Source organism: Fringilla coelebs (genome assembly GCF_963513975.1).
Source record: "Fringilla coelebs genome assembly, chromosome: 17".
NCBI lineage: Eukaryota > Metazoa > Chordata > Aves > Passeriformes > Fringillidae > Fringilla > Fringilla coelebs.
Window position 1 is genome coordinate 1,745,804 of NC_140043.1, and position 69,815 is coordinate 1,815,618.

General features: G+C 54.0%; 1 protein-coding gene and 1 long non-coding RNA gene across 11 annotated transcripts; one reads left to right on the forward strand and one right to left on the reverse strand.

Moving 5' to 3' along the window:
* Window positions 1-1,876: 1,876 nt before the first annotated feature.
* PRODH (proline dehydrogenase 1) lies at window positions 1,877-14,356 on the reverse strand (the record flags this gene model as incomplete). 10 transcript variants are annotated; one of them, XM_084217445.1, is made up of 15 exons in its annotated part: window positions 1,877-2,824; window positions 3,593-3,670; window positions 4,565-4,653; window positions 5,038-5,136; window positions 5,217-5,392; window positions 5,517-5,663; window positions 5,755-5,847; window positions 6,145-6,226; window positions 6,473-6,552; window positions 6,694-6,810; window positions 7,146-7,210; window positions 7,343-7,492; window positions 7,795-7,829; window positions 13,309-13,496; window positions 14,054-14,269. In XM_084217445.1, 14 exons carry the CDS (start codon window positions 13,443-13,445, stop codon window positions 2,643-2,645), a joined length of 1,530 nt encoding a protein of 509 aa, XP_084073571.1. In that variant the 3' UTR covers window positions 1,877-2,642. The 10 variants fall into 10 exon arrangements, 8 of the variants coding, with proteins under 8 accessions (XP_084073571.1, XP_084073573.1, XP_084073570.1 ...); XM_084217448.1 differs by having other exon boundaries at window positions 2,638-2,824; window positions 3,606-3,670; window positions 14,054-14,356; XM_084217446.1 differs by lacking the exon at window positions 3,593-3,670 and adding an exon at window positions 3,178-3,379 and having other exon boundaries at window positions 2,638-2,824; window positions 14,054-14,271.
* Window positions 14,357-14,539: 183 nt separating this feature from the next.
* LOC311160378 lies at window positions 14,540-20,001 on the forward strand. Its single transcript, XR_014616582.1, has 2 exons — window positions 14,540-18,917; window positions 19,570-20,001. It is a non-coding gene; the product is annotated as an uncharacterized lncRNA (long non-coding RNA).
* The last annotated feature ends 49,814 nt before the right edge of the window (window positions 20,002-69,815 follow it).

The following is a 69,815-nucleotide window of genomic DNA, read 5'->3' on the forward strand; positions in this document are numbered from 1 at the left end:
TGGGGAAGAGGCGAGGGGAGGTTTCACAGTGCTCTGGGCTGGCTGGAGCTGCCAGGGCCTGGGCACTGCACATCCCACAGGTAGCATCCACCCCTCCCTCCTCTCCCACTGGTCCCAGCCAGGCTCTTGTCTATGCAGAGCTTGGCCCATGCTTTCCATCACACCGTTATTTGCAGTTCCCATGTCAGACCCTGACAGCTGCCTGTCTCCTGTCTTTCTGTGTTTTGGAAAACACCCCAGAAGAAAAAAAAAACCCAGCACTATAATATTTCTGAACACAAAACTGAGTAAAAAGATGCTGTTTTGTCAATGGTTCAAAAATCCCCATGGCTGCTTGGGTGGGCAGGACTGCCCAGCGGGGCACGGTGGGCCCTACAATATGAGGAACTTGTCACCATCCTCACTGTGCCCAGGCTATCAGGATGCTTTCTGCAAGGATATGGCTCTTTCCCCTTCCAGCTCCCCACTGCTGCAGCAGCACAGGGTCCTACACACACACTGCCTTTCCATGCCTCCTCTTCCTCCAGGATGAGCAGAAAAGAGCAGCAGCAAAAGCTAAAACTGAGCAGGGTGGAGAATGCCTGGGATATGGGAGTGTTGGTTGGGTCAGTGCACCCAGAAATAAAAGCTGCAGTTGCTATTTCTGACTGAGCATGGATCCAGCTGTGCCAGGGGACAGTTAGGTGGGATATCAGGGAAAGGTTCTTCCCCCAGAGGGGGCTGGCACTGCCCAGGCAATGGGCACGGCCCCGAGGCTGCCAGAGCTCCAGAAGCCTTTGGCCAGCGCTGCCAGGGATGCCCAGGGTGGGGTTGTTGGGGGTCTGGATAGAGACAGGAGTTGGGCTTGCTGGATCCCTGGATCTGGCAGGGCCAGGAGCTGGATCCTTGTGGGTCCCTTCCAGCTGAGGAAGTTCTGTGAAAGGTTGTGGGGAACCGGGGATTTGGGGGTTTCAAGGACATTGTGTGCCTTGGGTGCTCAGGAGGCAGCACCTACAGCCTCACACAGCCCCTGCAAACAGACACACAACACCACTGCCCCAGGCTGCAGAGCTGTCCTGTCCTAGGAAGAGGGCTGGCAAGGGGATTATCTGCAAAAAAGAGGGCCAAGAGGGACTTCTGCAGCCCTCCTACACACGTCTGTGGGTCTTTGCAGAAGCTCACAGTGCTCCTGTATCAGCCGCCCTGGGTGCAGCTGCAGCATCAGAGCTCAGCCCCTGGGGCACCAGGGCACTCTGTGCCACTGTCACAGCATCCTGCCTGCATGGGCTGGAAGGCGGCCCAGGGCCTGGAACATCTCCCATCTTTAAATTCCAAGAGCCCAGCTGCTATCTGCACCAGTGCTGTTCTGGTCCCATGCTCCAGGCAAAGCTCCCTGCTCCCCTCCATGTTTACTTTTTTAAGGCAGAAGAGTCTCAGCTAGAGAAAAGGCAGGAGATGAACAGCTCTGGAAAGCTGGAACATCACCCCTTTGGTGTGGGTGGCTCACCAAGTAAAGGGGCTGACCCCGGAAAAAAGGAGAAACTGCCACAGCTCCAGGCAGGGAATGTCAGAGATGCCTGTGGTCCTGCAGAGCCCAGGGAAAAGTGCCCCTAATTTGAGGCATGAAAGCCTGCAGGTGCATGCCCCCCAAAAGCAGGTCTCTCCCATGCTGCCACCCCCTCTTCTGCAGATATGGGGATGGCCCAGGGCTCCCAGCTCCCCCCAAACCCATCACAGGAAGCTCCACAGCTTCTCCAGTCCCTGTCCCAGGAAGTTTGGCCTCACTCCTTTCCCCGGGCTCTCGCTCAGGCCAAAGCATGCAGCATTAACCCCCTTTTGAGAGTGCAGCAGTGCCTGGGCACATGTGGCTGTCCAAGGACAGAGAGAGAGACGGGAGCAGGAACAGTTGTGATTTAATCATTTCCATTCTCTACAAATCCAGTGTACAGCAGAGACGAGCTGTGGTCCAGCTCCTGGTGCTCCCACTGCCTGGTCCATCATTAGAACCAGGGACTGCGGGCAGGAATGGCACAGGGATGGGGCCAGCCCACTCCCCTCACCCCTCCTGCCCCATTGGATGTGTCCCTGAGGATGGACAACCCCAGGCAGCTTATCCCAGCGGGCTGGGGGAAAGCCTGGACCTGCCCAGCTCTGGTCAGTGCAAAGCCAGTGAGCAGGCAGGTAGCTGTCTGGGACAGGCCACAGGGGCTGATCCTGCCCCTTCAAAGGTCTGGTGGAGGCTAAGCTCCAACCCTGGTAGAGTCTGGAGGAGCTTCTGGCTGAGGCCAGCTTGTCCCCAAGTCACCTGGCCCACCTGGACCTGAGCCTGTGGGCACAAGGCAAGTGGATAAAGCACCCTGTGCAATCCTGCCAGGGAAAGAGCACCAGGACAGTGTTCATCAAGGCACAGGGCGGGCTGGCAGGAGAGCCCCAGCATCTTCCCAGGGACAGCTCGAGAGGCCAGGGGATGGCAGGGGGACATCCCTGGAGCAGTGCCAGCGGGGGCGATCCCAGAGGCCACTGAAGGTGTGAGTGCTTCAACAGCAACAAGGACACTTCTCTCCTGGGCAAAGGGCGCTGGGGGAGCTGCAGCAGAACTGGGGTGGGGAATGGTGACAGTGGTTCAGGACGAAGGCACAGAAGCCCCAGGGCTGAGGCTGGGCTCAGGGGCTGAAGAGGTTTCCTGCGAGGAGACGCCTCTTGACCTCTTTCCAGAGCAGGTCCCGCTCGCGGTTGGCCCGCTGCATGAAGCCCCGGTTCTCCTGGGCCCGGCGGGACAGGTAGGGCAGCACCTCATTCACCGGCCCATAGGGCACGTACTTGTACACCGGGAAACCGGCCTGGCCTGAGGGAAAGAGGCTGCGGCTCAGGGGATTGTGGGGAGAGGAAAAAAATGTGCAAAAAAGAAAAGAAAAGGTAAAAAAGGGAGGAAAAAAGTGAAAAAAACCAAACGTGAAAAAATGGGAAAAGGGAAAAGAGGAGGAAGATACTTGACATGGGGAAAAAGGGGGCAAGAGGGAAAAGAGGGGGGGAAAGGGGAGGAAGGGGCAGGAAGGGAGAGAAAAAAGGGGGAGAAGAAGGGGAAAAAAGGTAAAAGAAAAAGGGTGAGGATAACAGTGGTGAAGAAGGGGGGGAAGAAACAACAGAGGGGGGAATAAAAAAAGGGGAGGGGGAGGAAAAAAAGCCACCTGCCCTTGCCTGCCTGCCCTGCCGTGCCCTGATGGCTGCACAGGAGGCTGTGGCTGGGCACTGGGACGGGATCCCAGCGGCGGCGGAGCCTGGTGGCGGGGGCAGCGGTGCATCTCTCCCGGCTCAGCACCGGGAGCTTGGGAAAGCGCCAGAGGGAGCGGGCCGAGGTCACCAGGAGCCCTGGGAATGTCGGCAGCCGGGGCTGGGCCAGCTCAAGGAGCGTTCAACCAGAAACATCAAGTTAACACATTTTTCCAGCATGACCGGACGAGGCTGCAGACGGGCGGCCAAGCCCTGCTTCCAAGAGAACTCCAGGACAGAGCAGCATCTGTGCTGGACAACTGCCCAGTTTGCCTCCTGCTGCTCTGCTGGCCTTGGGACTCTGTTCTGGACACTGGTGTGGGCAGGGGGATCAGTCCCTGACCTGGGCTGGGTACCTGGACCCTTGTGTGTCCTTCTGTCCAGGCCTCTGGCAGTGCTGCTCTGCTGCCTGGGCTGGTGGCTGAGGACAAGGTCACACAAGAGGCTGGTGCCATGTGTTAGCAGAGAGCCAGGACTCGGTGTGCACCTCCCATGGAGCCAAGGGACATCCCCAGGCCGAGGAGGTACGAGAGAGGGTTTCTGTCTGCCAGGACCAGTCTCTGCCCCACCCTGAGACCGCAGTCTCTGCTCAGACTCCAAACTGGGAATGTCCCTGCCCAGCCACTAGAGGCTCACGAAGCCTCAGGAGAGAGATGTGACTCTTCACTTATATCCTCATCTACATCTTCCCCAAACCCCCACCCAGGGGTCACAGCATTCCCCATGGCAAGACACTGTGCTCAGCCAGTGCTATCTGACAGTTCCTTCCTTCCTTCCTTCCTTCCTTCCTTCCTTCCTTCCTTCCTTCCTTCCTTCCTTCCTTCCTTCCTTCCTTCCTTCCTTCCTTCCTTCCTTCCTTCCTTCCTTCCTTCCTTCCTTCCTTCCTTCCTTCCTTCCTTCCTTCCTTCCTTCCTTCCTTCCTTCCTTCCTTCCTTCCTTCCTTCCTTCCTTCCTTCCTTCCTTCCTTCCTTCCTTCCTTCCTTCCTTCCTTCCTTCCTTCCTTCCTTCCTTCCTTCCTTCCTTCCTTCCTTCCTTCCTTCCTTCCTTCCTTCCTTCCTTCCTTCCTTCCTTCCTTCCTTCCTTCCTTCCTTCCTTCCTTCCTTCCTTCCTTCCTTCCTTCCTTCCTTCCTTCCTTCCTTCCTTCCTTCCTTCCTTCCTTCCTTCCTTCCTTCCTCCCTCCCTCCCTCCCTCCCTCCCTCCCTCCCTCCCTCCCTCCCTCCCTCCCTCCCTCCCTTCCCTAGACCCCACAGCAGCTGTTTAGGGATCTCAGTGGGGCTGGAGTACCTCTGCCAAGCACCCCACTCCCATCACTCACCAAGGGGGAAGGTGATCTGGTCACACATGCCCAGCAGCTGCCCAAAGCACACCTTCTTGTCCGAGGGATGGATCCCCAGCTCCATCATCCTGCAAAATGAGCCTCAGCATAGGGGGAGAGCAGACCCAGCTGAGCTCACCAGGGCAGTGTGTCCCACCAGAAGGCTGGGGATCATCTCCAAGTAGGACAGTGTGGCACTGACCACATCCCAGATGGATGCTGGGATGCAGAGCTTGAGGGATTTGTTTTTACAACAGCCTCTGGGTTGGTGATGGGACCAGTTCTGCAGCCACTGGGGCCACTGTGCTGTACCTCAGCTCCAAGCCCCATCTCAAGCCCCGAGTACCACGGGGGAGCCAGGATTCCCCCAGGTGAGCTCATGGGGGACCTGACAACCACAGCACATCTCCCTGCCCCCCACATCCCTCAAGCCCCTTGTCCCTGCCTCACCACGCTGCCTGCCCAGGGCCCACCTGCGCAGGGTGAACTTCACGGTGTCCTCGTTGTGGGACGCCACCATCACGCTGGCTTTCCGGCTTCGCTTGATCTCCTCCAGGACATAGTCCAGGCACCTGTGAGGCAAGACGGGCCCCTGGTGAGGCCCCTTTCCGCTGGGGCAGCAGGCAGCAGCGTGGCTGGGGCTGTCCCACACCTGTGGTACATCTCGTTGGTCTTCTCATAGGTTGGGTTGATGGGATCCTCGTAGCCCATCTGAACCGCCCTCTCCCTCTCCTGCTCCATGTAGGCGCCGCGCACCAGCTTGGTGCCGAAGTGCCAGCCCTCCCGGCGCGACAGCTCCACGTCCCCTGTCACGTTGTTGTACGCCTCCTGTGACCAAGAGCAAGAGATGGCACGAGGTCATTGCTCCGGTGCCACCCCTGACTGCCTCAGCAGCCGTGCCACTGCACTGCCATGGCTCCAGGAGACGAGGTCTCCATCCATGCGGCCTCACCCTCAGGTAGCACTGGTAGGTGTTGTAGATGAGGGGCTGGCTCTTGTTGAAGAGGCGCTGCGTCTGCACCGTCAGGCGGCTGATGGCCGGCTGGAAATAGCTCTGCTCCGCGTCTACCATCAGCCTCACGCCCTTCTCCATGGCTCTCTGGGGGGTGAAGGACACGCAGGCCGGGCTCATAGGGCCGCCCGCTCCATCTGTCCTCCTTTGGGACTCCCCCAGCCCCAAGCCCCCTCACCCTTGCAAGGACATCCATGCGTTGCAGCACCCTCTTCATCTGCAGCTCCTCCTCCTCACCGAAGCGTGACAGCAGAGGCTCCAGCTGACCAGTCTGAAACGAGAACAGATATGTGGCATCCTGCCTGCACCCAGCTTGGCCCATGGGGGACACAAACACTCCTGGAGGGAACCCATCCCCAGGACTGCTGCCCCACCCCAGTCCCCCAGCCCCCACCAGCCAGCAGGGTGTGACAGGGTGCCCACCCTGCCAGCCTGGTGGCTGCACACTGTGTCACAGCGTGGCTGAGCTTTGCAGCCACCACCACCTACTGAAAGAGCCTGAGACCCTTGCCCTGCACGCACAAAGCCTCTGTGGCACCCCTCTGGGATAGCAAAGGTGGGTACCCACCTTCCTGTTGGGGATGAGCAGAGGCCTGGAGAGCTTGGTGCGGCTGTCGAACAGGCTGTTCCAGTCCAGCAGGTCCACAGTGCTGGGAGCAGAGAGCCAGGTCCTTGCTGGTGTCTTGCAAAGGCAGGGGGCTCTCTATCAGCTCCCAGCCCCCACCAGCAAGAAAGACACATGACGTGTGCCACCCTCCCAAACTTCCCCTACGTTCCATTGCTCTGCTGAGCCACAGCAGGCCTTTGGAGACCTCCCCTTGCTGCTGCCCCAGGGACAGGGACAAAGCCCCCCAGTGTCCCTTCACTGCAGCACCCCCAGCTCCTAGGCAGCTTACCCACTCATGCCCAGGTTCTCGCCTGTGAACCATTGCTGGCTCTCCGCCTTGCTTGCAATGCCTAGGTTGGCCAGTGCCTCCTGCCACCAAAAGAAGCATCAGGGGTCTGTCTGCTTGAGGTGTCACAGCTCAGGGCTGCTCTGGCACCTCTGTACCCAGGGCCACCTCCAGCAGTGCATCCCTGCAGCACAGCCTCCTCCCGCAGGCCTCACCCGCCTCACCTGCAGCTTCTCCACCCGCAGCTTTGTGTCCAGCACTGCCCGCCCGGCCTGGCCCTCCTCTGCAGCCATTTGGTGGAAGAACCTCCGCCACTTCACCAGCACCTCTGAGAAACGCACCTGTGGGGACAGGGCTCCAGGTGAGACACCCAGGCTGGAGCCTCCTGTCCTGCCAGGGCTTTGCAAGATCACACCCAGCCCGAGGGAGACGCTGACCCCAGAGCAGGGCAGTATAGACCCCTCACATCCACCTTTATGTTATCTTTGAAATCCTAAGCTCTTTGTGTCTCCCCAAAAGTTGAGGCGGGGTCTCCAGGGGTCTTGGGCTCTCAGGGTGTTGGTGCCCACTCCTCACTGTCATTACTAGAGATGCCACCTGGCATCTGCCCCAGCAGAAGCATCATCTGTGACCCTGGTTCTGCCCCACCACACTCTGTCACAGCTCTGGCACTCACCAGGAACTGGGGTCTGGCCAGCGCTGTCAGCTTGATGGCAGAGAAGCCGTCCTCTGAGCTGCCACCTGGATGGAACCACAAGGACAGCGTCAACCTGACCGTCAGCCCTTGGGCAGGAGAGACATGGTGGTGGTGGGACTGAGCGATCCTTGCAGTCCCCAGCACAGTGGGGCTGTCCAGACACGTGGAGCACTCACTTGAGGCATCAATACAGCGGAGGAAAGTCTCCATGTGCTGGTCACACTTGGCCTCATCGGTGTAGAAATAGGTGTGGGCCCCGGTGACTCCACCATGGTGATCCCCAAATCCCTGATGAGCTTGGTATTGCTTCTCCCTTTTTTCTGCTCCTGGGGTGGAAGAGGACGGAGATGGGCCATGCCCCACCAAGCTCCTACAGCCTCCCCAGGAGCTCCCAGTGTGGGTGAAGAGAGAGAGGCTCTGGCTGGACCTCAGGAGAGCCCCAGCGCTGACATGGGCCCTGCTTGCTCTGTGCCTGAGCAGAGGCCAAGTCTTTGCTGAGGGGCAAGACTGGGCCAGGAACCACGTTGTTCAGCTCCTGCTCATTTTTTGAGGCCGTGGTACCTGGGTCCTTCCCCCACAACACCAGGCCTGCCATGCCCAGACCTCCAGGCTATCTCCTGTCACTCACCTCCCATCTCCTTCTCGGCTGCAGAGGTGCGGGAGCTAAGAAGAGAAACAGGAAAGATAAGGGCCAGTTCAGCAACCCCTTGCAGCCCTACGCTGATGGACAGGACAGCTCTGAGGCTCCTGTGCTGCCATCCTGGTGCTGGACCCTGCTGTTCCCTTGCCATCCCATCACCAGCGGGATCCAGCTGGCAGTTCAGATGCCCAAAACCCACCTGTGGCAGGGAACAGGGCTTCACCATCCATCCAGGGAAGACCTGGGAGCCCTGAGGCAGCACAGTGAGGATGCCCTGTCCAAGGGTTTAGAGCCGCCCTCCAAAAGCCCACACCATGGCAAAGACAAGTTCAGTCTGGTGGGGCTGGCATGCTCCATCTCCAACCTGCTCATGGTCCTTGCTGTGGTGACCCCAAACCTCAACCCACTGCCTCCTCACCTTGATGGCACCAGCAGCCAGACCACAAAGCACAGAGCTCCTCCAGACCCTGAGCACACTAAGCTAAGAGTGCCTGTTGCCCCACACTCCTCTGTGCCATTGCTTCAGCCAACAACTCACAAACAACGCCTCGTTTTCAATTCCAGTTGACCTCGGATGTCATTTTAAGCCCAAACTCTCTGCCATGGAGATAACAAGGCTCTGACAGCCTGGGGGATGATGGCCAAGTCACGGCATCCTTCCTGAGCTTGAGTAGCTAAGCCTTCTTGCTGACACCTTAAACCCAGCTGCAGACCCAGGGTCTGACCTGGAACAGGGCCAGCTCCTGGAGAGCAGCCCTGGGTGGCAGCAGAGCCATCCCCTTCAGGGGGCCTCTGCCTTGGCACCCCTGTCCCCAGACTGGCCGTGCCCGACGGCAAAGAAGCACGGCTCGAGGGAAGGAGCAAAGCCACCCATCCGGAGCCAGCAGGCTGGCCAAGAGAGCAGAGAGCACATGGCAGGGTCCCAGGACACGTTCTCCTGTATGAAAACCCTGTGACAGGGGCTGCTGGAAGCAAAACAACGGGAAACAAGCCCTTGTCCCTGGCCGCCTGGAGCCAGGACCAGCCCCACATCGCTCAAAGTTCCACAAAGCCTGGTGTGAGCCAGGGCAGGAGCAGATGGAGCTCGTGGGAAGCAGAATGCACCATACCTAGCAGGCTCTGCTCCCTGATTTTACTCACCTGAGGACAGGGAAAGCAGGTTTCCGTCCCTGAGTACAGAGGGTGGAGGAAAGGAAGAAGGAGAGACCATACACTCAGCAATAGGATTGGTCAGCAAAGCCCTTGCTAGGTGGAAGCTCCCTTTGGAGCTGGTGGCATGGCACAGGGGACAGCTTCAGCTGAATACTGCTGTGACATGAGGGCATACATGGGTCCTGTGGGCAGGGGACAGCTCTGAGCACACCCTGGGCACCACATCCAAGGTATGGGGACAAGTGGCTGGAGTGAAGGCACACAGCTCAAATAGCAAACAGCGCCCTTGGAGTTAGAGTGTTTTCTGTTCCTGAAGATAAACACACCCTTCCCAGCAGCATTTTTGCTGCATGACTGCACCAGCTGCTCCGTCATCCTCTAGGGGGGCATTCAAAGCAGTGCCACGGTGTTTGCTTTGTTCTTCTGCATCAAGCAAAATAAAGGAAGATGCTTCCAGCTGAAGAAATAACTTTGTCCTGGATATCAGCTGCTCACTTTGCAATATTAATCTTGGCCAGCAAAGCCATTCCCTCACCCACCAAGTGCCACTGAACCCAGCTTATACCTGACCATCCCTTCTACAAACCCACAACAAGTCTCCCAGAGCAGGTCCCATCTCCGGGCACTGTCCAGATGCTCCTGGCAGACTGTATTCAGACAGGAATAGCCTCAAGGTTGAGCTCAGGGCCTGGGAGCTCACACTTGCCTAAAGCAGGTTGTGAGGACTTGCTGGATGGCTGGGAAGGGTAATCCAGCTGACACAGCAGATGGGGCTTTCAGGAAGTTTTGGACCAGGCTAAGTAAACCAGCTCAGGAGCAGCACAAAGGTCCCGCTGTCGGAAATAATCCCTTTGGCCCTGCAGGTTACCCAGAGGGTGCCAGCAGCACAGCATGTTTGCTTTGCTCATCAACAAATGGGTCTGGCAAAGGAATGAGGGATCAGGGAGAAGCTGTCCTTGAATTACTACATCCAAGGAAAAGACTCATGGTTACATGAAGTCCATTTTGGAGTTACGGGCAGTGCTTAAAATCCCACAAGTAGGAATAAAGCAAAGCTCTTGGCAGAACAGACCTTCAACCTGCTCCGTGCAGGAGTTGTCAGCACACACCAGCCCAGGACCACCACAGGCCCGGAAAGCTTGAAGCTAAACAGAAACTGCCCCATGATCCCAAGGAACATGCTGACAAAGCACAGGACAGGGGTGGCAGCTGGGAATGAGCACTGGGAGCAGGAGGAGAAGGGGAAGCAGCAGCTGTGGGAGCAGAATTGCCCAGGTTGGGGACAGTGATCCCACACTGGGACAGGTGTCAGATAACCTCACAAGGAATTTCTAGAGGAAGTCAAGTCCACACTCTGCATGTCAGAGCCTGAAGAGCATCTGACAATGCTAGGGGTAGGATTGTCCCTCTCCTGTGCCAGCACAACCCCAACCCACGTGCAGTAAAATTGGGATGCCTGTGTGCCAACAATGGCCCCAGGGCTGCCAGGAGGCTACAATCACCTTCACTCTGGGGGAGGGGGCTTGCTGCTTCACCCCACAGGTACCAGAAGCCCCTGCCCAGTGTTGCCTCTCCACCCTGCATCCAGGGCTGCAGCCACGCTGAATCACCCCGACCTCTGCTGCCTGGAGAACACTTATTTTCCAGCTGTGTCACCATGACCTAGCAGCAGCCTTCAGCATGAGGCTGAGGCCTCCTGGGACAAGCTGGCACAGTCCTGGCTGCCAGCCTGAGCAGGGCAGGCAGGGGCCTGCGGCAGGCAGGATAAGCCGGTTCTTGCCCACGTCGCATTGTTCCCAGCTGTAGAAGAGGTGCCACAGTCCATTCCTGGGGCAGAAAGGATATTTCCCTGCCATTATGTCGGGCTTGCTCCAGAAGAACAACAGGAGAGGGCACCAAGAGGCCAAAACAACCACTGACTGCTGTGGTTGGTAACTCTGCTTCCTGGCTGGCAGCAGCACAATCCCAAAGCATTCACCCAGGGGAAGGACACAGGTCCGGGGTCCAGCAGCCATGAACACAGGACTGCCCACCCCTCTCAACCGTGTGCAGCCCAACTCAGCACCAGCCCTGGCAGAAGCACTGAGAATTTGGGATTTTACCCCAAACAGAGGACCCAGAGTGATGGCTGGTAAGGGACACCATTCAACATAACCCATCCAATCCCATCCTGGGCTTGGTCCCTGTTCAGAGAATTACAGAACATCCTGAGGTGGAAGGGACAAATGAGGACATCAAGTTCCACTCCTAGCTCTGCAGAGGACAACAATCCCACCCCGTGCCTGATTGTCCAAACACTCCTCGAGCGCCAGCCTTGGGACCACGACCACTCCCTGGAGATCCCATTCAGTCTGACCATCCTCTGGGTGATGACCCTTTTCCTGATATCCAGGCAAATCCCACTGGAGCTTGGGCAGGGCTGCCTCGGGAAGTCTCTTGAACGTGAATGGCCCACACAGCACAGACAGAACTCACCTAGCCAGGAGTACCACACGTGCAAACCCCAAATCTGCAGGGGGGGGGAGCAACACAGCCCAGACAGCTCACTGACCACCGGCACCCATAGCAGAGCCTGTCTGAAAGTCTTCCATGGTCCCCCACAGGAAAGCCCTTGGCCGAGGCACAGCCAGGCAGCAGGGACAGCCTAGCTGCATCAATGCAGCTGGCCCAGCCCCCGGGAACGCTGAACACTGCCCAGACCACGGCTGCGTGTGCCCGGACCACACCTAACCTTCAAAAGCAGCCACACACCTCCCAAACAGCCACCCTCCTGCCTGGCAGCAGCAGGGTGTTTTGCAGCTTTTCCAGAAAAACCCAAAGTTTCCAGCCCACTCGGGGATGGTGCAGCCCTGCCTCCCCCCACACAGCTCTCGTGCCCGTGCTGCCCTCAGCAGTGTCTGCTCCCATCAGGGACCCACAGACCCTGCACTCCTGGGGATGAATGGCAGCGGCACGGCACGGCACATGGGGATCCCCGATAAGCAATTCCCGGGTGTGGACCAGAGATAAGGTGCCCAGCGGCAGTACCTGCCCGACTCACATCCTGCTCACAAACCATCCTACAAAGCCATTCCCGCTGTGTTTTTGACACCATGTGACAAGCACATGACAGCCGGACGGTGTCCCCAGCTGCCAGCAGCGACTGCCGCTGTGCAGCCTTGCCCGGAGGACGGCGCATCCTCAGCCAGTGTCCTCGGCCAGTGTCCGGAAGGGCCACCCTTGTTGTGGGTGGGGGGACACCGCCCACCCCCGTGACCGTGGGGTGCCGGCCAGCGGCCCATCGATCCGGAGAGTGCAGCTGACCGGAACTGGAGGCCGAATAATGGAAAGTTACCGGCAGCTTTGGGCTGGTGCCAGCTCTTGGCAGAGGGCGGGAGGCAGTGAAGGTTTCCTCGGAGTGGGGGGCAGTGCGGGAAGGGGGGCACCACCCCAGCTTGAGAGAGATGGAAATGGTGGAGGGTGGAAGTCATGAAATCCTGGAACTGTTAAGATTGCAAAAGAGCTCCAAGATCATTGAGTCCACCAAAATGTGTGAGGCAGCATTTGTACGTGTATGGTGACAAATGGTGGGGACAGGAATGGGGGGCAGCATCCCTATGGGGGGGAGGGGGAAGGGGGACCTCAGGCGTGACACCAACGCTGTGTGTTGTCTGTCTGTGTGCAGAGGGGTGTGGGGGGGCATAGCGCTGCAGGGGCTTAGGGAAAATAGGATGTGGCTGGGAGAGGGAAGATGGAATGGGGAGGGTTAGCATCCCATAGAAGATGGAAAATAGAGGTGGGGAACCCCCTCAGGGTGTGCAGGAGGGTTCGGGGTGTACAGCACTGCCGGGGACGGGTGCACTCTGGTGTGTGCAAGGGAATAGATGGGGACAGAGGGGGTGCAGCAGACAGGGGGGCAGCACCCGGTGTGTGCAGAGGGGCGGGGAAAGCGATACAGCCCAGTGGGGGCTCAGCACCCCAGTGTGCAGGACACAGCCCCCGCCGTGTGCGGGGCACTGCCATACCCCTCCTGCGGGACACTGTCCCCGCGTGTTCTGGGCAGTGCCACCCCCGCGTGTGCGGGGCACTGCCATCCCCCTCCTGCAGGGCACTGCCATCCCCCGCCTGCGGGGCACTGCCATCCCCCGCCTGCGGGGCACTGTCCCCGCGTGTGCGGGGCAGTGCCACCCCCGTGTGCGGGGCAGTGCCACCCCCGTGTGCGGGGCAGTGCCACCCCCGTGCTGAATGGGCGGTGCCCCGGGGGGCGAGGCCGTGACGCACGACCCCGCAGCCAATGGGAGCGGGGGGCTGGGCAGGCGCAGCCAATGGCAGTGCGGCCAGGGCCCGCCCCCGCCCCAGCCCCGCACTCACCGCCCGTCGCCCAGGTCCTCCTCCACGCTGTAATCCAGCACGGCGCCCACGCCGAAGGCCTGGTTCCGCCGGAGCAGCGGCTTGATGGCCTCCTGGTCCTCCCCGGCCACGAACTGCCCGTAGAACGTCATCTTCATCAGCCGCTCGAACAGCGTCTGCCCCAGCACTCGTTGGCACAACTGCAGCAGCTGCGGGACAGCGGCGGCTCAGCACCCGTCCCGCACGGGCCCTCCCGTAGGAAAAGTCCCCACGACCCAGGACTGGCATTCCCCAAAACGGGCACCCGACGGCCCGGGTCTGAGAGCTCTCCAATACCCTCACCCTCAGACCGAGGCGCCCCCCGGAAGGGGAATGACACGTCCCGAAATGGGCACCCCTAGGGTGCGAGCCCCCCAGCCCAGGACCGGCACCTCCCGGAGTGAGAGTATCCCTGTCATGCACCAACATCCTGCAGAACAGACACTCTCCCGGGACGAAAGATCCCCCCCATTTGGAGCCACTCCTGGAGCAATAGAACCCCCATCCCGCACCGACACCTCCGGAAGGGGCACTACCCATCCTGGGACTCGCAGTCCCAAAATGGAGCTTCCCAGAGCAAGAACCCCCTGCAGAAGGAGGCTGGCACCTTCCGGAGCGGGCGCCCCTGAATGAGAGCTCCGCCGGTGCAGAGCCGGTGACCCCCCGAACGGGGACAAGCCCCGTCGCGGAGCAGCCCCCCCAAGCCAGACCCCCTTCCTCCACCCACCTCCCGGTTGTGCTGCACCAGCGGCTCCACGGCGCACAGCCCCAGCACCAACAGCCCCCGCAGCAGCTCCGCGTTGCTCTTGCTGCGGAAGGCCTCGCGCGGGTCCCCGAAATCCACGGCGGGCGGCGGCGGGCCCCGCTCCGCGCCCCGCGGGGGAGGGGGCGGCCCCGGCCGGGCTCCCGCGCCCGCCGCCGCCGGGGAGCGCCCGCGGGGGGCGGCGGCGGGCGCGGAGCGAGGGCGGCTCGGGGGATCGCACCGGCGAACGGCGGCGCGGAGCGCGCGGGCGGCGCTCGGGAGAGCCATGGGCACGGCGGGGCCGCCGCCCGCCGCCGCCTTAAGTAGGGCCCGCGCGGGACCGCCCCCGGGCCCCCTGCACCGCGGCCCCGCTCCGCCCCGCCTTTGGCCGCGCTCTGCTGCCACCGGAACCGGCCCCGCGCCCCGGCACCGCCCCGCCACCGGCACCGCCACCGGGACGGCGACCCGGACTGAGACTGATTCTGGGATCGGCACCGGGCCCGGCAGCGGGACTGGGAATGAGACTGGCACTGACACCGAGACAGGCATCAGCACCGCCACGGGGATGGGAACTGGGATCGGGATCGGCGCTGGGACTGGGACTGATCCCGGGACTGGCACCGACACGAGGACAGGGACCGGCAGCGGAACTGGGAATGGGACCGGCACCGCCACCGAGACCGGCCCTGGAACCGAAATCGGAAGCGGCACCAGGACTGGGACCTGTTCAGGAACCGGGACCAGCACCGGCACCGAGACTGGCACTGGGACCGTAACGGCGAGCAAGACCAATGCTGGGATAGGTACCGGGTCGGGGATAGGAACCGGGACTGGCAAGGTCACCGGGGCCAGCACCAGGACTGGAGCCACCCTGCCCAGCGCACCCGGCTCCCGCAGCCCCCCGGCCCGGTGCTTTCCCCATTCCCATCCCCTTGAAGCAGCCGGTCCCAGGGGCACCTCCCTCCCCGGAAGCCCCAGGAAGGGCCTGGAAGGGCAGGTGCGGCTCGAGGGGAGCCCTGGGTGGGGCCTGAAGGGAACTCTGTTCTTGGAGCTGTGCTGGGAGCGGGGCAAAGAAAATTATGAAGGTTCCGAGGGAGCCCTGAAGGGGACCTGTGGGAAGTACCGGGTCCAGTCCTGCAGGGCCAAGGGGCTGCTGCCTGCTCAGGCAGCCCCAGGGAGGGCCAAAGGATGCATCAAAGTGTGCTTGCTCCCTCATAGCCATCCCTGGGGCAGGCTGCGGTATGTCCAGCCTGTGGGGCTGGAAACACTTGGAGAAGGGGTCTCAGACCTGTGGGTCCTGTTATGGGAGAGAAGTTTCAAGCCCCTGTACTTGCTCCTCCTGATGTGTGTGTGAACATTTTAGGGGTTTCAGCTGAATCCTCACTCATTTGGTGGGGTCCATGGGCGCTTGGGTTGCTTGAGGCAGCAGGCTTAGCTCCCTCGTCATGGGCTGGGGCTGTTGGGCTTCGCCTGCTCTGCCGAGCACCAGAGAGGGCTGGCAGGACCTCGGGATCTTCCCAGGCAGGGCAAGTGGCTGCCGTGCTCGTGGCAGGCGTTTGCCTGAGCTGTTCCTCCCCGCCACACCCAGTGCTGAGCTCCGGAGATTACCGAGCACATCCCTGACACCTCGCGTGCAGGAAGGCTCCCGAGACTTGGCCTGGGAGATCAGGTACCTCCCTTCCTTTTCGCAGGATTGTTTCACAGCTGCATCACAGCTGCATACTTTCTCTGTGCCCATGTCCCTTCTCTCTTCCCCCATCCCTTCTCTGTGCCCGTGTCCTCTCCCTGTGACGATGTTCCTTCTCCATGTCCCCCCCTCTCCAGCCCCGTTTCCAGTTGCCTCCGGAGGATGACTCCGGACTGATGAAGAGCTGTCCAAATCCAGCTCCTCAGTGACATCTTGTGCTGGGAATGCTCAGCGCAGGCAGGAGATGGGAAAATTAGTTCCTGCAATTGTTTTTTCTTGCCCTCCCCAGCACTGACATTGCTGTAACCGGCAGTGAAACCACGGGAATTCCCTGAGCTCATTTGTAAGTTTTTCTTTGGGAACATCTTGTCCTTCCACGGAGACAGCCAGGCAGTGGCATTGCCTCTGACAGAGCTGGGTACAAAGCTCTGGAAAAGCATCCACTTCCTTCAAAACATTCCCTGTGCTAACTCTTTTGTGCCATTTAGAGATAATAATAATTCACCCAAAGTTCCTCGCCGTGATGAGACTGCACATATGAACTCTTGGGATGCAGTTCAAACCTTGTTTCTCAGCAATTGCCACAGAGAAAATTCCCTTCAAAGGCTCTAATGGCACCAGTCACCCCTGGGAAACACTCGCCCGGTCTTAGCAGGGAAAGCTTCCAAGTGCTGCCTGCTGTGCCAGCAGAGCTGCAGCCCTGCAGCATCCAGCTGGGTGCAAAACCAGCTCTGAGTTTCTGAAGAAACTTTAGTTTCAGACCCAAACTCAGAGATGAAATGTTAAAAAGCCACTTTTGATGGAAGTGAAATCTGATGAGCTTTCTCTCAGGATGGTGGTGCCTGAAGCAGAGAAAATCCCTGAGCTGGCAGGTCTGCCAGTGGCAGGGAGGCCAACAAGGGATGCTCCATGCTGCTGTGGGGACCATACCAAGCCCTAGTGGGTCACTTTGGCCTTGCAGAGCACTGACCCCCCCCAGCTCCCAATCTCCCTTGGCTGTGACATTATGCCCTTGAGGCCACTATCCCTGTCCCCACCATGCCCAGGCAGGTGCTGCTGGCACAGAGGGGCTGGTCCCTGCTCACAGTGGCTGCAGCTGGCATGGGAAGCTCAGTTCCAGCCATGTGTGTTTCCATGGCTGGAACACACATCACAGACACAACCTTGCTGCTCTGATCCACACAGGGAGCATGGCTGGATAACACAGAGCCAAGTACTTCCTCAGGCACTCTCTGCACCAGCAATGGGAATAAATCCAGGAGAAGCTGTTATGGATGGCTTGAGAAGCTGTAAAATGCGAAGAATGTGAGACAAATAGGTGAGGAGGGAACTTGGCACAGGAGGAGATGCAGTTTAGAAGGAGAGGCCACACCATGCATATTTCATGGGTCAGCCCTCAGCAGAGACTCCTCTGACACCACAAACATCGCAGATGGCAAGGAGTAACAGCAGCCACTCCCAGGGAAGGAGAACAGTGGGATTATTGCTCCTCCTGCCTCATGGTAGAAGTGGGCCAGGACACAGATCCTGGAAGCTGCTGGCTCTGCTCCCCGAGTGGGGGACCAGCCTTCCTCACTCTCCTCTTCCTCCAGCCCCATGCCAGGCTAGGGGCAAGCCTGCTACATCCTTGGGGCTGGGGCTCTGTCCTCACTGTCCCACAGCTCTGGGAGCCCTCCAGCCCTGCTGCCCTAGCACTCTATGCTTCCAGCATTGCTCCTCTGAGGTTTCCTTGGAGAGTGCTGACTCAGGTCCTCCTCTGTCGGGTATTTCTCACTGACCATATGCCTGACTTGTGCCCAGCACTTGTGCTACCAAATCACTCCCAGCGCAGGCCAGCATGCAGGAGGGACAGTGCAGCCTGTGGGAGCAGGGTGGATTGGATCCTCACCTGGCATCTGGCTCTGCCACAGGTGCCCCTTGGAGCAACAGGTGCTGGGGTGGCAGGATCTGGGTGGGTCAGAGTCTGATGTGGATTCACTGGCAAAGTCCGGGAGAAGGTGGACTTCAGGATAGTGTGGGTTCTCATCTTGTAGGGGGTTGTTTTTCTTCACAAGAGACTTCATCTTCCTCTGTGCAACTCTTCAGGGAGTACTTCAGACCTACTACTGCCCACTCTGAGGGGATAAACCCCTGTGGGGTGCACAGGAGCTCCCAACTCGTGTGGGTGTGTTTGGACCATGAGTTGGTGCTCTCTGACTCTGCCCAAGCACCCAGTCAGCCTCAGTGTCACCCTCCTGGGGGTGAAGCTGACTTGTGCCACAGTATGGACCCCACTCTGGCAGCAGGATGGAGGAACCAGCCTTCCTTCTCACAGCTGGGGAACCAGGGAACTGCATCCTTCCCCTTGCACTTGCTGCTGCAGGAGGTTCAGCTGCTCCAGCAGGATTAGGGGTGATCGCTATCCAGGTGTGGCACAGGCAGGTGAGACTGCAGCACTTGGTGTCCTGCCTCCGTGAGAGCAGAGTAGGAGTTTGGGAACTTGCTGGTCACCTGGGGAGTCACAGGATGGGAGCTCCAGTTCCTGGGGCATTCCTTTGGGTTGGGGGCCCTGGGGAGAGCAGCTGAGAGCTGCCACAGACCCTGCAGAGGAAAGAGATGCTGGGTAGCTCCTCTTGCGGATCTCCTGGCCTCCTTGCTCTCCCAGCATGGTTGAGATTTTGAAAACTGGGCTGTGTTCTGATCCCTGGCATTTTCCACTTGCATCCCAATGATTTTTGATGAATCACTTGCAGCCTAAGAAATAAATGTCTTCTTGATTCTTCCTGTGAGCTCCTGGGTGCAGCTCAGCAGCCATGAGAAAATACACAGGTGAATTCCTGGTGAATACCAGGTGAAGTCTCCATAAAGGTCAATTCTATTAAAAACAATTGTCTCTGAAAGGGACCCTAGGAAATATCCAAGGCAGGGAAAGGCACATCAGACTTACCACATCAGTTAATTGTTTCTTTGCACAGAGTCCTTCTCTTTTTTCCATCCACTGGCAGAAGGGAGTCATGTGAAATGTCCACAATTGTGCTAGGGGGAAAAGGAACGCCACTGAAGACCTGAAACAATTTTGCTGCTCTTACAGCTGAGAAAGGATCATGCTGGAAGGTTTCTGTGGAAGTGGGGCCTGGGGAACGGACATGAAAAGCCTTTTTTCCCAGCTGACTCCCTTGGCGGGTGAGTTGTTTACAGAGCCTGGATGCCAGAGTGCCTGGAAGGGAGCCAGCTCTATTTTAGCCCTTTGTAAATGATTTAAACACCTCGTGCTGGGGAAACATTCCCAGGAAAGGGGATGCTTGGCTCTTCTTCCTGGGCAGACCAGGGGTGTACAGGAGATGGTGGGAGGCAGAAGGAGCCAGCCCTGGCAGGGACAGCAGAAGTGTGTGGTGAGGATGGCTGTGCCCTCCTGTCCCCAAGAGCTGCTGCTGAGACCTGAATCAGCTGCTCCTAGTCCAGCTGGCCAGAGGCATCCTCCCAAACCCCTCCCAGGTGATGTTCCTAAGAAGCCCCTCTATATTTTGCAGCCTTTGCCTGCCAGGAGTGTCCCCTGGGAAGGCCAATGGAGCCAAAGGTCCCAGGTGCCCTGTGGGATCCCAGCGAGGTGGGGACAAGGGGCAGAGCTCCCTGCAGCACCTGGGGGCAATCACACATCATGGGACTGGGGACAAGCTCCTGAGGCTGGAGCAGGACAACTCCAACCCCCTTTACCCTTGAGGAGCTGGCTGCTCCTTATTGATTAATGTGGTGGCTCATTTCTCTAAAAATAGGCTCTTAATTACTGAGCCTCTGGAAACAGAGTTGTCTCACAGCAAAACCTGATTGATTCCAGGGCAGCTGTGGCTCCTGTGAGGGCCTGGAGGCCACAGAGCCTGGATGGCCCCTGCCAGAGACAGCTCCTGGCCAGAGAAGGTTTCAGGCTGGTTCAGGTCAGTTCCCAGCTCACAGCTGATGGACATTTGTTTTTCCCAAGTCTCACTTGGTTTTGCTTCTTCACTTTCTTTGTATATAATTGCAAGCATATGGCACTGAGAGGCACTTGGACTTCTCTTCCAGTGGAACAAAATGGGAGGAAAAATGTTCATTTTTCCCTAGTGCTCCTGAATTGTGTTAGAGAAGGGAAAAAGTTTTTGTGCTTTCTTTATTTCTTAATTTCTCTTTTTTTTGGTGTTGTTTCTCACCTTTTTCCTTTACATAGACAAATACTTTGTGGGAACTTTCATGCTTTTGCCTTATTCTCCCGTCCCTGAGAAGGTGAGCAAAATCCCAAAAAGGTAGGGGAAAAAAAAAAAGATAGAGTTGAAAATAGATTTATTTTCTGGGGTTGTTTCATCTCTCTGAGTTTGGGTTCTTGTGTCAGGAGTGTCTTGCCATGTCCTGGAGATGGAGAGTGGGTATTTGAGAGCCCTGTGCTCCCCCACCCTCCACAAGCACCACAACCTCTGTGCAGCTGAGGTGAGGTGAGTACAGGGGCCCTCTGAGATAAATTAAGGAGGAAAAGGGAAGAGTGGCTGCAGTTCCTGGCTGCCAGCACTGGCCCTGCCTCCCTCCCTGGCCAGCATGAAGGCTGTCTGTCACTTGACACATCAGCTGGACTCTGCTCTCCATCTCCATCTTCTCCCATCCAGGCTCCATGTCTGCTGAGTCTCCCTCCTGCTCCATGTCCCCTGTGGGCTCTGTCTGTGATCCCAGCCAGTCCCTCCCTCAGGCTGGAATGGGTACCAGGGGATGCTCAGAGAGCTCTGAGCATCCAAACCCATGGGTCCTTGCTCGCTGCATGGGCTGCAGATCCTTGCTGACCTACTCCTAGTTTTCTTTCCCCCTTTATATTTTATTTTTTTTCAAGGCTGAATCTTTCACTCTGGTGGTTGTGTGGCTTCATTTTTCTCATTCATACTTTCTTTCAGTTGAAGTTTTATGGGTAAGTTTTAAATTTTTTGCCCAGGGAAGTATCAAAGGGAGCATCCCTCCTCAGAGGGATTCAAGCCATGGCATCCACAGGGAAGGCTCACCTTGCTGAGCCCCATTCCTGCTGTCCCACAGCTGTGACAGCCACCCCAGAACAGGGGAGAACACAGGACAGAGCTCCTCCAGAGCTCTGGAGGATGTTCCACCAGGGACAGCCAGGGGACACTGGGCCTGGGACAGCAGTGCTGGCAGCTGTCACCAGAACTCACACCTTGACTCTTTGAGAACTCCAATAATTTTTCACATCACCAGCCAAATTTTAGCAGATTTTCTGGGGACAGGAGAAGGCAACACTCCCAAATCCCTGCTCCTCAAGCTGGCAATATGACAGCTTTCCACTGAAATGACAGAATTTCTTTTTTTCTTAATGGAGGCCAAAGTAATTTTCTCTCATTAGAGCTGCTGATACAGCTGGAAGAAGTGAGCTCTTTCCAAAACTTCATCTGCCATTGAGGGGCAGCATCCCCCCCAGAAAATCTTGGGGTCTTTGGCTGCCCCAGCTTCTCATCCCTTGGCTGTGGCTCTTTGCACTGGAACTTGGAAAGAAAAATATTCTGGGATGGAAAATTGCAAACCTAAGGGGTAAAGTTGGACAAAATCCAGGTGAGACTTGGCAGAGAGACCCAGCAAAGGTTGTTCCGTGTGCTGACATTTTTGCTCTGTGCTTTGGAGAGCCTCCCTGCAGCTCTGTTCTGGCCAGGTCAGGCTCTGCTTGTGTAAGAGGTGATGTTAACACACCACATGTGACTTTCTCTGGGTTTTCCCTATTTATTTATTTATTTATTTATTTATTTATTTATTTATTTATTGTCTCTGGAGCTATGAATATTTCAGAAGCAGGTGCTGCAGTGGTCTTACATCCTGTGGCCTCAAAATTCACCTGTGGAGAAACAGGAAAATTACATCTGACTCATTCCAAGGGTTCAAACCATCTTTGTATTACTAAAAAGATGTCTTTATGCTGTAGGTTTTTTTTTTTTTTTTAAAGAGAAAGACAGCAAATTCAAGGTAAAAAAAGCAATTTGAAGATGAGAGATGAATCTCCTTTGCTGTAAATTTAGAGAAGTCATCATTAAATTTGATGTAGGGTTGCTGTCCTCTCCTTCCCTCCAGGGAGCAGTGTGGCATCTCCTTTCCCCTGGATTTTTCCCATTCCAGAGAGAACAGATTTGTGTTTCTTGCCCAGAAACAGAAATAAAGCTCCAACAACCTGCCTGTGCAGGTCTTTTGTTCCCTGCTTTTCTGAGTGTTCCTTCCTCAAGAGGATGATGAGAGGCCAGGGACGCAGCAGGGCCTGTGCATGGTCAGGAAGGGGCTGCTCATCCCTAGGGAGGTGGATGTGCTTTTGTCCCAGGGCAGAGGTGCTTCAAGCATCACGATGCAGAAGTGATCCCCAGTAGATGCTCCTGCCCCTCCCAGGTCACATCACCCACCCCAGGCAGCAGCACAGCTTGGACATGATTTTGGGTGGAGCGTGGTGGTGGTGGCAGCAGTTCCTGGCTGGTCCATGCTGAGGGGACAGCCAGGAGAGTGAGCTGGGGCTGCCTCTGGGTGGGATGTGCTGGTGGAGCTGCTGGAGAGAGTCCAGAGGAGGCCATGGAGCTGCTCCAAGGGCTGGAGCCAGGCTGGGAGAGCTGGGGGTGCTCACCTGGAGAGGAGAAGGCTCCAGGGAGAGCTCAGAGCCCCTTGCAGGGCCTGAAGGGGCTCCAGGAGAGCTGGAGAGGGACTGGGGACAAGGGATGGAGGGACAGGACACAGGGAATGGCTCCCACTGCCAGAGGGCAGGGATGGATGGGAGATTGGGAATGAGGAATTGTTCCCTGGCAGGGTGGGGAGAGGCTGGGATGGAACCTTCTGCAAGAAGTTCTCTCTCCCCACGGGCGCTGTTGCTTTCCAGATTCCCTGGGTGTCCTCGGATTTTGAGGCAGGGAGAACAGATGCTGTGAGTCGCTCTCTTCTGGATCATTTATCAGATCCCTGTGCCCCTCTGGCCTGTGCCTTCTCTGGGTGGCTCTGGGTGGCCCTGGGTGGCCCTGGGTGGCCCTGGGCGGCCCTGGGCGGCCCTGGGCGGCCCTGGGTGGCTCTGGGTGGCCCTGGGTGGCCCTGGGTGGCTCTGCAGGCCCCGAGGCCTTCCCGGGTCCCGCGGCGGGAGCGGCGCGCGCGGGGCGGGGGCGCCTCTCGGCCGCTGGGTGGCGCTGCGGGCCCGTCCCGGGGACACGGCGGGGACACCGCGAGCTGCGGCTCCCTCAGGCCCCGCGGCCTCGGCCTGCCGTCCCTGCCCCTTCTCCTCGGGCCTCCTCATCCCCAGCCCAGGCTTTGGCCCGCTATGGAAGCGGCTGCTCTAGTGAATTTTTCCTGCCTCAGCCCCGCAGGTCCCTCCAGCCTCTGCCCCGCTCTCCCCTCAGCCTTCCCTCAGCGCAGCGCTGGGGGCCTTGCAGTTCTCATGAAAACTCCAGTTATCCAGCTGCTCTCCAAGGAACTCCAGTTATCCAGCTGCTCTCTAAGGAACTCCAGTTATCCAGCTGCTCTCTAAGAAACTCCAGTTATCCAGCTGCTCTCTAAGGAACTCCAGTTATCCAGCTGTTCTCTAGCCGAGGTGTCCTGGCACCTGTCCTCCAGCCTGAGCCCGGGCTCTTCAGGCGGCAGGGTGACCAGTGGGCAGGGGTGTTCAGCTGTCTCATAGCGTGGGTGGAATTTTCGAGGTGTCAGGGACTGAACAAGGTCCCCAAGGAGCCCCAGGGTGGGTGTCCCAGGTGGGCAGTGCTGACGCTGCCTTGGGGTGCCTGCAGCAATTCCCTCGCTGCCTGCCTGCCCCAGGGCTCCTGCAAGGTGCTGGGAAGGCCAGGTGGGCTGGGGACATCTGGATTGTCCCCTGTTCATATGCTGTGGGACACGGCAGCTCTCTGAACGAGCCCTCCTCCTCTGTGTGTTGCCATCCAGCCGCAGCAGAGCCAGTGCCCACGGGGGATGGTGGGTGTGCTGGGGAGCAGGGTGAGCACACGCAGGGCTGTGCAGTGGGTGTGTGTGTCCCTGGAGGTGCATGCCCTGGGGCAGAGAAGGGTGTTTGTTGGGGTACACACATGTGCAGTAGGTGGGAGGAGGAAGGGGTGTGTGTGTGGAGCAGTGCCCAGCAAGACCAGGGTGGGTCCATCAGCCCTGTCCCCGCTCTGCCCAGGAGTGCCCAGCTGGTGTTGGGCTCCCCAGAAAGGCTTCTTTCCAGGTTGTCCCCCAGACACCTCATCCTGGCCCAGCTGCCAATGGAGTTTTATTGCAGCTCCTGAGAGCTGCTGGGGAGAGATCCTGGGAGGAGCTCCCAGCCCATCCATCCCACACTGACTTGGCATTTATGGAGAACCTGAAGCAACATATTCTCCCTGGGACATGTGTGGTTGTCGGTGTTAAGGATGGGCTCAGCAAAATTCCCACAACCCCTGTGATGTGCCTGCTTCCTTCTGGCACCCACACTCCTTGGGCTGGCCCAAGGGCTGTCCTTTCCTGGGAAGGGGACCCCAGAGTCCCTTGGCCACACTGCAATGTCCCCATTTGCCAGCGTGGCCCGTGTCACAGCTGGACAGGGGTGAGTGCAGTCATGTCTGAGGGTCTCGCCAGGACAGGCACAGCTCCCACAGCCTGGCTCTCTGCTGCCAGGGATTAGTGGGGCATAGGCTGCTTTTACACACAGGCCTGGTGGCATCTGGAGTGCTGCACCCTGCTGAGCTTCCCAGTACCAGACATGCTGGTTACTGGGCTGAGCCCAAGGAAGCTGTGAGGACGGTTCAGCCACTCACAAGAGAAGCTGTGCTTTCCACCCTTAGAGGTATCCCAAAGCCTGTGGGCTGTAGCCCAGAGAATCCAGCTTTAGGTGACCCTGCCTGAGCAGGGATGGCACTGGGTCCTCTCCAGAGGCTCCCCCACCTCAGAGAGCTCTGGGTTGGTTGTGGGGGTGTCGAGCCCTGGAACAATGGGGCAAATGTTCAAGGCCAGAGAACAAAGAGAAATAAGAATCCAGCTTTGTTTTCTTTTGGAAGCATCTCTAGTTGCAGAGGATGGACAGCAATGAAGGGAAAACCTGGGTGGTGGTGGAAGACTGAAGAGAACTAAAGTCCCAGACCTCCTTTAGCTGTCCTGCGTCACCAGAGGACACCAAAGGGAAATGTGGCCTGTTCCCAAATAAAGCAGCAATTCAGGTTCAGTCTTATATTTCTCCACCCATAAGCAGATGCTGGCAACAAAAAAAAAATGATAAACAATATACAGTTTATCCAAAATTTGGCAATTTTTTCCATGAAGGGTGTTGGGAGTCTGATGAAACCTGGTTTTATCGTGACATTTTGCTCTGTGAGAAAGCTCTTTTTGCCTGTGCCCAACACTGTGTGTTGCTGAGGAGAGCACAGACGGCCTGACAACAATTTGGCTGCTAAAACTTCTAAAAATAAAAGCCATCCTTTTTTCTTTCTTTTTTTCCTCTCTGAAGAAATGTTGCAACATCACACCTTCTTCCCAGTACAAACTGTCAAACCTCTTCAGGCTGGGGGCTGTGCATGACACTGAACTCCAAGATTGTGTCATTCTGGTTTTCTGCAGTATTTTGTTCTCAAAATGGGGTCTTTTCTCTGGTCTTGGCAGAAAAAAAAAGGAAATAAAAGGCCATGGGGTGGGTTCAAACACTGTTTGTGGTTTGAGGCTGTCCAGAGAGGAGCATTTGGTGGGCTCCTCTGGAATTGTCTGCTCTGATGAGGAGGTGGAGCTGGAGCTCACCCCTCTGCTCTCTGGGGTAGGAGTGGTTCCTGGTGGTCTGTGCTGAACTAGTTTGAATTGGGAGCTCTATCCTGCAGCATGCCCCCTCACTGCAGCAGGGCAGCTGCCCAAGGCTCCCCTCGTGCTGCCCCAGGGCTGAGTGAGAGCTGACACTGCTGCTGGTCATTGCTCAACAGCCAGGAGACTGCAGAGTGGGGCTGCAGTGCCTGAACCAGAGTTAAATAGCAATAATACATCATTTTCATCTGAATGTGTATCTGTATCTATCTATCTCTATCTCCATATCTATACCATCTCTATCTATATTTAACAAGGCTTTACTCAAAGCCATGCACTTCCCATCACCTGAAATGTCCAGGTAAGAGGAATTGCTTTCACTTATAGATGTTTTGAAGAAGTCTGTACCCTCCTTCCCAAGGGAAATGTGGCACTACTGCGTGTCAGACTGGGGTTGGAGGTCCCTGGTGTCTTGGGCATCCACAGAGGTTTTACCCCTGTGTTTGGACACGGACATGCCCACCAGTCATGCTGTAGGAAAACAAAAGGCATCCAGACCCTGAGAACAGCCCTGCCACCCCCCCTTGCCCCTGCTCTCAGCCCCCCAGCTTTGCTTGGAGCACCTATTGCTCTCAGTTTTACCCATCTCCCACATTTTCACTCTGATTGTACTTCCCTGCCTGTTTCTGGGAATGCACCAGAGGCTTTGCATAATGAATCATATCCATCGTTTCTTCCTCCATTAGAGCAAATACCCTGGCAAGGAGGGAAATTAGATCACCCTGACATAATTTTTTTCCTGGTAGAGTTGTGTTGGCTGGTTTCTGTCCTTTATTTTTATCACATATTGGTACTTACAAATGGATTGTTCAATAATTTGTTCCTAAATTTTTCAAGGAACTGAAGCCAGCTTGGCTGATCTGTAACTGCCCAAACTCTTAATTTCCTTTATTTATGTATTTTTATTTTTCACAGAAAAAGTGCTTTTCCTGCACTTCCCCAGGATTCCCTAAGCCTTCAAAATTTGTCACAATCTGCTGCTAATTGTTCAGAGGTTGCATACATTTTCCAGGATGATTTCTCTTGTCTCCTGACCAGTCAGTGCACTGAGCTTCTCTCGTTACTGGTGATGGCTCTGGGCACTGGTTACAAGCTTGGACTGTGCAGCCACGGTGAGGAAGTCACTGTTTGTGTCTCTGTGTCATCCCTTTGGTACTTTCTATCACAAGACACGAATGCTGACTCATTTTTCTTTTCATTGCACTTCCAGTATATTTCTGGAACTTATTTCCCTGCCTTTTATGCCCCTCACTGGCTGTAACTCTCTCTGCTCCTTACCCTTTCTCATTCTGCCCCCATGCGCTTGAGCTTTCCCTTTATACTCATCCTTATACCCTCATTCCCGTTTTTATAGGATTCCTTTTTGATTTTCAGGACACTAAAGTGCTCTTGATGCAGCAATCCTGGCCTTTTACTGTTGTCCTGTGGTTCCTCTGCAGCAGGAAGTTTAGCTGCTGTGTACCTCATATACTCTCTTTTAGTAACTTCCCCCAGTCCAGTATTTCGGAATTTTTCCTTGAGATGTCCTCCTGAAGGATGCTGCTGGTGGAAAAGCATTCCCTTGAGTTTGTTCTGTTCATGTTTGTGCAGCCACCTGTCCTTTTTTGGATTCTCTTTTCATTTCAAAACCAATAACCTGTTGTTGGTGGTGGTTCTGCCCCACACGACCCAACTAGTCCTTCTGTACTGGTCAGAGGCTGGAAGAACTGCTCCCATCCCACCCCAGAACAGCACTTTGGATTAAAAAAAGTATCCAGAGAACTTTCCAAATGATCTTTGGGGGGGCTGTGCCCTCCTGCATTTGTTTTTTGTGATGGAATGTCAAAATGGGTGGTGTAGACGTAATTATTGCTGTTTATTCAGCCGAATGCTCGCTGAATGGAGCCTTAACTTGAGAATAATTGCAGATAAAATGAAGCTATATTTTTGATGAATAAATTGTTCTTCTTTCAAATGTGCTCAATTTGAGGTTTAGTGCTATGATAAATCTTTACTAACTTCTCTTCCTGAGAGAAGGAGCAGCAGGGAGGGAATGTGCCCAGCCCAATGCTGGACAGATGGTCCAAGAAGTGATCCCTCTGGGAAGTGAAGCCCCCTCCCTCTTCAGGGAGCAATGTGGACCTGCCACGTCTGAGCCTAAACCTGCAACGGGAAGGGAGAGTGTAAGGGCAGGAGGGATGGGTTAAAGAGTGGTTATCACCATAGGAAATATACCCAAAATGCCACACTCGTTCTCCAGCCAGAGTCAGTCTGTCCACTCATCCATCCATCCATCCACCATCCACCCATCCATCCATCCATCCATCCATCCATCCATCCATCCATCCATCCATCCATCCATCCATCCATCCCCCATCCATCCATCCATCCATCCATCCATCCATCCATCCATCCATCCATCCATCCATCCATCCATCCATCCCCCCTCCCTCCCTCCCTCCCTCCCTCCCTCCCTCCCTCCCTCCCTCCCTCCCTCCCTCCCTCCCTCCCTCCCTCCCTCCCTCCCTCCCTCCCTCCGTCCCTTCATGGACTGGGTTTGCATGGCCAGGTTTTGGTAGCAGGGAGGTTCCAGGGGTGGCTGCTGTGAGAAGCTGCTGGAAGCCTCCTCCATGTCCAGCAGAGCCAATTCCAGCTGGCTCCAGGATGGACGCACCACTGGTCAAGGCTGAGCCCAGTGGTGACAGTGGCAGCCGGACTTGTGACCCTGTGGGTGACCCACAGGGAGCAGCCTGATCCGGAGGGACTGACCCACTGGAGGAGCCCACGCTGGAGCGGGGAGGAGTGGGGGGTCCTTCCCCTGGGGATGGAACAGTGGCAGAGGCAATGGGGGACCAAGTGTGATGGGGACCACAACTCTGTCCCCTGCACTGCTGGGGGGAAACAGGTGTAGAAATTGGGAGTGAAGGTGAGCCCAGGAAGAAAGGAGGGGTGGGTAGAAGGTTTAAGATTTGGGTTTATTTCTTATTGCCCTACTCTGATTTGATTGGCAATAAATCAAATTTTCCCCAACCAAGTCTGTTTTGCTTGTGATAGTAATGGGTGGGTGATCTCTCCTTGCCCTTATCTTAGTCCAGAAACCTTTGGTTGTATTTCCTGTCCTCTGTCCAGCTGAGGAGGGCAGTGATGGAGAGGTTTTGGTGGGCACCTGGTGTCCAGATGGAGCCAAGCCACGACAATCTGCTGCCTGTAATGGTGGGAAGTGGTAAAAGGGATTGTGCATCCTGCCGTGTCCTCGGGGCAGTGGGGACTGTTCTGATGGGAATGTTCTCCAGCCTTTCTCACTCCACATCCTTGTCAGCTCTACCCATCCTCTGTGACCACTGGATCAGGACTGGGAAGCAATGGCCAGGCCCCATGGGGACTGTGCCAGCCCAGAGAGGGGCTGGAAGGGACTCTGCCCTGCTGGCAGAGGTGGCAGTGCACACCATTGTGAGCTGTCATGTCCTGCCCCTCACAGCCCTGCCAATCTCTTCTCTCTGACCTGAGAGAAGAGCAGGCTCTGCCCTTGGTCTGGCACAGAGTGGACAGCGTGGGACCCAGGGCCACCAGTATGGACCTGTCTGGGGACATCTGCTTGTGTCACCAGGGAGGGCAGGCCTGGCCCCTGAGCCAGTGGGCTGTGAGGGCTGCCCAGTCCTGCCCTGGGAACAGCAGTGGCTCAGAGAGCCACACGTCACATATGTGACCTCAAAAGGGACACGCTAAGCTGCTCTGCTTTGGGAGAAGCTTAGCACTTAAAGCTGATTTCAACAGCTTTTGCCTAAAGTTTTAAGACCTGTCACTAATCAGCAGCTGGTTTATGGCTGTTGTAAAAGATCAGAAAAAAATAAAGAAATCTCCTGAAGTTGGGGGAGCGCTTTCCAGCTCCTGCATCCATCATGGCCATGCTGACATTTACGAGCACAGGGAGCCATAAATCCACGTGGGGCCGACATCGGCCGGGACTCGGTGCTGAAGGGGAAGTGTTGTGTCTGAATCTGTGTCCTGCCCTGGGAGTAACTTCATTAATGCTTTGCACGGTGAGGCAGCCAAGCCCTGGGATATTCATCCCCAGGTTTTGCAGGCTCTCCTGCCTGCTCCTGCCACAGCCTGGCACTCCTATTGAGGTTGTATGCTCCCAAGCCTCCTTCGGGCAGGAGACCCAGGTGATTTTTTGGGAAGAGAACAGGAGGTGGCACATTTTGCTGTGATTTTGGTTACTCTCCTGCCTCCTCTGATTTATGGAGCAGTACTGGTGCAAACTGCCTCTCTCCTCAGACATGGAATTGAATGGAAGAATTTGGTCCAGGGGAGTCCTTGGTGCGTAACTACTTGATTGCTGGACAGAACTGCTCTGGCCCAGGTTCTGGGATGCTCTGGGACATGAGGAAAATCACCTTCAAGGGATGGCTGTGGTCTGAGGTGTCTCTTTTCAGACTACGAACACTTCTGTGGATACCAGGTGCAGCCACTGCTGCCACTGGAACTCACTGGGAACTCACTGCACTCCAGTCTTATGGTAAAACTCAGGCCAAGGGAGGGTGTTGTGGGCAGCAAAAGTGTCCTGGCTCCTGTCTTTGGGCACAGCTGGGACCTCCTGGGGCACTGGGAGCTGCAGCAGGGGGTGGAAGAGCTGGAGCAATCTCATCCAGCCCCTGGTGCTGGACATGTCTGCACGTCTGCTCACCCTGGCACAAACCTGAGCTGAGTCTGTTGGCAGCAGAGACCAGAGCCAGCCACCGCCCCTGCTGCTGGCAGCTGTCCCAGAGCACTCTGTGTGTGCACAAACCCTCTGGGTGGTTATCACCCACCCTGGCCAAGCCTCCTCTTCTGAGGGCAGGTCCTTTCCCTGCCAGCCACAGAGCAGGAGCTGGAAATGAGCACAGGGCAGCAGAAGTGAGGGGAAGTCAAGGGGATGCTCCGTCCCCAGCCTGGTGAGCCCAAGCAGAATGAGGTGCCTGTGGAAGCCAGAGATGTGTGGCAAGGATACCTTGGCCACCACCAAGGCAATGTGCTTGCTCAGCAGCCCTGCTTCCAGGGCAGGACCTCGCTCCATTGCCTGGGAAAATATTTCCTTTGCAAACCTAAGGAAACTGTGTGTGTGTGTGTGCAGGGAGAGGCCTGAGCTGTCCCCAGCCACTGCCTTGCTCTGCTCACACATAAATTGACATCTTGTAGGAGAGCTGTCCAGAATACTGAGTAATTATAGCTCACCCTGAATCACAGAGCAATGTGGGCACAGCAGCTCTCTTACAAATCACTGCAAAGGCCTTACAGATTAAACCCTTCTTCCCCCCGTTAAAGGGCTGCATTTGTGCCGTAAACAGTAAAAATAGCAAGTGCTGTTATTAACGAGGATGTACCGCAACTGCTGACTCGAAGGCACAGCTTGTCTCCATATGGCCATTACAGTTGAAGGACAAAACCAATATTTTATGTTTCTCACAGTTATTGTTCATCAAATGTTTATGAAAACGCATAATGACTGCGTATGATGAGCGTGCTTTCCAATAACAGGAGTGAGATGAGGACCCGTGTGAATTTCCAATCCAAGAAATAAAGACCATTAAATTAATAGCTTAATTACATGATAAATGTAAAAATAATTTTCTAGAATGCATTTTATTTTTATTTAGCCTAATAACATGTTTAGCTGCAAGTCTTTCTGGGATTTGTGTAATAAGCCTGCAGCAGTGGTGAAGCTTCTCTGAGTCTCAGTTTCTACTTTTTTTGCTGTTCTGGAGGATGATGAGGGTAAGGCCCTGCTGCTGTTCAAGCCCCCAGCACCCACCAGGCTGGGCTGTGTGATCACAGACAGGCTCTGAGAGGACTCTGAGTTCCTGCTCCCAGAAATGCTGAATGCATGATGGTGCCCATCTCTGTCCAGCAGGACCTGCGTGGGTTTATTCTCCCACTCACACTCTCTGAGGTGTTCCCTGCTAACTCAGGGTCCTGCACAGGCTCTGCAAGTGAGATTCAATAGTGTATCTCTCAAGCAAGCAATTGCTGTTAATTCCCTTCCCCTCCTCACTACAGCTGTCCAGTTTTGCGCCAAGTCCCTGTGCTGCCATTCCCAGCTCTGAGTAAGAGACTGGATCCTCTGGCTGTGGACAGCATCCCCCCTTTGTCAGGGGTGTTGGTGAAGTGGAAGATGAACAGCAGAGAGCTGCAGGAAGGGCAGAGTGGCTGGAAAAGCTGCCTTGGCCTGGGCAGTGAGGGGCAGGAGCCCCAGTGAGCTGCCTGCAGAGCAGGAGCCCTTGCTTTGGGAGAGCTGCATTGGTGAGAGACGGGAATTTGGGTGAGAGCAGCACACAGAGAAGAGCCCGTGGTACAAACAATCACTGGGATGATTCAGACCAGAAATAAAAGATGTGCATGAACAGCTTAATTAAGGATCTATCAGATTTGGTGTCACTGATGATCTCCTCCCAGGGAGCTGCTGGGGAGCCTTGGACCTCTGCTCCACTGTGCTTTGAGGTCAGTGGAGAGGGGGACTGAGAGATGGTGGCAGCTGAATCCTGCAAGTTTGAGGTGTGTCAGGGCTGCTGGGGCTGTGATCCTTCCTCCACATCTCCTTCCCTTGGATCTGCCCCTGTCCTCATCCCCTTGAAGCCTCGTGGCCCTGTGCACCTCCAGTTCCTCCTGCACATCCCTCGTGGTGCCTGCTCACCCAAAAAAACAGTGCTCACACCGTGACCCAAGAAAACCCTCTGGGAATGGTCTTGTAGAAGTTTTGGGAACAGTCTGTGGTGTCCCATCACTGTCCTCTCATGGATGGGCTCCTGGCTTGGCCAGTGCACATCACTTTGGAAAATTGGGGCAATTTCTCTCCAAATCCATGAGAGAAACCAACAGCTGGGCTATTTTCTCTTCCTCTGCTGGCTGAACGATCAATGGAAATGTCCCTGCATGCAGTTAATGTGTCAGGCAGGGAGATTTGAGGCTTGTGCTCCTCAGCAGATCTGCAGAGCACTCCTGGCTATGGGTATGGCAGTAACAACCAATGCCCCACAACAGCAGCAGGGCCTTGCACAAGGATGAGAGGCATCATGCAATTAGCTGAAACTTCTGTAAACTATAAATATATAATTAGAGTCTGTCTAACGAGTTATAGTGGTGGAGGGGGGTGTGTGTGCACAGTTCCTGGCACAAACTCCTCCCTTGCTGAGAGCAGCACATTCCAGTAGTGTTGCAGCGTTTATGTCCCACTTAATATTCCACTCGCAAAAAGGTGTTTTATTAAATGACAATTTGAAACTTAATTGTATTAATTTTCCATTGATTGCGTATCTAATTCTAAATGAACTCACTGGCAACTCACTTCCCTGCTGCATGTTGAATTAATCTCAACAGTTGATATAGTTGCAAACACAACATGGAGGGAGTCACCTGCCTGTCACCCACTCCTGCAGGTGCTGAGTATTCACCCTTTGCAACCAAAGAACAGGGCTGAGGCTTTTGCTCTGCAGGGAAGGATGTTCTTGGGGGCTTCCATCCAGTCAGGGCTCTTGGCTCTTGGTCCTTTGCTTGCTGAGATCCTGTTGGAGGCTCATGAGTCATGCCAGACATGCCAGGCTGGTCACAAACAGTCCTGCTCAGCAGGTATGAGTGTCTCAGAGATGGTGTACACTGCCCCATGATTGCTCCAGGGATGGCTGAGCCCCAAAGGAAGCAAGAAGTGCCTCTGGCCAGGATCTTCTTTGTGTCCCTGGATTTCTCCTCTGTGCTTTACCATGGGGCTGTTGCTCTCTGTCCATGGCCACTACCAGCCTTGAACCCTTCCAGGCCCTGCTGCCCTGGTGTGTGTACAAGCACTGGGGTGTGTACAAGCACTGGTGTGTGCTGCCCTGTGTGTACAAGCACTGGGGTGCACAGTGCCTGCACAGGGGGATGCACAGATAGGTGGGATGGACTGTGAGGACTCAGTGACGTGACCACAGCTCCTCTGCCATCAGCCACAGCCGCTGCTGCCCCTCTTGGTCCTTCTATGCCATCTGCCCCTGACTAGGGCTGTCCTTGTCACCAGGAGCTGTGCTGGGTCAGTGGCCCTGCCTGGTGAACTGGACTCTTTGGGGTAAGATCCATGACATGGGAGGATCTGTCACACAGCTGAAATTCCCTCCTACCAGCACAAGAATGAGCCCAGATGCTTCTCCAAAAAGCCTTTGAGGTGTGGGAGGTGCTGTGCAGTACCTGCCCCTCAATACTCTCATGTCCCCTGATGCTGGATCCAGGAGATGAGCTGAAGAACAATTACCAACAGCTTCTTCATCCCTAATCCATCTAGGGGCTACTTCAGAAGCTCCTGTGACTGGGGAAAAGAGAGGTTCTCAAAAAAACCATTTGCAGGCACCAAGCAAGGGCATTGCTGAGTCCGTGAGCATCACCATGGGCTGTTGTTAGTGCTCTGCTGCCCTGGACCCCCTCAGCCCCAAATCCATGTTCTCCTAACCAAAACAAAGAGTGTGGCTCACTTAGGAACACTCATGCTCTGGGTTCCCACTCCCAGAGAAGCTTCTCCATCCACACCAGATATGAGAAGAGGCATGGGCAGGTCCCCAGTCCCAGTTTGATGGATGGGTAGGGTGGTGGTGGGAGCCTGAAGGGGAGGTGGGAGCTGTCTAGTGGCCAGAATGGGGTGGTGGCCTGTCCCTTCAAAGGGACATGGGACACTGTTGGCTGGGGGACTGTGGGATAACAGCCCGTGTGCAGAGCAGGCACATGGAGAGGCCCTGAGGTGCAGGGGTGGCTGCTCTTGGCCCTATGGACCAGAATGGCTGGAGGAGCTGTGCAATATCTTTGCCCAGGAATGACCAGGGGAGCTGGGCAATATCCTTGCCCAGGAATGACCACGGGAGCTGGGCAATGTCCTTGCCCAGGAATGACCACGGGAGCTGGGCAATGTCCTTGCCCAGGAATGACCAGGGGAGCTGGGCAATATCCTTGCCCAGGAATGACCACGGGAGCTGGGCAATGTCCTTGCCCAGGAATGACCAGGGGAGCTGGGCAATGTCCTTGCCCCAGGCACTGTGTCCCTGCTCCTGCTGCACCCAAGCTCAGCATCTCTGCTGAACACAGCCATCATCACTTTTATCGGCACTACAGCAGCCATTGCTTTATTCGAATGGAGGCTTCTTATGGTTTAGTATCATTAAATACAGATGCAACTTGTGTTCCTAAAGCCATAATGCCCCTTCCTGTTACTGCCTCACAATTAACTGGGCTATAAAGCTTTCAAACATATTGCAGACACTAATTCAACTGGATGGTGAAGAAACACGGTTTTATGGGCAATTACAGTGCTTGGAACATGTTCCAGTCTGCATGGTACCTTCCCAATAGGAGCAGGGGCTGCCAGGCCATGTCACTGAGAAAGGTCCAAAGGTGGCATCCAAATGGCTGCAGGGGTGGTTTTATTTACATCTTAATAAAAAGCTCTCCAGGAGTGTTGAGGACTCTATGTGCTGTGCAAGTTGGGCTGGATTGTCACCTCTGCACCTCTGCTCTGCTGCTGCCCAGTCACCCCCACCTTGCTGCTGCTGCCAATCTGCTCATCCTGCTGCTCCCAGTTCAGCTTCAGGTTACTGGGCTATGCCCTCTACACTCAGCCCACACCCAGTGTTTTGGTCTCTGGCAAGCTGGGTGGACAATCCCTCCATTCTCCTGCTCCTAGCCTGCTCTGGGGGGGCTCAGGTTTCTGGGCAGGAGGAGCAGTGGGGACACAGCAGCTCTCAGGGTCTTGGTCTCATTTGTGGGGTCCTGTCCTGGCTCAGGGTTCGCTGGAAGGGGTGAAGAAAGGTGCTGAGCTGGGTGGTCCTGGGCTGCCAGGGGAGTAGGAGAGCCTGAGAAGCTGTGAGGGGCCCTGGGATCATTGCCCTGATGGCTCCCAGGTAGGAGAGCGTCCTTATCTCCTGATGCACCTGCAGACTGCCCCAGGGACAGATCCCTCAGTGCCCTTGCTCCTCATATGGGAGACACATGGATGGCATGACATGGTGTGACATGACATGAACCAGACTTGTGGGTGTGTGGGTGGACAGGACACGAGAGCAGAGTTTCTAGAGCTACACCGAGTGCAGAATTCTCTCCAGGGAACATCCTCCCACCAAGTGTCCCTTCTCATCCCTGCAGGCCCTTGGAAAGGGGAATCTGAACACTGTGAGCAAAATGCCACAGGGATGGGACTGGGCAGGCACAAGAGAGCCAAAGGCAGGTGGCCATGTCCCTTCAGCCCATTCAGCTGGCCCTGCTCTGGGCTGTGCAGAAGCCATGTGGTTTTGCTGATGACTCTCATCTGCTGGAGCAGTCAGAGGGTGTCAGCTGGGAGCTGATGGGACAGCTGGGACACAGGTGACAGTACAGGGAGGGGCTGGCTGCTCTTGCTGTACTGTCACAGCTGCTGGTTCCAGTTGCATCCAGAGAAGCATTGGGGAAAACTTGCTTTTTGGTTCTTTGCAAGGTCAAGCAAGACACTGTTCACTTCCTAGGAAATTCCCTGGCTGGCAGAAATGGTTCAAAGCCAAATGGACAGACCAGGGTGTGAGCAGCCACTATGGTCCCACGGAGACTTTCCTGGAAGAGGCACAACCCTGAGAATTCCCTGTGCCTTTCAAGGACGAAGCTGTCAGTCTGGGACAGGAGAATAAAGCCCCCAGTCACTGACTGACCCCCCTGTGGCTCCCCTTGCTTGGCAAGAGTATTTTCCTGCCTCTTTTCTAGAGATGTTTTTTCTGTGGTGTCCAACTCCTCTTGGAACACAAATCCACTCCCACCCTGTGCTGCCTGTGCCCTTTTGCTGCTGATGGCCGTGGGTGATGCAAGTGACCTTGCTGGGAGCAGTGAGGGGACAATCTGCCCACAGAGTGATTTTCTCTTCTCTTCCCAGAAAAGGGGTCATTTCCTCAGTGTGGAGAAGGGAGTGGACACTCCTCACTCCCAGCAGCCTGTGCTGGTGCCAGCTCAGCCCTCCCCCTGACCTAAGGTGGGAACAGAGGCTTCCTGCATATCTGCAACCATGCTGTCGTGTGGCTGTGTGAGAGCAGGACCCAGACAGCAGCTGGGCAATTCTTCCCTGCCCCAGGGTCAAGGATGCTTTGTGCCACAGAACAGCTGGGGTAAGGAATGGGATGGAGCCTGTTCAGCATCTCCTTGGCAAAGCTGTGCCAAAGGCAGCAGATACTCGAGCATTCCCAGGGTGCAGGTATGGTGTCCTTGTCCCCGTGCTCCTGCATGGCCATCCCCACCACAGTGCTTTGCTGTCCTCCTAGGAGGATGGCTCAAGGGAAGGAGGGAAAGAACTGCTCCCATGTCACCTGTAGTGACCTCTGATTAGTGGCAGTCTCCTCTGCCAGTGCAGGGCCCGAGGAAAAATCCCATCCAGGTGTCCCTCATGCTTCAGCCTGTTTGCTGTGTGGAAGCCCTGGTGACATGAGGTGGGGATGCTCAGCAGGCCTTGAAGGGAAAATGTTCACTGCTGAGCACCCTCAGTGGGTCTGAGCTGGGGAGGTTTTCCTGGTCATCCCTGGAGGTGCCTCACAGCCACTACAGGTGGCATGGCCAGGAGCAGGTGGAGGGCTGGGAACAAATGCTGCTGCCAGCAGGGCTCTGTGACACTTCTGAGCCCAAAGGCAAGCAGGAATGGGGCTTTGGTTTGGGAATTTCTCTAGAGTTAATGACTACATTCATGAAGGAAATTGGAGTCAGATACTCCCTCTTGAAGCTGATACACGGCCCAGACTGGGAGTAAGAGCAGACTATATTCATAGTCCTTTTTATCTTTCCCCCCATTTTGGAAATGGAGAAGATTTGTTAAGTCTTGAAGGGAAATGTGCTGTAATAGCACGTTTTTGTATTCTTGTTTATCCTCAATGTGACTGCTGCTTTCATGGTATTACCTTCAAGAAATGACTTCTCACTTATACTTTTCTCCCTGGAGGGGAAGGTCATAACCCTCACAAATGGGAAAACTAATTAGAGAAGTAATCCAGCAGTTTCCTGATAGGTCAGATATCAGAAATAAATATAGAGGTTAATGCATTATTATGACAGTAGTTTTTGCCCCTTTAGTGAGTTGTCATGAAAACATGTTGTATTAAGAGAAGATTAATTTTATCCCCCAGTGGTGGGGCAGAGGGGCTGCAGCCACTCAGGGAGTCCTGACCCAGGCTGCACAGCTGGGAGCCTCCCAGAGCCTCCCCTGCAGCCCTGGAGAACACCACTGCAGGGGCCCCACGAGTGGGCAGCAAAGCCTGCTTGAGAAGAGATGTGGAATCATGGAATTATACAATCCTTAAGGCTGGAAAAGCTCTGTAAGATCAACCACTGAGTCCAACCACTAACCTAGTGCCACTGACCCATGTCCCCAAGTGATATATCATTATGTCTTGTAAATCCCTGTTGGGGTGGGGACTCCACCACTGCCCTGGGCAGCCTGACCACCTTTTAAATGGAGAAATTTTCCCAATATCCAGTCTAACACAATCTAATCCCTGGCCCAGCCTGAGGCCGTTCCCTCTCCTCCTGTCCCTGTTCCCTGGAGCACAGCCCGACCCCCCCGGCTGTCCCCTCCTGTCAGGAGCTGTGCAGAGCCACAAGGTCCCCCCTGAACCTCCTGTGCTCCAGGCTGAGCCCCTTCCCAGCTCCGTCCCCTTCCCTGGACACATGAGCAACATGAACGAGTGGATATTCCCGTCCCCCAAACTTCAGCCAAGGGTGCAGCTGGTACATAGAGAAGGAAAAGTAAAGCCCCACATCACCAGCCATGAGCCTCCTCGAGATCTCTTGGAACATCTGCTGGGTTTAGGCACATGCCAGGCAAGGCTCCACCAGGCAGCAGCTCTGGACACTGCCTCCCACAGCTCTGCACCCTGAAGGATGCGCTGCCACCTCGTTACTTGCCTATAAATTCTCTTTCCTTGGATGTGCCTGCCTGGCTGTGGGCTGAGGAGGCTTGTGGAGATGGTTTGGTGTTCAGAGGATCCTTAATGGTTTTGTGCTGCCTGGGATCCTCCAGTTATAAGCCCAGCATTGGTGAGTGCCCCCAGAGCCCTGAGCCCAAGGGGCAGGAGCAGGGGCACCTTCCTGTGACAGCATCCTGTGGGTGGGAAGGCAAAAAGTTCCTCCAGGAGCTGGAGCCCGGTGGGCCGGCGAAGGACACACACATTGTAGCTATTTACTGCTTGCAAATGAGCCACAGCCTTGGAAATGTTCACAGGAACGACTTCAAGTAACAAATTCTTTTGAGAAAGCCACAATCTGCTCATGGCTAATTCGAGAACAGCAAGAGAAGAGGGCTGGGGCATGTGATGAATTATTCACAGAGTGCCGAGGGGGTGCAGGAGGCCTGTGGTGCAGGGGGTGATGCATCCAGTGCTTGGGCTCTGCAGCTTCAGGTGGGGTGTAGCCTGAACTGCCCCCAGTCTGGAAGCAAATTCCTGTCCTTGTTCTTGAAATGGGGAGAAACAAGTGAAGTACTGCGCTGGCAAAGGCAAGTACAGGCTGTGAAGTGCCTGTGTGTGTGCACAGGAATGGCTGCAGTCAGCAGGCAGGTTACACCTGGGGGAGAATGGATAATGTGCTTCAGGTCCTCCTGAAGTGGGGACAGACCCTGCCCCCAGCCCAGGAGGGGCTGAGCAGCCACCCTGGAGGGCGGGTTGTAGAGCAGATGGCTGTGCCATGGCCTCAACAGGTCCTGGCACTGCCTGTGGTGCATCTGCGACCTGCCTGGCCAGAATGATTGTGGGCATGGAATCCTCTAAAGGCAGCTCCAAAACTACATGAGAGCCCAGGAGCAGGAGTGAGAAAGGGGTTCAGTGCAGGAGGACACATTGGGACTGGCAGGAATGCTGGAGGCTGAGGTGAAGCTGGGCTGGGAGCAAGGAAGGAGTGGGGGGAATATGCAGGGGAGGTGGAGGAGCCAGGGTTTTTGACCTGTTCAGTAAACCTGGCCCTGGGACCCAAAGCCACAGGCAGCAGACTGTTCAAATGGACACTTCTTTTTTCATGGGATTGGGCACAACAATGCTCCAGACTACCCCATAAAGGGGTCACCCACAGGGCTGGAGGCTTCTGGATCATCATGGTCCTGCCTGTCAGGAAACTGTCCTCGAACTGGAGCTGTGCAGACAAGGTCAGCTGCTTCCCAGTGGCCTTGAAAGGCTCAGGATCTCCTCAAACTGGAGATCAGCAGGAGCAGATATAACCTTGGGCACAGAGCAGATTGGGAAGTTAGACATCACCAGTATCTGTCTGGCCAGTGCTGCTGGAGGCTTAGTGCTCAGCCAGCTCTGAGAACAAACATTTTTGGACAGAAGAGACAAGAAAATCAAATCCTTAAGTTAAAGATGGTCCAGGTGAAGCAATAAAGCATCATTTTCTCATTTAAGAAGTGTTTTAAGAATCTGCATGGTTCCTCTGGATGAGATGGAATGGGAAAGGGGGTGATCACTCCCCAGCCCTGTGCTTTGAGCAGCCCCCTCCTACAAATGCCATCTCTGTCCTCCAGCCCCTGTGCACTGGTCCTGGCTTTTCCCTTTCTTTCTGAAGGGCGGTGCCAGTTGGAGGCAGTTTCCTTGCCGCAGGGCTCAGTAATAGAAGCCTCCATTAACCTGCCCCGTGCCCCTGGGAGGAGGCACTGGCCCTGCCTGACCCCTCTGTTTGTCCTGGCTTTGTCATTTAATTTGAATTTATTGATTTGTTTGTCACAATCTGGGATCAATCACTGTGGGATTCAGAGCTTGGGAGGTGCTGCTGACCTGTTCCTCCTGGCCAGCCTGGAGCAAAGCTCAGAGCCCCAGAGCCTGAGGATGGCTGTGAGGGGATTGGGGAGCGCTCCCCACAGCACCCACACTGCCACAGCACCAGGCTGTGACTCTGGGAGGTGTTGGGTGACAATGTCCTCTGCAGGCGTGTGAGGAAGGCAGCCAAGTGGTGACTAATTAATAAGTGACACTGGCAGGCAGAGCTCTGATATCTAAAGGCACTTTTGTATCTCAGCAGTGTTTTCTGAGTGCTGCTCCTCACAGCACTCAGAAATGGACCATGAAATGGACCTTCCCAGGACAGGAGCAGTCCTGTTGTGGGGATGGACATCTCCCATCAGAGGGCAGAAAGTGCCCCTGAGAGTTGGGACACTCCTGGAAGGCGGGAGATGTGGTCCTGCAGGGCTGAAGGGGCTCCTGCTGTTGGTTTGCTGTGAGGATGGAGAGGCCTTGGAGGAACAAGCTGTCCAGAGCAGCTGTGCCTGCCCCGTTCCTGGAGGTGTCCCAGGCCAGGTTGGACAGGGCTTGGGGCAGCCTGGGCTAGCGGAAGGTGTCCCTGCCCATGGCAGGGTGTCAGGCCAGGCCTTTAAGAGCCCCTTCCAACCCATAACACTCCGTGGTTCTGCTGCAGCTCCTGGGCTTGGCTGTGAGAATTACTGCAGAAGGATCTGCCAGGGGCTCATCCCTTGTGCCACGTGGCTTTGTCATCATTTGCTTCAAGTCTCTGCTCTCCAAACCTCCAGCTGGATGGAGCCTGTGACCCAAAACCCAGCGTCAGCCTGGCCCCAGCAGCAGGCACTCACTCAGAACCCTCCTGCCCCGGTCACTCTGTAGGTGCCGTACATGAAGGGTCAGCGTGCTGGATGCTGGTCACCACACCCCTCAGAGCATGGTCCTGCTGGATCCCCTCAGCTCCAGGATGAAGGAGACGTGGCCAGATGCTGCAGGAGAAGGTGCAGTGCCAGGGGTGGCATGTGAGGGATAATTCTGTTTCTGAGAGCTGGAGACTGGCTTCCTCCCAAGGTACCAGGCAGAGTCTCTGCCAGACCCGCTGCTGGGCTCAGCAGCACGTGAATAATCTTGGTACCAGTGCAGATGTACAAGATCTGCGTCTGTCTCACCAAATTCTGAGACTAAAGTGTCCTCAGGTACCGGGAGGCCCAGAGGCACCTTCTGCAAGAAGTTCTCTCTCCCCACGGGCGCTGTTGCTTTCCAGATTCCCTGGGTGTCCTCGGATTTTGAGGCAGGGAGAACAGATGCTGTGAGTCGCTCTCTTCTGGATCATTTATCAGATCCCTGGGCCCCTCTGGCCTGTGCCTTCTCCAAAAAGCACTCACAGGCTGTCTGACCTTTCTTCACGGCAGAGGTGCTCCAGGCCCCAGGCTCTGCTTGACATTCTCCAGGAGCAGTTCAGCTCTGCCACTTTCTTCTAGTGGCTCCATTTTCCTGATTTAAACCGCATCATCAGCACAAACTGAGATTTCAACCATCTGCTTTTGCTCTCAGACCATGGAGGGGCATCACACGCAGATTCCTTCTTGGCAGGTGCCCTTGGACTCCTGTTTTCTGGGTAGGGTTTCTTGAGGCCATGCATCCTTTCCACCCCATCAGTGCACCATGCTCTGCTGCTTGTGGGCAGCACCGGGTTTGTCATGGGGTGATGCTGCTGGGAGCAGCAGAGAGATTTGCTGAGCAAAACCAAGACTGGATGACAGGCAAAGCTCCAGTGTGGATGCTGCTGGAGGTGCTGCTCCGCAGGGAGGTGGGGACCAGCCTCCCACCCTTGCTGGGAAAGCTGGGCCCGTGGAGAACAGGGACACCTGAGGCACATCAGTGTTGTTCTGGAAGGAGGATGCAACAGAAGGATTTTGCTGAGTGCTCGCTGTTTGCTGTGGGAGATAAGGCTACTGGGAGCTAAAAACACAGAAAGTGCTCTGATAGCTGAGCTTTCTGCAAATATTTGGTGAGTGCCTTTGACTCCCTGTGAGCAGAGACCCCCAGTGTGCTCTGTCTGTAATGGAGAGATTGTTTTCCAGGCTCTCGGGGGAATTCTGGTTGTCATCTCCATCTGGAGCTGTTTCAGTCTAGAGCTCGTGGCCTCAGCTCACATCTGCTTTGGTCTTGACCCAGCCTGGGGCTGACCCAGCAGATGGGAAGTTCCAATCACCAGAGAGGGAAGCTTGCTGAACCCTCCTGGCCAGGAGATGGGATGCAGCAATTCCTGATGGACTAATCTAGCGGTCTGTCTGGTGACAGGGACCTGTTCCTGTCCCTTTTGCTGTGATGTAAAACCAGGCTGGTCCAGAAGGCAGTCCAGGGCAGGGCAAGACATGCAGAGCATGCAGACAGGGGGTTGTGTGCCATTATGAGACCCCTTAGGTGTACTCTAGTTCTTGCTCAGTCTTTGCTCTCTCTCCAGCATCATCCTGGCTGTGAGGGGAGCTGCCCCCAGAGCAATGCATCCTGCTGCCCCTCACCTCTCTCAGGCTGTTTGTCCTGCCCTCCTGTTAGTCCAGTGGGTGTCTCATGTGATGGCCTTCAGGACAGAGATCTGGGCTGGTCCCAGAGGTCCTGCTGCTCTCAGGCTCCCTAGACCTCACCTCTCCCTCTGCTTCTGAGCTGATGGATCCCTGAGCCAGGCTCTGACCCTGGGATGCAGCCTGGCTCCAGAGGGGGCTTCTCACTGACGTCACATCCAGAGATGGCAGCATTAAGCTTTGCTGCCCTATGACAAATTAATTTAATTGATTGAGGTTTCTGCTGTCAGCTGGGGTGCAGTAAGCTCTGGAGGCATGGCCCCACCTGCAGATGTTCTGAGTGCAGGGGAAGCCCATCCCTGGGGAGACTTTGGGGTGACAAGTCCTCTGCTCAGCTGCCACTGCCCTCAGCAGGTGCCTGAGGAGGCTGTCCATCTGCTCGCTGGTAGGCTTGCCTGAGTGCATCTGCACAAGGTGCCTTATTTTCTTGGAGAAAAATGCCATTATGAATGGGACTCTGGCCTCTAAGCTGTGGTGAGCAGTCATTTCGTTAAGGGATAGGGGGGTTTATCCAAGGAGTTTGTCCTGGAGGAGAGGCGAGGCTTTGCTGAGCAGGAATCTTTGTAAGCAAAGTGCTCCCAGCAGGAGAGTAGAAACAAGGGACACAAATTCAAGTGAGGATCCTCGTGGCTTCCTATCTCCAGCAAGTCACAGCCTATTGCATTTCACCCACCCAGGCCTCCTACAGAGCTGTGTCACTTGCTTTCAGCTCGAGCATCCCCAGGACAGCCCCTCTCGGCAGGAGAGGCAGAGGAAGCTCCTGCTTCCCTCTCCCCCTCACTGGGACATCTCCCCACGGTTAAAGCTCTGCCAGCACCAAGTGTCTCCTCCACAGGAAGGAGTTTGTGTGGGAGGCCTGAACCAGCCCGAGGAGTTTCTCTCTGTCATTGATGCAGACAGACTTGTGGAGCTCTTTCCACCCCTCATTCCCATCCCTCTCACCCGAGCCCTGCGCAGCCGGGCTGGGCTCAGCACACCGAGGGGACATCGCTGCCCCTCCCTCTGTGCCCCTCCAAGCACTCACAGCCACAGAGCCCACACCCAGCCCTTTGGACTCCCTGACGGTGCACTGGGCTGTAACACAACTCATGGCAGAGGGTTCAGCCTCCTGGGAGATCCCAGCCTGTCCCCAGCCCTGCTGAGAGCTCCGTGGGATTTATCAATCTCCCCATGCTTTGTGTTGGCCACAGATTTCCTATGAATGAGTTTTTAATATGTCTGTTTGAATCACGGATGAAAATATTGACTACTCTGAGCCTCCTGCTCCAAAACATTATGAGAAACACAGATTTAATGACAGCTCCCCATCAGGGGCTGCTGCCTGGGCTCCTCCCTGGTTCCCTGCCTCACGTGTGTCTCCCAGATGCAGAGTGCTCATTTCTAATCAGCCATGCAGCTCTGAGTCAGGCACATTCCAGAGGCTGGAGCACATCACATCTGTTCAGCCCCTGCCAGCAGCCACGCAGGGCATCTCCTCTGTGAGTGAAATGAAGGCTGACAAGACCTCTTTTCCACAAAAAAATTGATTGGCATAAATCTTCCAACTTCCTTTCAGCTGCCTCCTGGATCCCTTTTCTTTGTCTTTGCCTGTGCCTGGTGCTCAGGAGGAGCCTCACCCTGCTGCCATCTCCTTTGGGATGCTGCAGCTTCCCCAGTGGTGTGAAATGCACTGAGGATGCTCCTGCACAGCCCTCTCCAGGCCTGCCTGAGCTGTCACTCGTCCTACTCAGTGCTGTGCAACACCTGCCTTGATCTTAAAAATGCTGATGAGTTTTCAGCCTCCTCGTGTGATACAGACACCAAGGCAGCCCAGAAACACCAATTGCATTTCTGCCCAAGAAAGAGTCAATCAAGAGTCTGGCCATCTCTATACACAAACCCTCTGCACTGTTTTTTTGTTGCTGTTGTTCACAGAGGATTTCAGGTGCTTCCTTACTGCCATTCATTCCCTAAGTCATGCATTTTTAACTGATGAATGTACCTTCTCATATCAATTTTCTGTACTTCATAACTTCTAATTCAAAATCAATGGTTATCTATTTTCCCCCTACACTCCATTTTGTTATATATTGCTTTTTTTCTTGATTTCTAATATCTGCCTCTGCTTCATCACTGAGGAGGATGGGCATCTGGCCAAAAATGTCCTCTTACTTGATTATGGAATTATGGCTCTTGCCTTTGAAGAAAAATCCCCTGTTTTCACTCACATTTTTCCATCAATGTTGTGTCCTTTCCAATTAGTTTTGCTCTCAATTCCCCTCCCTACTAGGGATGTTCTCCTGTCACACCAGGTGAGTCACTTCTGGTGGTGGGTCCCTCTGTCTGCTGTGGCACTGGGGAGGAGTGTGACTCTATCTGCTTCTCCAGAGTCCCTCCTGGCTCCCATTCCAGTCATTCTGCAAATACACTAATTACAGGAGTCCTTGAGCCACTTTCACTCTGGTAATTACTTTCTCTCCCACCTTCCAGCTCAACCCCTCCCAGCCAAGGTAACCACTCCAGAGGTGGATTTCCATTCCCTACAGGTTCAAACCCCAGCCTGTTCCCAGCCTTGTGCACGTTTCTGCCTGCTTCTCACAGGACTGGTTCTATAAAGGTGACCAAACAAAAACCCCCTTGGGACTGATTTGAAGGGAGTGACCCCCTCCAAAAGGCAGGAACGTCCTGTCCTGGTGCATGGGGGAGCTGCTGCCTGCCTCCATCACCTGAGCACTTCTGGGGCACCTTCAGTGAGAGCCCAAGCTCCTGGAGAGCTGCAACCTGGAGAGAGAACAAGGCAAATTGAAATTAATAATTTATGAGTGACAGTAACAATTTCCACCATTTGAGGAAGCAAAGAAAATTGCTCCATAAACATATTTCTTTTCAATTTCCTACCAGTTACTTGAAATTTGATTTCCATCTAGTTTTTTTTCATCAAACCTCCCCAAAGTGATTTAAAAGGTGCCGCCGGCAATTACCCAGCTGCAGAAGGAAAGAAATGGCAGTGGGGCATCTCCAATTCACCAGCCCAAAAGGAACAGGGAGGAGGAGGCTTGGGGTCACTGGCAGAGAAACAATTAGGCAGCACCAGAAATCTCTTGTCGGTGGTTTGGCCAGCACAGCCTCAGGCACACTGGGGTAGGACAGCCCTGGGGCAGCAGGGACAGCCTGGTTCATTCATTCCTGGGGACGGGGAGAGGTGCAGGGACCGTGGGCAGCAGCAGGGCCCTCTGCCTGCACACTGCCCTCCCTCCACACTGCGGAGCCTCGGCACTCCCCAGCTCCTCCTTTCCACCCCGTGCTCCTCTTTTACCCTCGCTGGAGTGAGGGGCCCTCTGGGCTCGGTGTGAGCTTGGCCAAGGGATCCGTCCTCTGACACTTTGTGACACTGACTTGGCTGTCCCGCCTGTTTTCTACCTTGGGCTCTGTTCTGTCCCTCTCCCAGGAATCCTGCACCTTTTCCCAGCAGCAGAGGCCAATCTCCTCCGCAGGACCAGTTATCTCTGATGCTAATGCACCAGCAGCTGCCACCCATTTCTTTCACGTTTATTCTCCCAATGGGAACAGGCTTCCAAGCGCCACCTTGAGCTGTTCAAATCTGCCTAGTCCAGCAGTGTGACAAAACTGCTGTGAGTGTGTCACAAGAGCCATCACTCCTGCCTTGGATTTGCTCCAAGAGCAGGATCTTTTCAAGTGGCTCCAGAGAGCTGCTGGTGGGGCTGGGTTGCCTCACAGTGGGTATATTTATCTGGAGATCAAGGACACAGGTTCCTCTGCAGCTGGAGTTCCCCAAGGCGCTTAGGGAAGAGGCCATTGGAGCCCTTTGTTGGCATCTCCACATCTGCCATATCAGCATTGCCACTGATTTAAATAAAACACCCTGAGAGAAGGAAAATGACATCTGGAAACAAGGGATTCAAGGGGCTGGAAGGCTGGGGATGAATAAACATCCATGGCTTGCAGTGAATCACAGCATATCCTTGAACATCCCTGAGCACAGGGGCATTGATGCCAAGAGTCAAGGAAGGTGCAGAGAGGAAGCTGCTCACCCTAAAGCTTCACCAAAACTTCCCTGTCCTTCTGATAATTGAGGAAGACAAGTGTTGAGTAGGCAGCAGCCCTCAATGGGCATAATTCAAGCCTGGGAGTGTTTACAGTGTCAACTCTTTGAGCATAATGGAGAATTACATGAATAGGCTGGCTGAGTTCTTAAAGTAATAGCTTTGTTAAAAGCAGTTAGGATCAGCACTGCTCGTGGCTGCCTCGTGCCCATGGCACACGGGTTTGCTGTCCTGTGATTTTCTGGCCAAATAGCAGCATTTTTTCCCTTCTGAGGTAAATAGTAATAAATGAATACAGAAATTAAGAGCAATTCCCAGCACCTGTTGTGTAGGAGCACTCTCAGTGTCTAAAGCCTTCCTGCAGGGCATGGGCAGCACTGAGGTCCCCACTCTGGCAATAAGCCGTTCTCTGGCTTTTTTGCATTTAAATAAAGACCCAGAGTGGTGATAACTGCTCTGTGTGAATTCATTATCCCGAGGGATCGGTGCGGGAAGGTGGGAGGGAATCTGTGAGTGCACTGAGGCTGTACACCTGGTGCAGTGCTCTCCCAGGGACAGCTCAGCACACACCAGAGGCTGTACCTCATCCACCAAGGGCAGGTATTCCCCCTGGAGAAGGGGATGCCCAGTGGGATGTGTGGGACTCCTGCCTGGGGGTCAAATGGGACCTGACTTTGCAGGGATCAGACCCCCTTGGCTGGGCAGGCAGACCTAGTGATGGGTAAAGTTCTCTTTAGGATATTCTCTCCCTCCAGTTTTCCCCATGACACCCAGTGTTGTACCCCAGGTCACAGAACAGGGTGCAACACCAGTGTCACATCCTCTCACCTTAAGTGCTAAAGAAGTTTCCATGGAGATCCTATTTTTAGCATTTCACCCAGCTGCAGAGCTCTGAGGACTCATAAGCGTGCTCTGGAAGATAATTAGATGTTTCTTGCAAAGTTTGACTAAAATTGGTCAACTTGTCATGGAGATCCAGGTTGGGAGGCATTACTCAGATCTGGACTTGCTCTTTGAACAGTAGTTTTTGGAACAGATTCATTTCTTTTAAGTAGAAAAGCTTTTCACATCTTCCGTGGGACAGCCCAGGCCATGGCAGAAGACCAACAGTAGTAAAGCACAGCTATTAATGAGGTTTTTAGTCAAGGGTTAGAAGTGCACCATTTGGTGGCAATTTTAAGTGTAGAGCTCACAGATGTGGAAATCTGATTTGCTTTGGATATCTTTTTGTCGAACAATTGGGAGGTGCAGACAGAGCTGAGCTCCTGTCCCGGCACAGCCTGGGGCTGCTCAGTGACTCTCACCCCTCTGTGCCCCCTCCTGCTGAGTGCCAGGAACATGGATGGGTGGGAGAGGGAGACACCAGCAAGGGAATGAGGCATTGGGAAAGGCAGAGATTTGCTGCAGAGGTGAGGAATGGGCCCAGGTTTGGGTCTCTTGGCCATGGCTGGGAAAGGTGGTGAAGAACGTGGCCTGTGGGTTAAGGAGATGGGTGAAATGCTGGTGTTTCCAAGGAAAGGGGACACGTGGAGATGGTGTGTACAGGGGAGAGGCAGAGCTCTCTCTTGGTGCTGGTGGTGGGGCTGACCCACAGCAGGGGGGTGTAGGAGGTCAGCCTAGGCTGGGCATCACCCACTCTTGGGAGCAGGCAGTGCAGGAGGTCATCCATGCTGCAGGAGGTCATCCATGCTGCAGGAGGTCATCCATCCATGCTGCAGGAGGTCATCCATCCATGCTGCAGGAGGTCATCCATCCATCCTGCAGGAGATCATCCATCCATGCTGCAGGAGGTCATCCATCCATCCTGCAGGAGGTCATCCATCCATGCTGCAGGAGGTCATCCATCCATCCTGCAGGAGGTCATCCATCCATCCTGCAGGAGGTCATCCATCCATCCTGCAGGAGGTCATCCATGCTGCAGGAGGTCATCCATGCTGCAGGAGGTCATCCATCTATCCTGCAGGAGGTCATCCATCCTGCAGGAGTTCATCCATCCATGCTGCAGGAGGTCATCCATCTATCCTGCAGGAGGTCATCCATGCTGCAGGAGTTCATCCATGCTGCAGAAGGTCATCTATGCTGCAGGAGGTCATCCATCCATCCTGCAGGAGGTCATCCATCCATCCTGCAGGAGGTCATCCATCCATGCTGCAGGAGGTCATCCATCCATGCTGCAGGAGGTCATCCATGCTGCAGGAGTTCATCCATGCTGCAGAAGGTCATCTATGCTGCAGGAGGTCATCCATCCATGCTGCAGGAGGTCATCCATGCTGCAGGAGTTCATCCATGCTGCAGGAGGTCATCTATGCTGCAGGAGGTCATCCATCCATCCTGCAGGAGGTCATCCATCCATGCTGCAGGAGGTCATCCATCCATCCTGCAGGAGGTCATCCATCCTGCAGGAGGTCATCCATGCTGCAGGAGGTCATCCATCCATGCTGCAGGAGGTCATCCATGCTGCAGGAGGTCATCCATCCATGCTGCAGGAGGTCATCCATCCATGCTGCAGGAGGTCATCCATGCTGCAGGAGGTCATCCATCCATCCATCCTGCAGGAGTTCATCCATCCATCCTGCAGGAGGTCATCCATCCATCCTGCAGGAGGTCATCCATGCTGCAGGAGGTCATCCATGCTGCAGGAGGTCATCCATCCATGCTGCAGGAGGTCATCCATGCTGCAGGAGGTCATCCATCCATCCTGCAGGAGGTCATCCATCCATGCTGCAGGAGGTCATCCATCCATGCTGCAGGAGGTCATCCATCCATCCTGCAGGAGGTCATCCATCCATGCTGCAGGAGGTCATCCATCCTGCAGGAGGTCATCCATCCATCCTGCAGGAGGTCATCCATCCATCCTGCAGGAGGTCATCCATGCTGCAGGAGGTCATCCATCCATGCTGCAGCTGCATGCCCAGGGGGACAGCTCAGTGCAGTCACTGCCTCCCTGGGGGCAGGGCTCAGCTCCCCTCAGCAGCCTGGGCATGGCACCTTCCCTTCCCTTCCCTTCCCTTCCCTTCCCTTCCCTTCCCTTCCCTTCCCTTCCCTTCCCTTCCCTTCCCTTCCCTTCCCTTCCCTTCCCTTCCCTTCCCTTCCCTTCCCTTCCCTTCCCTTCCCTTCCCTTCCCTTCCCTTCCCTTCCCTTCCCTTCCCTTCCCTTCCCTTCCCTTCCCTTCCCTTCCCTTCCCTTCCCTTCCCTTCCCTTCCCTTCCCTTCCCTTCCCTTCCCTTCCCTTCCCTTCCCTTCCCTTCCCTTCCCTTCCCTTCCCTTCCCTTCCCTTCCCTTCCCTTCCCTTCCCTTCCCTTCCCTTCCCTTCCCTTCCCTTCCCTTCCCTTCCCTTCCCTTCTCTCTGCCTTGCACCAGCAGTGCTCTGACCCAGCCCTTCTGCCTTGTGTTTGGTCTGTGCCATTGTCTCTCTGCAAGGCCGTGCCAGCTGTGCCTGGGGGATGTCCCCAGCCCTGGTGACAGGGTGAGGATGCCGTCTCTGCTCTCTGCCCTCCCGGCCCCACGGCGTGCTACAGGCAGGGGTGGAGGCAGGGGTGGAGGTGGGGCAGGGCCCTGCTCTGCTGCCTCCATCCTTCAGCATAAAACCACTTGGGGTGAAGCATAATGTGATGTCAGCTCTGGAGCCCACAGCAGCCATGGCCACCACAAAAGGGGGTTTGTAGGGCTGAAGTGATGCCTTGGGCTGCAAATGTTCTCTCAAAGCAGGAGAAGCCCGGACATTTTGCTGCATTTTCCCAGTGTGTGATGGCAGACAACAGCCTTTCTGGCAGATATTTAATACAAATCCAGTGGCCACACGTGGGACTTCTCTGGGTTCCTTGGAGGCTCAAAGTCTTCCTCCCTCCCACTCATTACACCTGATCCCAGCAGAGTCTCTGCCTTTGTGGGCTGTGTTTGGTTTGTTGCTCTGCAGTTTCACGGAAGCCAGAGCCTTGAAAAATTCATGTGGAATGCTAGAAGGAAAAAACCCCAAACTTAATTTGGGTTTTCATGACACACAAGCCCTCTATTAGGCCTTGTAAACTTTTTCTGACATTACCACTTCATGAAAACTTTGATTTCAGTTGTTGACTAAATCTTTAATCTCCCTCTACCTGCTAGGTCTGTCTCCTTTTCTTACTTAAAAAACCTTTTGGATTTTTCTTAAACAGCATCTTTCAAATGTCAGCAGTTACCAGACTAACACGGAATGCAAAGGCCTTGGCAAACAGTCCTTTAAAGAGCTGAGGCATATAAATTCAAAGGCATGATATAATCTAGGAGGAATCCATCAGGCAGGGGAGCCTCTTGCATGAAGTGTATTGAGAACTAAGCACAATATGAACAGAAGGAAAATTGCTTTTTCCCTTTTGAATTTTTATTCACTTAGCAGCAATATTTACTAGTAGCAGGCAGAAGCCATTTTTCATTTTCTGGGGAGATGCGAGAATTTCAGTGCCACTCATCTTGTCACCAGATTAAATCTGTCGACTTGCTGCCAGGTCACTGTGATATTAATGATACAGTTGTAATCCCTTTCTTTTGGGAGGCCTGTGGATGGAGAAGTAACAACTTGACCATTGTTCACGTTATAATAGAAAGAAAAATAGCACTTCTGAAATCCTGGGAAATTGCAGCTCCCTCTGTCATTGATTTCCTTTGTGTTCCCAGAGCCAGGCTGCAACCAGCTCTGGCAGCTCTGCGTGAGACGCCTTGCCGGCACCAGCCTCACTCGGTAATTAGTCAGCAGCCTCATTTGGTAATTAATTAGTCAGCAGCCCGAGCCGGTGCTGTCCCAGCTCAGCGGTGCCATCGATTCCAGCTGTCCCAGGATGGGCACGGTGCCTCCCCAGCCCGGCCGTGTCACCCCCTCCTCTGCTGCTGTGGGGATGAGCAGCCGCCACCTCCCTTCCAGAGGGACAAACTCCCAGCAGACAGGGAAGGAAAAGCTCAAGTACCAAGTATGGAGCTCAGCTGATGTCCTCTGCTGCTGTGACCTCGTTTAGCCAGGACTTTGCTGTGCTTGGAGTGGGGTCTGGCACCGAGAGTGGCAACAAGGGGGCCTGAAGTCTTCAGTATTCTTCATTCTGGGTGAGAGGGGTGACAGCACACCATCCCTGGAGGTGTTCGGTGGCAGGCTGGATGTAGGTCTGGGACACCTAGTCTAGCGGAAGGTGTCTCTCCCATGGAATGAGATTTAGGGTCCCTTCCAACCCAAACCATTCCATGACTCTATCATGACCAGGGGCAGGTGTCTCGCAACAGAAAAAGTCTTACTCTCTTTAGAGTGGGGATTCCTCAGTATTTCAGGTAGAAAATTCCTCTCCCTCGAAGCTGCCAGAGATACCTGCTGAGGTCAGTCTGCAGCTGGTCAGGAGAAAGCTGGGACATTCTTATGAGGCTTTGGAAGAGCAACCTAACCCATTTCTCAGGACAGTTATGGATAAACATAACCCACACAAACCTGAGCCCTTTGCAAACACTGCACAGCTCAGATCTTCCCTGCTCCCTTTCCCTAAATCTTTGGGTTGTCCAAAACCTGGATGTGGGGGTGTGTTTAGGAAATGGAGCTGCTATGGAAAAAGCTGAACTCCCAGTGATGGATTTGGCTTTGAGCTTCCCTGGTGAGGGAATCTCTGGGCTGTGTTATTAGTCCTGGGGAGAAGTGTCCTCCGTGCTGACCTGACTGGCCAGGCTCGTGGCAGTGCCTTGCACCCCATCACCTCCTGACTGCCCCAGCAGGATGAGAGCAGCCCCACAGTGAAGGGGCCTTGGACCCCCTCTGGAGCATCTCCTCTGCCCACATCCCCAGGGCAGGATGGAGGGACTCAGGGAGGCTTCCTGGGATGAGACCAGTCTGTGCCCTTCCCCGCTCACCGTCTCCTAATTAGCATTCCTTTGGCACACTTAATTAGCACATTCCTGCCTTTAAGTTATGGGCTGCTTTCCTATATTTACACCCTCCTAAAACATCAAGGGAGAGGTCTATAAATTACATCTCATGAAAAACATTAATTGTGTGAACTCCTTCTAGCATTTCTAATGCTCAGCTTGTTCCCCGCTCCGCTCCTGCAAACACACACAGACAGGGTTTTACACAGGTGCTGCCTCTGCTCCCACCTCGGGCTGCTCCCTCCTGCACACACCTGCACACAGGTGTCCATCTCCCCCAGCCAGGGCTGCCCAGACCAGCCCTGCACACCTGGAGCAGCACCCTGTGGTCTGTGAGGTTTGTCCAACATCTCCTGACCCACTGGTGGGTGGGAGGCTACAGTGGCTTCAGCTGCCCGAGGATCTCCCAGCACAGCACTGGTGTGTGCACGCTGCCTGCTTTATTGAGCTTGAGGGCCTTCTCCCAGCCAGCTAGGACGTGTTCCCTCTTGCAACCACTGCTTTACAGGAGACAATTTCCTGCTGAAGGCAAGTACTGGCAAATTTCCCAGCCCTCATGTGAGCCTTGCAGCATGGAAGGTGAGAACCAACCTGTCCCCAGGGCCTGTGCACAGGCAAAATGGAGTTTGAGCTTCGTGGCACCACGATCCTGCATCCTTGGGACTTGCTGAGACTCCCTCAGAAGTACAAGGAAAGAGGAGCAGTCCAGCGAGGGAGCTCAGTGCAGAGGTGCCAGCTGTCCTCAGAGCCCTGCTCAGCACGAGCCGTGCCCCTCTGCATGCAGGATGGCACTTCAGCTTCCATGCCAACATCCCTGCCCTCTCTATTCACTGATCCTTCAGACAGCACAGCTGAGCCTCCTGCTCTCCAGGCTGAGAGAGGAGAATGGCAGAAGAATGCCTGTGGTTTGGGAATAACAGAATATAGAGATCAGAAAAGCAACATCTAGAAAAGGAAAAATGTTTGAGGATTGATCCCAATTACAGAGAAATCCTAGAAAATAGGTGCAGGAAGTGACAGGCATGAGTCCATGTTTGGGTTTGTTTGCTTGCTGCTGCAGTGGGTTTTGTGTGCTTGGGTCTTTTGAGCTCCTCTGCAAAGCCCAGCCCAGCAGAAGCCTCCACCAGCCACAGCAAGGGACGTGCTGCTGAGCTCGTTGGGTTGGAATATTCCTGGATCATGGGATGTACAGCTCCAGGTCACCCCTGAGCAGGACAAGACCTGAACTCCAGTGGTGAGTTCCTGTTTTCCCCAGCTTGTTCTTGGGGTTACCTACTGCTGGCCATCCAGTACCTCAAGGAAGCCTCCAAGAAAGGAGAAACACTGATTACAAGGGTCTGGAGTGACAGAACAAGGCTGAATGGCTTCCAGCTGAAAGAGAGGAGGTTAGATGAGACATTACCACCCTGATTGCTTTGATATCCATGAGGAGCCAGGGTTTCTATTTTAGCTTTTATTTTAAGGACAGCAGCTTCTATTCAGCCAAACACTTGGACAAAGTGCAGTGTCAGAGCCAAGGAGAGAAACCTCTGTCCTGGCATGGGCAGTGCTGTGACACCAGCTCACCTCGCTGGTTTTGGTGTTGTGGTCATGTTCTGCTGCTGCCTACAGAATTTATCAGCAGCACAGTCATCTCCAAAAACCCCACCTGTGGGGATTCTGCTGGATCTGTTGCCTAGGTGAGACCTTTTCCTTCTGCATCAGCCTTTCAAACCATCCCAAATTTCAGCCAAGTCAAGATCCACAGCTTTCCCTGAGCAAGTGAGGAGGAGATGTTTCCTGATGAGATTTTCCAGTGGATCAGGTAGGCTGGATTTTCCTGTGGCCTCCAGGACCTGGATGTCAGAAATGTATGCAGCTGTTTGAGAGCCTGGACAAAGAACCAGGTCCTGTAGGCAACAGAGAGTCTGAGGCACCTGCATGCTGCCCCAGGTGTGGGAGGTGAACAAATCTCACTTCCCAGCCTCTGTGTCTCTTTGCAGCTCTCAGTGGTTACCCCTGGGACCCTGCCAAGACACATGGGCTAAGCTCTGCTCGTGGTGCTGCCTGACTGTCCTTTCCCTGCCAGGCCTCACCTTGTTCTCTGCTCTGGAACTCTGCTGGGTGGGTCACACCCCACATGTGCCCCTGGTGGCAAAGGAGAAAAGGTTTATATATGTACTTAAAAGTTTATAGATCTATCTACATCTATGGACCTGCAGAAGTATTGACATATCCCTGCATCCTGGGAAGGGCTGTGCAGGGCTGTGGGTGACACCTCCTGGGTGCTCCACTGGCCTTGGTGTCACCAGAGAGCCAAGCAAAGCAAAGAAGATTTTAGTTTGGTCACTCATTTCGGGAAGACCTGATTGTTGAATTGCAGAATGGTTTGGGTGGGAAGGGGTCCCACCCAGTGCCACCCCTGCCATGGCAGGGACACCTCCCCCTGTCCCAGGTGCTCCCAGCCCCAGTGTCCAGCCTGGCCTTGGGCACTGCCAGGGATCCAGGGGCAGCCCCAGCTGCTCTGGGCACCCTGAGCCAGGGCCTGCCCACCCTGCCAGGGAACAATTCCTTCCTAATGTGCCAGCTAAACCTACCCTTTGCTAGTTTGGAGCTCCCTGAGGAAAAAGCTGTTCTTGCTGCCCCCAGTCAGCTCCATCCCAGGAGCCTGGCAGGGACCTTTCCTGGCTGAGCAGAAAGGGCTGGAAAAGTGGTGTCTGTGGGAGGACAAGGGTAATGGGGCTCCCTTTTAAAGCACCTCTTGATGTTTCTGACTTGTTTTTAAGTCTGAAGCCCTCACATGCTCTCTGCAGCCCCCCCATTCCATTCCCCTCCAGCCCTCACTGCAGTCCCCAGTGCCACGGAGCCTCTGTGCTTGGAGGGAGGAGCTGGGCATGAACTTCTTCACCTGTGTGCCTTGGGCTCTGCTACATCCTTCCATCCATGCCCAGCCTTTCCCCTCTCTCTTTCCCCCTGTTCTGGTCTCCTGTCTTTCCCTCTTTCACCCTCAGTTCCCATCCTCCCTCTCAGTCCGTGCTCCAGTTTGCTCATAGCCAGTGAGGTCGTTTTGGGGAGAGAAAACAACCTTGCCAAGAGCAGCGTTTTGCTGTGCCCTGGATAGCAATTCTTTATTTGGCAGCCTGGAAGACCCCAGTTAATACAACCACAAATAAAAATGTGCCTATCAGGACTTGTATAGGAGAGAACTGGTTAAATCTTTGGTGGGTGGAAGTCAGTGGAGCATCACTCCCTTCCAGGGGGCTCCCCTGATTTACACCCGCTGAGCTCAGGCCAAACATTTGCATTTACAGTGTACAGACATGATAAAATGGAATAAAACCCAAATACTAAACTTGATCCCATCTTAAAGCTTTATGTGAACTCTAAATGTGTTTGAAATAAATCAGGTACCTTTCATGGGCCCTGTAAGTCAGACCCCTTGGCTTCCAGAGGACTGAGGTGCAAAGCCAAATGCTCAGCCCTCCTGCTCCCTTCTGTGGTGGGTTAATGCTCCCTGGAGGTGCCCTCTGTTCAGAGTATGGGCTGCAAGTGCTAGCCCTGACTGAAGAGCCAAGCCCTCCAAAGTCAGGAGATCTGGAATTAGATCTGCACGGGTAATAAGAACTCACTTTTCCTGGTGCTTCTGAGTTATGAAATACCCTCTAGCTACAGACATGGCTGGTTTTTCACATCTCAGTCATTTTTTGTGGCTTCCTATTTCTTTTCAGGTTTTGATTTATGGGAAATTCCTTTAGATGTTGACTGAGACACTAAATAAGGGAAAAAATAAAACAACAAAAGGCAAAGTGCCTTTCCCTTACAGATGATCTACCACTGTGTTAAATTCCAGGTTCATACTTGGGGCATCTGACATTACCACTGTTCAAAGGGATCTGAAAGACAGCAGCTAAATTATTCCTAATCTTGTCTCCTAGGCTGCTTAAAACATGGTTGTGTTGCTCTAAAAAATACACATACCCCAAGGCAGAGAGCGTGGGTTGAAATGGGAGGTCGAGGGGACAGGTGCAGTTAAAAGTAACTAAAAGCAGAGTTACAAAGGCAGCTGTGGCTCGTGCCTTAGTGAAGTCTGCAATGCTGGATGTTTTGGGGCTTGCAGAGCACCTGTTTTCTCTGCTGCTTTAAAGGCTTTTCCTCAAGTTCCTCCATGGTTGCAGCGTGCTCAGTGCTGGGTCACCCTTGGTGTCTGAACACCCCTTTTCAGAAAAAAAAAAAAAAAAAAAGCAGCTTTTTGGCTCAGGGTTGCTGAATTTTGTGAGAGTTTGTGTTGGTTTCTGCTTAGTGATGTTTGAGTGACCTTCAAACACAGGGCAGCAAAATCCTTCCTGATACACTACAAAAAAAATGATCAGGACAAAGTCTCTGCTTGTGAGGGGGATTGTGCTGGTCCCTTGTGCCCCTGACTGATCCCTCCTGCTCTCCAGCCCCTGCTGCTGCTGTTTGGACTTCAGATGGCTCTGGAGAGAGTGCCCAGCTGGAGCCCCCAGCAGCCTGTGGTGCACGGTGTGCCCAGGCAGCTCCAGCACCCCTGGACAGCCCTGGGCTGTGCCCTGAGCCTGTTCCCTCTGGGAAAGGAGCTCACCTGGGAGACTTCATCTGCTCTTGCCTGGGAGGGGGCAGGTCTGCTCTGGACCCCAGCTGCACAGCCAGCAGAGGTGGTGGGATGTGGATGTGTCCCAGAACGGTGGTGCCCCATAACAGGGGACAGAAATGCAGCTCTTGCAGCATCTGCAGGGTCTCCACCAAGCCTTTTCATGTCTGCCTTTTTAATGGTCCTGGCTACTCTTGGAACAAATGGGCATTCTAGAACTGGGAAACTGGCAAGGCTGTTTATCCCAAATGTCTGGAGTTGATGTTCCCTAAGATAAAAAAATAATAAAGGAGGGGGAAAATGCTGCAAACTTACATGACAAGCCAAATCCTGGGATTTATTGCTGCCTCCTGAGGGATTAGAGTAACAGGAAGGAGCTGAGCTGTTTTCTCTCTGATGGGTGATTGCAATGGCTACTGTGTCTCCTTAGCCTCCCCAACAAGAACTTTGGCTTTGCTTCATGCACCTGAGCTGTGGGATAAATTGCTGGGGTGATTCTGTAGATCTTGGGCAGCTTAAGTTACTCTGTGGTTTTGCTGCATTCCAAAGTGCCTGATGAAGAGGGAAGCAGCCCTTCCATGTGACCCCGCTCCTGTGTCACTTTGGCTGGGGCTCTTTGCTGTCCCTGTGCTCCCCAGTGCCTGTCACACCTGCCCCTGCCACAGTGATGGTATCTGTGTGTCATGGGGTGTCCTTGGAACGCTCCATCCCAGTCCTTTCTGGGTTTCATGGGTCTTTCTCAAAGGGACAGGCTTTGTTCCTGCCCCTGCATGACTCCAGGCACTGGCCACCCTGCTGCTCCAGGGGAGCCACCAACACCAACATCTCCTTGTCTTGTTGCACTGCTCCATCCCCTTTGGGGTCTGCACAGCACCAGGCCGACCCAAGGCTCCAAATGGATCCAGGTGTTGTTATCATATCAAAATCCCACATCATGATGACAGGAAGGAGATGGCTGCACGTGGAACAAAGCCTGCCAGATGCAGCCAATTCCTTTACTGCAGTTCTGACAGCATCACAGAGCCCATGGCAAAGCATTTCTGCTCCTTCAGAGTTGTCCCCCTGCCCCTTCATGTCACCACACCCTTATGGGCCCCCCACATGTGTAAATTCATTATTCACCCAATGAAGACAACAAAGGGCAAAGCATGACTAAAGGACTGAGCTGGATGATCTCCATGCAGAGCTGACAGTGATACATACACTGCATTTTAAAAAGTTCTTTATTCTGCTGCCTATCATGCACCAGCAGTGCATTTCAGAGGCAACTTTCCCCAGAGATTCTCTCTGCCTCTTTTCACCTCTTCCTGCCAGCCCATGGCATCGCTCCTGCTCTTCCAGGGTCCTTCCTGCATCCCTGTGCAGCCTCCTGCCAAACCAGCCCTGTGTCTCTGCTCCTTCCCTGGCTCCATTTCAGAGTTCATTTGTGCTGCACAACCACTCAGGGTGCGACACCAGGGGCCAAGGAAATCCCTGGTTTGGGATGGGCTCCCAAGAAGCAGCCAAGAACCATCCATGTTTGCAGATAGACCCAGGGCTGCAGCTGATGCCCAAACCCCCAGCTGGGCAGACACAATGTGGCCAAAATGAATCTGGGCATCAATGAAAATGGGCTTGTGAATTTGGGTGCTATGGGAGCTGCCTGAGAGCATCCTTGGTCCTCATGCCTGTGCCATGGAGGGGGCTGGGAGAGCCTGGGACAGAGGGGCATGGTGCCCAGGGATGCTTGTCCACACTCAGCCTGAGCTGAGAAGGGGAAGGAGGTCCCAAGCTAAAATAGAGATGGGAGGTTCAGATTAGTTATTGGGAAAAATTTGTTCCCAGAAAGGATGATCAGGCATTGGAACTGCCCAGGTGGAGTCACCATCCCTGGAAATGTTCAAAGGGCATTTGGATGTGGCAGCTGGGGGATGGTTTTGTGATGAACATGGTTAAGGGTTGGACTTTTCAACCACTGTGACAGTGGGAGGTGACCCTGCCATGGCAGGGGTGGGATGGGCTTTAAGGTCCCTTTCAAACCAACACATTTTATGATCCTTTGATTCTATGACCTTGTTACTTGGAATTTAGTAAAGACCGAGCATTCCTTTTCATAGGAATTTAGGGCAGACTGAGCATCCCTGGGAGCCCAAATAATGGATGCAGTTTGGCTCAGTCCTGGCTGGTGGGATCTGGAAGGGGCAGAGTGTCAAGGTAAAGCAGCATTTGGCCTTCAGAGGGGTGGGATCAAAAGGCATTTCAAAGGCACCCCCAGGCCCCTGGGGTTTGTGACATGGACAGGGACAGGGACACGGGCACGTGGTGCAGAGCTGAGGGGCTGAAATCAGAGACCCCACCTTTCTCTTTAAAGCTGGTGCCCCCCAAGTGCTCAGTAAACAAAGCCAGCCTGGAGAAGGAAGGAGCCAAGATCAGATCTTGAATTGTGGTCTGGGGGGACCAGAGTGATTTGTAAAAATTCTGTCAATGCATTTTAGCAAATCAGAACATCCCATTTGGCCTGGCTTTCCTCAAGTAGGTCCCTGGTTAATCTGATGCAGGCAATGAGCCACTTTCTTTCTATTTATTCTTTGATTTTGCTTTTTCTAGCAGGTATGGCTTCACAACCAGCATGATGAAAGAGTATTTATTGCTGGCACCTGAAAGCATTATGATCCAATTGGTGTCTGCATTTAATTTCAAACACATCAGGATGTCTCTAATTCCCCGACCATGGGAAGTTAGGTGTTGTGAACTTTGGAATAATTTTTTATTAGTTCTCTAGTGGGGTTGTAGTGAAGCTGAATTTTAAAAGTTAAGGTAAAATGTCTGCTTGTCCAATTAGAATAATCTCAGAATGGTGGAAACATCAGTTTTATGTGTGCAAATGAAGCTGTTGCAATTAAAAGTTATGCAAGAAGAAAAATTCTCTAAACTCTCCAAGAGAGCAAAGATAATATCATTTATAGACTCTGGGAATGAGGGCTGTTAAAGGCGCAGACTTGGGAAATATTTGCTGCAATACATTAAAAGGAGCAGGAAGGCAACTTAGTGGAAAGGATTTTTTGGCACTTTGCAGGAAGCATCATAGAATTTTATTTTGGGAGCACAAGGCAACAAGGAAGCCCTTGAGGTTTTGTGATCTGTGTTTGTCCCTGTGTATTCTGAGATAGCACAATTTGAATATTTGTGAGCAATAAATCAGCCGGGAAATTATTAATGCTATTTGATTTCAAAATTATTGCCTTGTCCCTTTAACAGGCAGTTAAGGGCTTTTTTGAAACTGTTATTTCAGGCTGCCTTCAGTTGTGGGGAAGAGATTGCTGCCTCTGATTCACATCTGCAGGTTTCTCCAGCAAACATCAATGCTATAAATTTTTATTTGCAATGAAAGTTTGGATTATGGAACATTCGGAGAATGAATTCACTAATTAGTTCATATCTGAAATAAAGTCTGAAATAAAGTGCGGGACAAAATGATGTCTGCAAATTTCAGGTGCGGGGGGAGATTCTGTTTGGGACCAGGATACAACCTGTGAGTTCTGCTCAGGCAGCTCCCACAGCAGGGAGAGCCACCCTGTCCATTCCCTGCTGGAGAATCCAGAGGAGCCCTGGAGATGCTCCAAGGGCTGGAGCCCCTCTGCCCTGGAGACAGCCTGGGAGAGCTGGGGGTGCTCACCTGGAGAGGAGAAGGCTCCAGGGACACCTCAGAGCCCCTTGCAGGGCCCAAAGGGGCTCCAGGAGAGCTGGAGAGGGACTGGGGACAAGGGATGGAGGGACAGGACACAGGGAATGGCTCCCACTGCCAGAGGGCAGGGATGGATGGGAGATTGGGAATGAGGTATTGTTCCCTGGCAGGGTGGGCAGGCCCTGGCACAGGGTGCCCAGAGCAGCTGGGGCTGCCCCTGGATCCCTGGCAGTGCCCAAGGCCAGGCTGGACATTGGGGCTGGAGCACCTGGGACAGTGGGAGGTGTCCCTGCCATGGCAGGGGTGGAGTGGATGAGCTGCGATGTCCCTGCCAAGCCAAACCATTCCATGAATCTGTGAATATCCTTCCTGACCCCTACAATGAACTCAGCCCCCCAGGGCCAGTTTTGGCACACAGAGAATGATGTTACCACCCTCCATCCCCCAAAGGAAAGAGCCAAAGGACATGACATGGAACATGGATCTTGGACTTGCTTCAGTGCTCTTGATTCTTCCACTTGTTCAGTAAAAATCAATGTAAAGCTGAAGAACCTCCCTGTCTCCCCCCTATTTGAGTACATATATCTGACAGGGATCCTATAAACTTCTGTTGCCAGAGGAAGTGGAATGTAGGAAACCAGGATGAAGAATAAATGAGTCTGTCCATCTCCCCTGCAAAGTGCATCACATCGATGGGTGCTCACCTAACAGACCATTAACAAACCTCTCTCACCACCTATTCCAGGGCTCTGCTCTGCAGATTATAAGGAAGTTTCACCAACACCAAGTAGCTTTTAACCTTTGCTGGACTTCAGGTTCAGACCTTTTTTGAACTTTCATTTTTATTTTTGCACTCATCATCTTTCATGTCCTGTTGTACCAGGAGCAAATGCAGAAATTGTGTACAATTAAGAGCATCCCAAATGCTGAACCTGTGAACAAATTCAAACCAGAGTATGCTTAGACATTTTGCCCTGCTCATTCTGCCTCAAGAAACAGCTACCAGGAAAAAAAAGGAAAGTTTGAAGGCAGTTTTTCTTGACAATTGCTTGCTCTGAAGCTCCTGAAGAGTTTCGCATTTTTCAGACTAGTCAAGCAGAAGAGGCTAAGTGCGCCCAGCTGTGGCACAGAAAATTGGGGGGTGCACAGCCCATGTAGAAAATTAACCCCACGAGCGAGAGGCTTTTGAGCAGAGGGCACACAAAGAAGACAAAATCATAGGATTACTGGTGACTGATCTAGAGAGAAGAGTCAATCTTGCAATTTTGGGGGCTTGCTGAGTCTCTGATAAAAGACAGGGCTGCGACTGAGATTTGAGAAGGAGGAAACACAGGGAGACAAGGAGTGAGAAATGATGTGGGGGAAGACCCAGCTGTAACTCTCCACAAAACAGTCACAATTTCCAAGTAAAAAGATCTCTATAACAGGAGACTTTGCTTACTGGAGAGAAAAAGGAAAAGCCCAGCTGCTGTCAGATGGGACTCACACCGTGGAAGAAATCCTTCCCAAATTTCTGAATGCAGTGACAATTTGGAGGAATGCCTGATGTCACCAGCTCCTGGTCACACGGCTGCCTTAGGTCAGAAATGGGGCTGTGTGTTCCATCCCCATCTGTCAGAGCTGGGGCAGTTCTCTGCTCTTCATGGGCAGTTTTCTTTATCTCTCCCACAGCCCATCCTCCCTCCAGCAGATCTCTGCTGTCCATGGCCAGTGAGCATCCCTGCAGGGCTGATCAAATTCCACCATCCCATGGGGAGATGCTCTGCCCAGGGCAGGAGCCAAGCATTCCTACCTGGATACAATCTGCCCTGGAACAGCACAGCAGCCTTTGCCCCCTGCATTCCCAGAGGAGCAGCTTTCTCCTGCCCTGCATTCCCAGAGGGAGAGCAGGCCCATCTCCAGCAGCCCTGGAGCTGCAGAGGAAAACTCCCCCCTTGTGCAGGATCCTGCTGCAGCAGAGCCACAGCTGGCACTGCAGGAGGGCTGAGCCCCCCTGGGATGGGGCTGTGCCCCCACCCTGACACACAGGGGACAGGGATTGCTCTCACTCTGACAGTTGTTTTTAGTTTTTTGGGTTCTTTTAGGTTTTTCTTTTGGTTTGAACTACTGCATTTGTATTTTTAATTTTCCTAGTAAAGAACTGTTATTCCTATTCCCATATCTTTACCTGAGAGCCCCTTAATTTTAGAATCATGATAATTTGGAAAGGGGGGTTTACATTTTCCATTTCCTGGGAGGCTCCTGCCTTCCTTAGCAGACACCTGTCTGTTCAAACCAAGACCTGGCTCACCTGAGCTTGTCACCACAGGGACAGCAGCTGGCTGGCTCCTTCACAGCTGTAGCTCCTGCAAAGTTGATGCTCAGATAAGGATGTCCTGGAGCCAGTGGGTGTGGGAGATGGCCCAGCAGAGATGGTGGGGCAGGAGGAGAGCAGGGGGCTGCCCACCTTCTGTGGGGCTTTGCCTGGAGCAGCACAGTTCTGTGACACTGGACAGCCTCCCCAGGGAACCAACCAGCCAGGTTCCCTGAACCTTTAGACAAGTGTAGGCTGCCTCTCCAGTTACAGTTTTTCATTTACACACTCCCAGGTAATGGATGATGAAGACATATTGCTGTGTTTTGTAATTTAAAGTGAATTTAGCCTGTCAGCACAGTTGAAATAAATGTCTTCATTTCCCCAAAATGGCCAATCTGTCACATTATCCCGTGTCCTTGTTTCCCCCATCCAGTCTAATAGTGGAAATTGGAGATCTGATTGTTTTAAAAAGTGAATTTCTCAAATCTTTATTTCCCTCTACTATGAAGAGCCATCTTTAGTGTTTGTTTGTCCACTCCCAGCCAGTGTTCTCCCGTGGATGACCCTGTCACAGGCAGGGTGAGGAGCTGCTCCAGGGTGTGTGTGAAGCACCCCCAGTGCTGCCAGTGCAGGGCACGTCAGAGCTCACTGAGCCAAGGCTCACCCCACTGTTTTCCTAAAAGCAAAGAGTCCTTGCACTGGTTCCTGGTGCTGTTCCTCAATTTTATCTCAAAGCAATGGCACAGCTCTGGTCCTTTCCCATGCAGCCCACCAGGAATGAGTTGCCTGCCTGCAGTTACCCTGGTTGGTGTCAATTCTATAATTTAATTCTTTGTCAGCCAAAACTTGTATTGGTTTTCTGTTATTTTCTGTGACTGATTTCAGGTGAGAGACCTACTTTATTCATGGGGCACAGCAAAGTAAAACATTAGTGTTCTCCCCATCTCCTTCAGCTCCCTGTTGTCTCTGAGGGAGTCAAAATTAATAAAGGCCAGATATCTCCTTGAGTCTTGGTTTGGAAAGACAGGTGTCTGCTAAGGAGGGCAGGAGCCTCTCTTGAAATGAAAAACGTAAACCCTTTTCCTCTAAATTATTATAATTTTGAAATTAATGGGCTCTCAAGCAAAGATATGGGAGTAGGAATAACAGTTCTTTATTAGGAAAAATAAAAATAAAAATGTAGTAATATGAAACCCCACTGCCAGAGTCAGAGCAGTCGCTGTCCCCTGTGTGTCAGGGTGGGGGCACAGCCCCATCCCAGGGGGGCTCAGCTCTCCTGCAATGCCAGCTGTGGCTCTGCTGCAGCAGGATCCTGCACAAGGGGGGAGTTTTCCTCTGCAGCTCCAGGGCTGCTGGAGATGGGCCTGCTCTCCCTCTGGGAATGCAGGGCAGGAGAAAGCTGCTCCTCTGGGAATGCAGGGGGCAAAGGCTGCTGTGCTGTTCCAGGGCAGATTGTATCCAGGTAGGAATGCTTGGCTCCTGCCCTGGGCAGAGCATCTCCCATGGGATGATGGAATTTGATCAGTCCTGCAGGGACACTCACTGGCCATGGACAGCAGAGATCTGCTGGAGGGAGGATGGGCTGTGGGAGAGATAAAGAAAACTGCCCCATGAACAGCAGAGAACTGCCCCAGCTCTGACAGATGGGGATGGAACACACAGCCCCATTTCTGACCTAAGACCCCTTGTCAGCTCACAGGGTGCTGGGCACCTTGTCTGCTGTGATTAGTTTGGAAGTGCTCCCAGTGAGAGGCTGTGTTTAACCCTCCACACCAGCAAGGAAAACACTCCCCATTTCCCAGCATATCCTCAGGTTCTCCTCCACGCAGCACATCAATATTTCTGCTCCTGTCTTCCCTGTCTCATTATTAGCAATTTTATCATCTCTGTCTAATAACAGTCCTGCTGACTTGTATTCTTTGATGAATCCTCTGTCTCCTTTCCCAGTGGGAAGTTGCTGGCTGTGGTTATCTGCATCCCAAAGAGCTGGAGCACTGCTGGCAGTGGTGTTTCCCTGTGTCTGTATTCAAGCCCTGTGCCTGCTCCTGCCCCACTTTCTGGAGCTCACTCACAGAGTGTTTAGGTGGAGCAGGTGGCTGTAGATGGGCTCAGTCCTGCTCACTGTTTTCTTCATGGAATCATGGAACATCCTGGGCTGGAAGGGACCCCCAGGATCACCCAGTACCACCCCTGTCCCTGCCCAGACCCCCACCAACCCCACCCTGTCCATCCCTGGCAGCGCTGGCCAAAGGCTCCTGGAGCTCTGGCAGCCTCGGGGCCGTGCCCATTCCCTGGGCAGCCTGGGCAGTGCCAGCACCCTCTGGGGGAAGAACCTTGCCCTGAGCTCAGCCTGAGCTGCCCTGGCCCAGCTTCATCCTCTCCATCTCCTCCTGCAGTGCTGTAGAGGAGCAGGATGATCCAGACCTCAGGAGCACAGCTGAACCAAGCTGCTTTTGTCCCTGGCAAATGCCCTGGCTAAGGAGAGGTTGCTCAGCTCTGGGCATCCTGAGCAGTGGTGCATCCCCATGCTTGCCCCCAGCTCTGTGCCAAGCCTGGCATTGCTGGGTGCATTCACCAGCCCCTCCCCAGGCTGGCAAGGCAGGGCTGCAGCTGCACGTTCCACTGTAGCCTTGCAGGATGAATGTCTGATGGACATGGACAGCCTGCTCTGCTGGAGCGTGTCCCTGCCTGTGCCTGGGTGCAATGAGATGAGTTTTGATATGCCTTGCAACCCAAACCATTCCATGATTCCGTGATTTTGTGGATGTGCTACAGATGAAGGTGTTGGGTACTGCAGAGCTTCTCCCAGCAGCAGGGCAAAGGTGTCCTCTCTGCAGGACTTTGTCAGGAAGGACGAAACCACTGCAAAACAACATGGTAATTCCTCCACAGTGCCAGCAAAGAGCATTTTTTTTTGTTGAAATGCAAGTTTATTTAATGACAAGTATTTAAAGTTTGAGTAAACCAAACCTGGTCTGTCCCATTCCAAGTACCTTGCAGGAGCTCTGGAGCAGCTGGAATGAGGTCTGGGGTCTGCAGGCTGGAGGTGGGCAGGGAAGAGCAGGGATCTCCTTGTGGACTAGGACAGCCCACAGCACCCATCCCTCTGCTCTGAGCTGTGTGTGAGCAGAGGGCCCTCTGCCTGAGGAGGGGTGGGGGTGGCCTTTTTGCCTCCTCTGCTCTTCAGGATGTGCTGTCACCGAGGTGTGAAAAACCAGGTCCCACCACAGGGAAAAATCAGGGGTTTTCTGTCTTTCCACCCAGTCCCTTCCTGTGTGTAGGAGGCTGAGCCCTCTGTCTGCTCCTCTGCCTGCTTCCACTCCATCACTTTAATATAAATTCCTGAGGTGAAGTGCTGGATCATAAGGTTCCTACAGTTGTGCTTTCCCCCCCGCTAACCTGCACTCCAGATCCCACCATGCAGGTTTCCCTTTGCTGGGATTATTTCCTCCTGCCCTCCCTGCTCTGTGATAGGCTCAGAGACAGTGGGAATGTGAGTCTCTTCCCTGGGAAACCCAGGCCCTCCTCTTGGAACACGAGGGCCATGCTTGGGGCAAGGGAACAGTTAAAAAGGATTTTGATTCTGTGCATCTCTTCCCTCCAACAGCACCATTATTTCATACAACTTATTCCTTCCATTGAAACCTTCGAATAATTTCCCTTTATAATCAAACTTTTCTATCCCTAAATCAGTTTTATAACCACCTTATTATACCTTGAAACTCAAAATGAAAAATAACTGTTATAAATAATTGGGCTGTGCTGTGAATACTAAGCACACCCGTGGCTTCCAGAGGATGGGATAACAGGGACGTGCTCTGCCACCCACCCAGGGAAGGGCTGGCTGGCTTAGCTTGTCTTCTCCAGTGCTCCTAGTGCAGAGAGGAGAGGGGAGGTGGGCTTCAGTCTTTGCCAGGCTCTGGACCAGCCCTGGAGTTGGCAGAGGCTCTGTGCCACTGCTGTGGGTTGTATTTGTGAAAATGCAGTGATCCTGGTGTTGGCTCCACCTGGGAGCTGGGGCTGGGCACCCCCATTTGTGCTCAGCTGCACCCAGAGTCCCCCCCCTGAGAGGGGTCAGTCCTGAGCTGAGAGCATCCCTGAGGGCTTTATCAGAGCCCCTGCACTCTCTGTGCCCACAGGACAGCTCCCAGGCAGGGCTGTGGCACTTCTGAGCTGCTGCCCACCTGCAGCTCAGTGGTGCCTTCTTCTGCACCAGGGCTGTGAAACCTCCAGAGCCTGAAGATCACAGAATCCCACACTGGTGTGGGCTGGAAGGAACCTTACAACTCACCCAGAGCCACCCCTGCCATGGCAGGGACACCTCCCACTGTCCCAGGCTGCTCCCAGCCCCAGTGTCCAGCCTGGCCTCGGGCACTGCCAGGGATCCAGGGGCAGCCCCAGCTGCTCTGGGCCTTTGATTCATCCATCTCAAACTTCATTAAGCTGACACGAGGTAGACAAGAGTTTTTACTGCCAGCCTCCCCTCCGGACATTGCAGGGATCTGTCTGTCTATCTCCAGAGTGGCATGTGCCTCCAGGAGAGCTCCAGCCATCTCCCCATCTTCAGGTGTGTGGCAAGAGAAGGAATTTGTTGCTGACTTGCAGCTTGTGTGGTGGTTTTACTGCATAGACTCCCAGAGACTAAAGCCAGAGAGATGCATTCGATCATCCCACTTGATTTCCTGTGAATCACAGCCCATGACATTGCACTGTGTTCATCATGCAGTGCATCCAGTGACTTGGCTTTGACTGAAACACATCTTTCAGGAAGATCTCTCCAGGCTACTTTCAGTGGTGGATAAATGTTTTCCTTTCAAAAAGGTGTCTAATTTATAATTCAAATATTTCTAGCTTCAGCTCCCAGTTCTTGTTTTGCCTTTCACATTGCAGTCACAGAGTCTTTATTGCAAGATATTTTCTCCCCCTGAAGGAGTTTAGATGTGATGATGAAGTCACCTCTCAGTCTTCTTTAAAGGCTAACCAGCTTGAAGCCTTTAAATCTCTGCATGGAAGGTGTTCTTCTGGCCTTTAAATCAACTCTGTAGCTTTTTTCCTGCACCTCTCAATTCCTCCAACTATTTTTTGGGATTTATTTAAGCAGAGACCTACAGAAATACTGCAGTTTGGCAGAAGGTGGTGTTGAACTGAAGAGTGGAGAACAGCCCAATCCCAGGCTCTAGAGAATGGCCCGTGTTCCTGCCACCCAAACAAGTAATTACAGAGTTGTAAATGAGGGGCAGGCAGCTCCTTTATCCCTGGGCTCCTTCAGCAGCTCCTGGCTGCTAGGGGAGTGCTTGAGCAGGAAGGGGCCCAGGGAGACCAAAGAACAAAATCCATGCTGGCACCCTCCTCTCTCCTCGTGGGCTCCAGCTGGGGGAGGGAGGAGATGCTGACCTGGGGCTCTGCTGTGATCCCTCTGCTGAAACTCCCCATGAGGAGCCAGCATGTCCCTGTGAGACCTGGACAATACAGGTCTGGATTTTTATATTCTTTTATTACAAAATTGCATTTTTATTGTCATTTTCCAGGCACATCAATAACTGTCCTGTCTGACCCAGGCATCGAAGGCAATATTCAAACTGCATTCTGCTGCTGGAGGCACTCCTGTATCTCCTGCTTCCCTGAAGCTGCTGCTGAGGTTGGGCTGCTGCTGCAGGTCATGGACCTGCTCAGGATGACTCTCAGGGGATGCAGTGAAACCCACGGGAAGGCACCACCCAGAAACCCTCACTCAGCATCACCCCCACACTCCAACGCTCGGGGTGGCTGCACATGAGATGGGTGAGGTCAGGCCCTGAAGGCTTCCCCTCCATCCCACAGGTGGGTGCTCTTAGGGCCACTGCCCTCAGCCCAGCTCTCCTGGGAATCTCCTGGCAATAATTCCCTTTTTTAAAAAGCCAAAATTTAGCCAAGGGGCACCTGAATGTCCAGAGGCCATGTTCCTCAGTGTCTGCTGATCCCAAGGCACTGAGCTGGTCTGTTACCCACCACAGCTGAGGCAGGGACCATAATCATAGTGAACATGACTTTTTAATGACTGAGGAAAGGAGACAGAACAGGAATGGCAAACAGTGGCTGCTGGGAGCTGATAATTGAGATGTGTGGGACAAGAGCATGTGTGCCTGGAGGGTCTCTGTCCTCTGCCAGCCAGGGACAAAGCACATCCTTTCCTGAGTTGTTGGTGAGCTCCCCCTTACTCACTTTAGACAATTAAAGGAGCTTAGGGATAGGCACGGTAGCCAAATTCAAAGGCTGGAGAATCCTCTTTACATATCTCACATAATCTAAATAGTATCTGCATATGAAAGCTAATTAATCTCAGTAAAATCCAATGCAACCAAAGAAAGCATTTAAATAAATTATTTAAAACAAGTCACTCAAAGGAGTAGTATTGAAACCCACCAAATGTCTGGATACAGGGAGTCCTAAACCCGAATTAAATCCCACTATTTCTCTGTGTTTACCAAGATTAGCACATGTCTTTTCTCAAGGAACACATGGTCTAAGCAAGTTCGTATTTAACAGGAGAAGATGTTAATACCTTCAATTACGACAG